Raw genomic sequence first — 72,089 nt, forward strand, 5'->3', positions numbered from 1 at the left:
GAAAGAGACTGACTACAGTTGATGAGACAGCACTATGAGAATTAAAGATGCCAAGGACAAAATAACTGTGCAACAGGCACAAATAAACGTAAACTTGCTATGCAAGCAAAAGCTTGCATCCTTGCTGTTTCAAAGGAGAAAATTTCTTAGCAGTCCCTTATTATGCTAATAAAAAAGGCAGGGATCCACCAAAGGGTATCTTTTTGATTGTTTTCACATTGTGTGCCAGCAGTTTGTTCTCACTGCAGGGAAGTGGTACTGAATGATGACTGCCAGGTTTTGTTATTTTTAACAACTGTCCTGCTCATCCTCCAGCTGAAAATGTCATCAAAAAGAATGTTTATGCCATCTACTTTCTCCCATATGTGACCTCATTCTTATAGTCACGTGACCAGGTTATTCTTAGATCAATGAAAAGTAAATGTAAAAGCACTTTCTTGGGGGCTGGCTCCGTGGCTCACTTGGTTAATCCTCTGCCTGCGGCGCTGGCATCCCATATGGGCTCTGGGTTCTAGTCCTGGTTGCTCCTCTTCCAGTCCAGCTCTCTGCTGTGGCCTGGGAAGGCAGTGGAGGATGGCCCAAGTCCTTGGGCCCCTGCACCCGCATGGGAGACTAGGGGGGAGCACCTAGCTCCTGGCTTCGGATCAGCGCAGTGCTGGCCGAGGCAGCCATTTGGGGAGTGAACCAATGGAAGGAAGACCTTTCTCTCTGTCTCTCTCACTGTCTATAACTACCTGTCAAATTAAAAAAAAAAAAAAAACTTTCTTGAACAACATGCTAGCAGCAAAAAGCAGCAGCATTGGTGTGGAAGGTTTTCAAAAGGACTTCAGCATAAAGGATGCCATATGTTCTGTTGCCAGTCCTTGAAACATGACTAAAGACAGTCATGCATGCCCAGCATAGCCTCTGGTTTTTGAATATGTCCAGTGATGATGACACCACAAGGTGGTGACTCTCTCTCTCTTTTTTTTTTCTTTTAAGGTTTTATTTATTTGGGAGGCAGAGTTACAGAGAGGGAAAGACAGAAAGGTCTTCCATCTGCTGGTTCATTCCACAAATGGCCTCAATGGCCAGAGCTGGGCCAGTCTGCAGCCAGGAGCCAGGAACTTTCCCTGGGCCTCCTACTTGGGTGCAGTGGCCCAAGCACTTGGGCTATCCTCTGTTGTCTTCTAGGCCATAAGCAGAGAGCTAGACTGGAAGAGGAATAGCTGGGACATACACCAGCGCCCATTTGGGATGCCAGCACCATAGGCCTCTGCCTATGACCACTACCCCACAACGCTGGTCCCCAAGGTGGTAACTTTCAAAGATTCTGTTTGTCAAGTGACAAAAAGATTATGTCTGACCTCTTTACATTTTCAAATAAATAAATAAATACACCTATAGAGTTGATCTGTAGGCTGTAAGAAGTGTTTATTGATAATGAGGCTCCAGGTGTTGATTCATTGACTAATAGTGAAATAGCTAAAAAGGGTCTGAATCAAAGGGTGATAAAAATCACGATGGTATTGGGTTGTAGATTTAGACATTGGGGAAATCCTGCAAGACATTGGCATAGGCAAAGAGTTCTTGGAAAAGACCCCAGAGGCATAGGCAATCAAAGCCAAAATTGACAAATGGGATTACATCAAATTGAGAAGCTTCTGCACTGCAAAAGAAAGTCAGCAAAATGAAGAGGTAACCAACAGAATGGGAGATACTATTTGAAAACTATGTAACTGATAAGGACTAATAACTAGAATATATGAAGAGCTCAAGAAACTCAACAACAACAAAACAAACAGCCGAGTGAAGAAATGGGCAAAGGACTTAAACAGGCACTTTTCAGAAGAGGAAATCCAAATGGCCCAGAGAGACATGAAAAAAATGCTCAGGATCACTAGCCATCAGAGAAATGCAAATCAAGACCACAATGAGGTTTCATCTCACCTGTTTGAGTGGCTTTCATACAGAAATCTACAAACAAATGCTGGCAAGGAAAAGGTACCCTAATCCTCTATTGGTGTGAATGTAAACTGGTGCAGCTACTGTGGAAGACAGTATGCAGATACCTCAAAAATCTGAATATGGACTTATTATATGACCCAGCCATCCAACTTCTGGGAATTTACCCAAGGGAAATGAAATCAGCACATGAAAGAGTTATCTGTACCCCCATGTTTATTGCAGCACAATTCACAATAGCTAAGATATGGAATCAATCCGAATGTCCTTCAACTGAGACTAGATAGAGATTATGGAATATGTACACCATGGAATACTAAACAGTATTAAAAAAAAAATGGAATCCTGTTTGCAACAAAATGGATACAACTGGAAAACATACTTAATGAAATAAGCAAGTCCTAAAAGGACAAATACCATATTTACTTCCTGATCTGTGGTAACTAATAGAGCACATAAAAGGTAATCTGTAGAAGGCAGAGGATTAGCCCAGTGAGCCGCGGCGCCGGCACACCGGGTTCTAGTCCCGGTCGGGGCGCCGGATTCTGTCCCGGTTGCCCCTCTTCTAGGCCAGCTCTCTGCTGTGGCCAGGGAGTGCAGTGGAGGATAGCCCAAGTCCTTGGGCCCTGCACCCCATGGGAGACCAGGAGAAGCACCTGGCTCCTGAAAAACATAAAAAGAAAAAAAAAACCTTAAAAAAAAAGGTAATCTGTAGAATTGAAATTGACACTCAGATACGATGACTTTGAGCACTTACCTCAATTCTTGAGGAACAGTTTTTTTTTTCCATAATATTTGTTGAACTCTTTACTTAGTATAAAGTTAATCTTATGTGTATAAAGTAAATTGGAAATAAATCTTAGCAAAAAAAAAAAAAGACTAGGAATAGGAGAGGGAGGAGGTAGAAGAGTGGGAGTGGAAGTGGGAGGGCGGGTAGAATGGGAAGAATCACTGTGTTCCTAAAGTTGTATTTATGAAATGCATGAAGTTTGTACATCTTAAAAGGTTTTTAGGGGAGAAATAAAGGGAATTCACCCCCCCAAAAATAATTAAATAAATTGTAAAAATTCACAATGAAGATGATGTTAATGCTGCTGTGCTGGTGAAAAAAAAGTGCCTGTGGCTGACATGATGAAAAAGTGTGAAGCACTTATTGAAAGGCTAGCATAGTGTGCAGTCATAACAGAACAACAAATCATGTCAGTTTACAAAATCAAAGGAAATTGGGAGAAAAATCATTGTTAATGAGGAAGATGACTCTGGATGAAACATTTTTAAAAGCCATCCACAATCCCGGCTGCTCCACTTCCGATCCAGCTCCCTGCTAATACACCTGGGAAGGCAGTAGATGATGACCCAAGGGCTTGGACTCCTACCACCCAGGAGGGATACCCAGACGATGTTCTGGGTACCAGCCCTGATTGTTGTGGCCACTGGGGAGTTGAACCAGAGATGGGCAATCTCTCTCCTTCTTTCTCTTCACTCTGCCTTTTGAATAAATAAATTTTTAAGCCTTGTGTAGAATGCCTGTTTATTCCTAGAGGGCCCACTTCTTTGGTCCCGTAACTGCACCTGATGTTTCTTCTCTACAGTAACTTTTGGTCAAAACACAGCAGTAGACCAAGACCAAAAGCCTGTCATTATTTAACAACTGACAAGGTATTCTGTTGATGCTATCCTGCTGCTTCATTAACCTGAACACATAAATTTTACTGTTAAGTCCTTAATTTGAATTAATGTTAGAAAACGATTACTTACCTGTAGCATGTAAGTTCGGAGTTAGGCATGATGGTGATGCCACAAAACCCTAGACTGTCCACATGGGTGACTGAGTCAGTGAGTGATACTTTTGCTTTGTGGTGATTCAGTGTGCACAAAGTTTGTTTTATGTATAACATTGTTCTAAATATATCACATTAATTTTAAGCTATGTGTTTTAAGGTATATATGGAACATAAATGAAGTTTGTGTTAAATGCCTCATTTTGTATATACAAATATTCAAAATATAAAAAAATTAAAATCAGAAATACTTTGGTCCAAAACATTTTGGATAAGGAATATCCACCTGTTTCTCTTGTGAGTATTGATACAAACATTCTAAATCATTGGTTGACTAATTGGTAGACATTTCCAGGCCATACTCTGAAAGAATAAACACCATGGCCCAATGTGGGGCATGAGCATGGCCATGGTGCAGCCAGGCCAGGCCTGGGGGCTCTGCATACACATCTGCCCCTGGGCGCCCCAACCATGCGGAGCCAAGCCCGTGAACTAACCCAAGCCAGTCGTCCAGAGCCAGCCAGCAGGCATCCCAGGGGTGGCGGTGCAGGGAGGGGCCCAGTGCGTGTGCATGGGGGGCATGGTGGTAATGGCTCTGGCCCCCGGACTGGGCAGCAGTGGCCCAGGGCCCCGTATCTACTTCCAGAGCCCCCCAGGGCTGCTGGCGAGGGCCTGGGCGGCCCGGGCGACGGGGGCCCCGTGCGGTGCCAAGGAGGGGTCACTGTGAAGTGCACCTGGGTCCAGGAGGCGCAGGGCCAGCTGCAGCGCCTGCAGGAGGACTTCATCTACAACTTGCAGACACTGGAGGAGCGGGACTGTGAGCTGGAGCATGTGCACAGCTGCCGCCATGATGCTGCTGTGCCCAGGGCTGGCCATGAGCAAACTGCTGTCACGCAAGGAGGGGGAGTAGATCCTGGAGCAGCTCGCGTGGCTGCCACAGCCCCCTGGCAAGAGGACCTTTGGGAACCAGATGAAGAGGGACCAGGCTGCCAATGATGATGCCGGCAGCCTCTTTTCCAGCGGGCCCTGCGAGGGGAGCAAAGAAGATGGCGCCGAGAGGAAGTAAGGTGGGCGGAACCCAAAGTTGTTTACCGCCAAAGCTGATTGACCACGCAGTATCAGGGGACGTGACAACAACTGATGACGAGTGTATAGACATATGGGTAGTCCTATAAAAATCTCCCCATAAAATGACCTTTTAAGTGATTGGTTGGTCCTTATACCCTGCCCCAGTGACTCTGCAGTTTGTGCTTTAAAAGGCTTTGCTGTGTGCGCAATAAACGATTCCTGCATGACTTGACTCCCCACTGCATCTGATTGTCTCCGGGATCGGGAGGCTGGGGAATGGGCAGGCGAGTGGTGCACTTGCCTTTCCTCGGACCCAGTCCATCCTCGTTCGGGTAGACTAAGACCCTGCAGCCCAAGAATATTTTAAATATTAAAATTACATATTAGAAAATTAGTGGATATCCAGCACTGGCACTGAGTAGAAACTAGTTACATTTTGGCTTGTAAGTTAGAGATAATTTCAAATCCTTTTCTTTTGAGGAGAGGTGAGCATTTTTCCTCACTAGTCCAACAACTTTGGAGAACTATAGATCACAAAAGTCAGCTCAGATGTCAAAATACTCAGTTTTTTTGTGTTTTCCTCTTCCATTTGTTTTCCTCCAACAGAGTTTGGAATCAGTGTGAGACTGTAACTGCTTAATTCTGGTTATGGATGCTTTTCCTTGTATCAGAACCCCAGCCTTATGTAATAATAATAGGACTGGAAATGAAGTATACCAAAACCATATTTCTTTTATGTGTCACATTAAAATTAACTACAAATAGAAAAACTGTTTCAATTAAAATTTATTTGAGGCATTATCTATAGGTGTTTTGTGATTTACATGTACCAACATAAAGAGGATCACTTTGTAACAATGTTAAGCTCTTTGTGAAAAAATTGTCATGGCATAGAACTGCTACTGTTTTATGCTCAAGGGTAAGATGCTCTTTGGGGACAGATGTTGTATCCTTGTTGTACACTCCTTGCTGACCCTAGTTTTGCTGATCCACTGTCCTGAGTGTTAGGCCTGGGAGGAGACTTGGGCTTGCTGAAATATTCAACAACTGGAATTTTCATCTTACTTCTTCTTATAAATAACTGGGACTTACTCTCAGCCCCTGAATTAGAAAGAAATTTAAACAAGACAGTAATTGAGACATGAAATATAACTTCTGTCATGTCTTATAGCAAATGATATACATATATACATATATGAAGTTTAGGTGAATCAGATACTCAAAATTCATAACAGAATCTGTTGTCATCTTCCTTCCTTTAATGAGCTATTTTTTCTTTAACATGTTCTTTCACTCTTATAGCAACCATAACTTGGGTAGTAAAGATCTAGAATAGGTGATAGGTAAGGGTGGTAGGCAAGGATGAGACCAGTGAGAGAAAAGAGGTCTATGTTCCTGACAGATGAAACGATAGAATAGACAAACAAGTTAAAACAAATTAGTGTACTTATATGACCTCTGCAAGACCTACATGGTTGTGCCCAAGTAGGAGGAGGGATTTGGGGAGATGCTGAATATCAACAATGGAGAAACATGGGTATGATCCGGGATATTTTTACACACAAAAAAGTCCATGTGTGTAAACATGTGTCTAAATATATGTGGAACCTACAGATAGACATGAAGTTGAATAATAGAAAAGCATTACTGTTAACGATTTTTTAGTTCTAGCGTAAGGAATTGGGTAGGGAAGGCCAGACACAGTATGTTGTACTTGTAGTTAGAGTGGTGAAGTACTTCCTAATTTCTAAACTACACTTATTGCCTGTAAGCATAAAGAGCCTTCTTTGAATTTGGTTAATCCCTCTGGAACCTGCTGGGATACAGAGTGACTGTGAGGGAATTCTAATTGATAACTATAATATGCCTGGTACAAGTGGAACTTGTAGAAACAACAAGACAGATTTTTGAGGCTTATAGATATACTTCATATTTATTCTATAGTTATTACTGTGCTAGTTTTAAAAGAAGGAGTAGATGTTTGTTTAGCCTAGTGGTTAATATTTGTGTCCCACATTGAAGTACCTGCATTTGATCCCCAGTTCTAGATCCCTAATCTGGCTTCCTGTTAATGCAGACTCTGGGAGGCAGTAGTGGTTATGCAAGTAGTTGGGTTCCTGCCACCGTTGGGTAACCTAGATTGAGTTCTCAGCTCTTGGCTTTGGCATCAGCCCAGCCTCAGACCTGGCCATTGCAGGTATTTGGAGAGTGAACGAGTGGATAGGAACTTTCTCTCTCAATATTTCTCTCTCTCTCTTTCTTCCTTTCTTTCTTTTCTCTCTTTCTCTCTTTCTCTCTCTCTCTCTCTCTCTCTCTCCAGATATAGGCTGGGATGGGCCTCTGGGAGTTGGACAAGCGAGACACAAAAAACTGCTCTTTTCTTTTGTATTTCACGTGTCTCATAGGGCACCTGCTTGTGGCTGATTGCCATTTTGCTCTTCTCATTGATTTTGTTGCCAGTGAAATCATTTAGTTCCATGACAGTTGAGCTGTGAACAACCAAAACTCTGAGACCCTTGTTTTTTGTTAGGTTGATGCACGTGTTCCCTTCTTATTGAATTAGCATGAGAAAACCTATAGCTCCTGTTGTCCTGCACCTTTGCTTCCCAAAGATTGTGTCTCTGATGAAGCACTGTGCCTATCAAAACAGTGGTAAAGTTACCTCAAGTTTATCTCTAGGAGAAATTCAACAGATGCTGCCCCTTAAGAGTTGTGCTGGAAATCACTATTTTACTGTTTTCCCTTTAAAAACACAGATCCTTAAAATTTAGGCTTCTAAATAATTAGTACTTACTGGTTTTCTTATATCAACTCAGTAATTATCACAAACTCTACTTAACCTTTTGATGCTTCCTTATTTCCTTCAGGTCCTTGATTTAACACCCTGAATTAATTGGAGGAAGAAAAATGAATTTCAAAAGTGTTTTCTTTAGACTACCTCATTGCATATGTATCTTAAATATGCTATCCAAATTCTTTGTTTTTAATGCATATAGTATTTAAATTCTCTTCCCAATAAAAATTAATTTTTTCTTTGATTAATATCACTAACATATCATATGTTAGTTGCTAAGGTAGAAAAAAATGACCCTTATTATCTTCCAGTTTCTGATTTTATGAAAACTCCAAGGTAGAGACAAATTGCAATTCAAAATTTTTCTGTCTTAATGCTTTCTAAAGTGACATGTTTTGTGAATATTTATTTCCTATGACTTAATGTTTTACTTAATTTTCAACATTAAGGCATAAGATTTTCTCTTTCCACTTATACATTTTCTCACTATAACGTTATAATACACAAATATGTATTTATCTCCTATTATTGGAATTACAGGGTTAAGAAAAATTTCTCCTGAAATAATGTCCAATTCTCTTAGTAGTTACTTTTTCTCTCTGGGAGCCCCCAGGAATATGCCAGAAAAAATTAAGTTAAACAGTGATTTTCATCTTGCATTATTCTACATCAAAATGGATACCAGTGTGGGATGAACAAATTAGAAAATAACCATAAAAATACAATTTAATTTCCTTTTGTGCTTCTGTTTTTAGTTAAATTTAAAAAAAAAAAGAAAGAAGCCTGTATTTTCTTAGATTTTTAGGTGACTGCTCATGCAATGCCCGCAGCAGCATGGGAATTTTCCTCAAAGAGCTAGGCAGTCATAGTCTCTACAACCTATTCTGAACAGTAAGATTGAAAACAATTTTCATATTACATTTCTGAGAATAAAAGATAAAAATGTGTTGCAGGTGTTCACTAGATAAAAAGGAGACTTAACAGCTCAGCATGTTTTGCATTCTGAGGGACAAACACAAGAGATTCTTAAGTCTTCATGTGCCCTGGTACCTCTAGAAGGCCATTAAATCTAATTTACCTGGTTGGTTGATGTGTTTCTCTAGGTCTGGTCAGCACTTTTGGTTTTGGAGGTGGATTTGAGGGTGATTTAACCATCTTTGGCCTCCCATTCTCTGTGGCTGGTTCCACCAAGGTATTTCTTCTGTGGTGAGGCAACAAGTTCACCTGAGCCAGCTCAGAATGAATCACAGCTGAGACCCACTCTTTTTCTGATTTAAAAGGGAAAAGGAAGTTGAAGTGGGAAGTGGAATTGTCATTATTATTTCCCCTAGAAGCACCTGAGTAGTTCTTTCATCTAGCATCCCAGTGTGAAAGAGCGGTAATCTACTATCTGAGTTAGGTACCTTTGTGTGTAAAGATTTCAGCATAAAAATTGGTTCACTTCAACCTAGTTTCTATTGACCTGTGACACTGTAGGGCGCCCAGAGTAAATAACTCACTGTGGTACTTGGCCCTGAATTGCAATGGAATTATTCTAAAATACTGAGTACAAAAGCCAGCTTTATAGGCTACTGTCAAAAATATAACAGTAGTCACATAGTATGTTTATCTATACAAATGTAATAAGTACAATGGGGCACGTTAAAATACAGACTAATAGTTTAATAAGTGGTTATAAGCATATCAAGAAGGATTACATCAAAGTACCCATTGAAATTATGTCTTGTGAATTTTATTGATTATACCTGTTCTTTCTTATCATTTTTCTATGGTTTATCTGTTCTTTTCTCCCAACAATAAGCATTTATTTTTTGTGTGATGCATTAAATGTTACATTATTTTAAAAAGGAAACAGACTAATTGCTTATCAAATACTGCTCATTGCCTGAAGAGTCTTCCTGAATTTCCAGGGTAAGGTGCTATATCAAAATGTCTCTCATTGTAAAAACAGTAGCATGTCCCTGTACACACTGGTCCCTCCTAACACTGATTAGTGCAGTGATTCTTGGAGTGGCCCCCAGACCAACATTGTCAATATCATCTGAGAACTTGTTAAAAATGCAAATTCTATTGCTGGCTTTGGGGCACAGGGGGCTAATTTGCCACCTGTGGTGCTGGCATCCTGTATGAGTGCCCACAGTCTTGGCTGCTTCACCTCTGATTCCACTCCTGCTAATGAGCCTGGGAAAGTAGCAGAAGATCGTCCAAGTTCTTGAGCCCCTACTCCCTTGTGGAAGACCCATATGGAGTTCCAGGTTCCTGGTTTCAGCCTGACCAAGGCTTAATCTTTGTCTCTCCCTCTCACTGTTAACTCTGCCTTTCAAATAAATAAATAAATCTTTTTTAAAAAAATGCAAATTCTCAGGCCCCACCTCCAAGGTTTTGCCTTAGTCTGAAGACCAGGTTGATTTGACAATGGCTACTCTCTTAGGCTGTCCTGCTTGAGAATGGCGTATGTTTTCATGAAACAGGCCATGAAAGGCAGAGGGGAGTCTGGGAAATGACTGAGCTGATGAATTGAGGTGGGGTGGGGTTTGTTGGAGAGGGAATTGGCAGAACTGTCTGGATCTACTGCCATCCACCCCTAAGGAAAGAAACTGGTTCTGCATTCAGGGTTCAGAGCAGGCCTGAGCAAGTGCTCAGGAAAAGCCAGAGTGCACGGACTTTGGGGAAGCACAAAACCAGCTGTGGATGAACATAAGGCTGCCCTAGACACAAAGTGTTTCATGTTACTCAAATGAGTTCAGTGTGAGGCATGGTGAAGTTTGGGTTCATGAGTGATCACCATGCTTACAGGTGGATAATACAGGCCTGTGATGATTCTGATACTGAAACACTGCAATATTCTGATATTGCAACATTATCTTTGAAAAAAAATCCAAGGTAGGAAAACATCACTATGTGCATCTTCCCAGTTTCAGGTCAGTGTTTGTAGATACTTATCTTAATCTCACCTTTTGTATTTGCATGAAGCAGCCACTGGAGAACTTCTGCCAGAGAATCCGTATGTAAAATGTCACAGAGCTTTGCCAGGATCTGACAAGGAAGATGAGAGTTACATGGGGAGCAAGTAAATGGTACCTGCTTCTAAGGTTCCTCATGTCACTGTATTTGATACACATTTAAGTCAACTAGGATTTCAGCCTGGAAGCTAGATTTCAAATAGCACACTGCAGTTTTGGCAAAACAATGTTCCTACTACCTGTGGTAGCTTAGCTTTAGGCAGTGCAGTGTGTTTTTTCTTGTTTTGTTTGTTCAATACCACTCCCTTCTGGTAGCACCATTTCACTTCTTTTGGGGAACTGATCCTTTCCCACTGCACCATGGAGTTCTATGGGTATCTGGCAATCACAGAACTGCTCTCCACAGTTTAGTGGAGAGGGATGGGATCGGAGCTGAATTCAGCATTGCACCTCAGTTCCTTGAGCACAGTGCTTAGCCTAACAGGATAGGAATATTGTTATCATTGGTCATTCGGAGTCCTCCCTTGAGACTTTTTTTTTGGGTAGTTTATTTCTTTTTTTATTTTTTTCTAACTTTTATTTAATAAATACAAATTTCCAAAGTACAACTTTTGAATTATAGTGGCTTTTTCCCCCATAACCCTCTTCCACCCCCAACCATCCCATCTCCCACTCCCTCTCCCATCCCATTCTTCATAATGATTCATTTTCAATTACCTTTATATACAGAAGATCAACTTAGTATATACTACGTAAAGATTTCAACAGTTTGCACCCACACAGAAACACAAAGTATAAAGTACTGTTTGAGTAGTAGTTTTACCGTTAATTCACATAGTACAACACATTAAGGACAGAGATCCTACATGGTGCACAATGACTCCTGTTGTTGATTTAACAGTTGACACTCTTAATTATGACGTCAGTAATCACCCTAGGCTCTTGTCATGAGCTGCCAAGGCTATGGAAGCCTCTTGAGTTCACACACTTTGACCTTATTCAGAGAAGGCCATAGTCAAAGTGGAATTTTTCTCCTCCCTTCAGAGAAAGGTACCTCTTTCTTTGATGGCCCATTCTTTCCGCTGAGATCTCACTCACAGAGATCTTTTATTTAGGTTATTTTTTTTACCACAGTGTCTTGGCTTTCCATGCCTGAAAAACTCTCATGAGCTTTTTAGCCGGATCCGAATGCCTTAAGGGCTGATTCTGAGGCCAGAGTGCTGCTTAGGACATCTGCCATTCTATGAGTCTGCTGTGTATCCTGCTTCCCATGTTGGATTGTTCTCTCATTTTTAATTCTCTCAGTTATTATTTTTTCAACTTTTATTTAATAAATATAAATTTCGAAAGTAAAACTTTTGAATTATAGCGGCTTTTCCCCCCATAACTTTCCTCCCACCCGCAATCATCCCATCTCCTACTCCCTCTCCCATCCCATTCTTCATCAAGATGCATTTTCAATTACCTTTACATACAGAAGATCAACTTAGTATATACTAAGTAAAGATTTCAACAGACTGCACCCACACAGAAACACAAAGTATAGAGTACTGTTAGAGTAGTAGTTTTACCGTTAATTCACATAATACAACACATTAAGGACAGAGGTCCTACATGGGGAGCAGGTGCACAGTGACTCACATTATTGATTTAACAATTGACACTCTTATTTATGATGTCAGTAATCACCCTAGGCTCTTGTCATGAGCTGCCAAGGCTATGGAAGCCTCTTGGTTTCACCAACCTCGATCTTATTTAGACAAGGCCATAGTAAAAGTAGAAGTTCTCTCCTCCCTTCAGAAAAAGGTACCTCCTCCTTTGTCTATCAGTTATTATCAGCAGACACTATAGACTTTTTTTTTTCAAATCTAGACTACAGGCTGAGTGTAGGTAATGGAGGAGATAGAAATATGAAATACTTAATCCTATTAAAAGTGTACCATAGGCCAGCACCATGGCTCAGTAGGCTAATCTTCCATCTGCGGCACTGGCATACCAGGTTCTAGTCCCGGTCAGGGCACCAGATTCTGTCCCGGTTGCCCTTCTTCCAGGCCAGCTCTCTGCTATGGCCTGGGAGTACAGTGGAGGATGGCCCAAGTCCTTGGGCCCTGCACCTGCATGGGAGACTAGGAGAAGCACCTGGCTCCTGGCTTTGGATCAGCGCGATGCACTGGCTGCAGCATTGGAGAGTGAACCAATGGTAAAGGAAGACCTTTCTCTCTGTCTCTCTCTCTCACTGTCCACTCTGCCTGTCAAAAAAAAAAGTGGACCATAACAGTCATAAAAATAAAGTACAAGGAATTATTAGGTAAGTACCTATAATGAATTTTCCAGTTTGCACCTTATTGTGCCTGCTGCTGGGGTTTCGACTTATCTGGAATTCCTATGTATGTACTGTACTTCAGTCCTACATACTCATCTGCCTATCAGATGCATCCATTTATATATAGAATACAAAAGTACTTTAGACAGAAAATAGCTAAAACTAAATCTGTATTTCTTTCTCTAAAACTCACTGCAAGCTTACTATTCTTTCTGATTCCCATGTCAGTGAGTTGCACCAGCACATGTGAACTGTCCGAGCCAGAGCCTTGGATTCTTCCTGGACAACTGTCTTCCCATTTCCTACCAGATACTGCCAAACAACAGGTTCATTAAATTCTACCATCTTTGTGCTTCTCAGATCTCTCCATTTCTCTTTATCCCCATTGCCCTGATTCAGTCTAAAGGAACAGCAATTCTTGCTGGCATACTGTAATGCCCTTTCTTCTAGTCTACCTGAAACCTTCAATTATTTTTAACTCAATAAACATTGGGCCAGACATTGATTGAGGTACCGGAGATACAGAAGTGAAATGTAAGTGCTGAAAAAAAAAATAACTACTTTGGTCTAATAATATGTATAATATTTGGTAGAATAATATAATAACATTAAATATGAACTCAAATATAACAGGTATACCCATGTACAGGTAATCCCACATGTATTAGCAGGGATCTAGATTGGAAGCAGAGCAGCTGGGACTTGAACTGGCATTCCAATATGATATGCCAGCGTTGCAAGCATCAGATTAGTCTGCTGCACCACAATACTTCCCCCTCACTTACATGTTCCTAGTGAAAAGTCTGTAGTCAGCTGCTGGGGAGAAGAGGACCAAACTGAGCACAGAACTGTGTTTTAGAATTCAGCCTAGTGTAACCTGACATTGTGCAGATCCTAAGGGTCCTTGTCCTGGGGCCAGTGCCTGCAGAAGGAGCACCATGGAAAACCATGGTCCCAGGTGATCAGACTTACGACTTGGCCTACATCACCTTTAACAGGCCATGAGTCCACCATAAGCAGCCAGAAATGCATAGCAGCATGGTCGTTGGAACTACTCCCATGCTGCTCTGTCTTGGGAGGCTGTAGGTTACAGTTGTGATGTAGCATTGGGATGCTGAGGCTATGGGATTGCCTACCCCATTCCTTTCCTGAGCATCAAAAACCTAGAGTAATTATTCATTTGGGGGAAGGAAATAAGGTGTGTGCCAAGTCCACTGCGTAGGAACCTTGGGCCCATCTCTCCATGGTGAGGCCCAGACCTAGGCAGAGTTACATGCCTGGGGGCTGGCATTGTTGTGTAGTGGGTTAAGCCTCTGCCTGCCATGGCGGCATCTTATATGGACACTGATTTGAGTTCCAGCTGCTCCACTTCTGATCCAGCTCTTTGCTGATGTGCCAGGGAAGGCAGCAGAAGATGGCCCAAATCCCTGGGCCCCTGCATCCACATGAGAGACCTGGATGAAACCTCTAGCTCCCAGCTTCAGCCTTGCCCAGTCCTGGTCATTGCCACTGCAGCCATTTGAGGGGTGAGCCAGCATCAATTTCTCTCTCTTTCTCTGTCTCTAACTCTGTGAATAAAAATGTTAAAGAAAAAACACTTCTAGGCCTGGACACGGGCCAGTGACTCTAGATGAGGTGTTTGGGCCTACCTAAGCCCTAGGAAGAGGCTTGCAAGGAAGGACTACCCCATTGTAGGAACTTCTTAAATTCATTTGGGACAGCACAGCAATTGCAGATTTGTATCCTCATGTTGTTGCCACATTATGGATTTAATCAACCTCCCTCTTACTTTTATTTCCTGATCCAGATAGTTAGGTATGCGAACGGTGCTCTCTTTGACTTCCACCTTGGTAGGCATCACCTCAGAGGAACAGGATCCAGCAGTGGAGTGTACCTTTGGGGGTGACGGTGGCTTTGTGACCTTACTTTCTTCCTAAATCAAGAGTATAATAAAAATCCATGCATTTATATCCACTTATATTTTCATGAAAATTAAATGTAAGATGGGTGAGAAGTATTGTAATTGATTAGATGCATGAAAGTGAATAGAGATTATTTTTAATCCCTCCCAAACTCTATCATATAGTTTTAGTGGAGACAAGAACAAATAGCAATGTATATATTAACTTTTAGTAAGCCATTAAAAACCTTCGTTTAAGCACTGAGATGGTGATTTTTAGATGTTAAATGTGTTACCTTTATTTGTATTGCCATTGCAGATAACCATCCCGTGACAGACCAGATCTGCATTGAGCTGTAAAGATTTCTCTTTAATGACCGGGAAAGGACAGCTGAGAGGTTTTATGCTTTGTCTGTAAAGCAGTTATAGGGTGCAAATTGCTACTTCCTTCCTCTGCTAAGAGGATGGAGAAAAGCTGTTTTCTAGTTCGGAGAGGAAAAACACTGTTTGCAATTAAAATAAAAATTTTAAAAAGGTGGGGGATTTAGAGGGCTTGAAGTCCAGAAAGAGATAGTTACAGAAGCCTTGGGTCTGTGTTGAAAACAACCTGCAGAAGTATCACTATGTTGCTAAATCTGTATATTTGAAGTACATGAAACTTGTCTAACTTAAATAAAATTTTAAAAAAGTGACTGATACTTAAAGGCATTCAGAAGAGAATGAGTCAATACCTAGGACTGTGATGATCATCACTGACAGAACACATACAATAAGGATAAAGCTGGAGTTTATGTACAGCCATTCTTTTTTAAACATTTATTATGCAGACTTATTTTGGGGAGGAATAGTAAATATATTATTTTGTCCAAACTTCCCACTAAACATAACTAAAAAGACTAGCTAAAAATTTTTTTTAAAATAAAAAAACCAAGGCCGGCGCCGCGGCTCACTAGGCTAATCCTCCGCCTAGCGGCGCCGGCACACCGGGTTCTAGTCCCGGTCAGGGCGCCGGATTCTGTCCCGGTTGCCCCTCTTCCAGGCCAGCCCTCTGCTGTGGCCAGGGAGTGCAGTGGAGGATGGCCCAGGTGCTTGGGCCCTGCACCCCATGGGAGACCAGGAAAAGCACCTGGCTCCTGGCTCCTGCCATCGGATCAGCGCGGTGCGCCGGCCGCAGCGCGCCGGCCGCGGCGGCCATTGGAGGGTGAACCAACAGCAAAGGAAGACCTTTCTCTCTGTCTCTCTCTCTCACTGTCCACTCTGCCTGTCAAAAAAAAAAAAAAAAAAAAAAAAAGTTAAAAAAAAAAATAAAATAAAATAAAAAAACCAGAGTGAATAAAAGTGTGAGCAGGAACTAGGAAGCCTGTGCTGTATCAAGTACAATGGCCATTTTTACCCTGAGGTCATTGTCTGATCCCATAAAATGGGAGATTTCTTTGTGACAAGTCTTTTAAGGGTCTAAGTGACAGAGCCCAAATAAGGGCCACCCAAGGGCTACATCCTCAAGATGAAGATGACCTACAAGTGAAGTAGTCTGAAGAAAATACAGCCTGGGATCAAGGTTTACACTTGGTTTAGATGGATAGGGCCTCTGGTTTTCTACATAAGAAAGCACAAAGTTTGGGAAGGAAGAGTTTGGGCTTCAGAGACTTACAAATAATGCTTCATACATATGTCCAGCAACTGAGCCAGGAGTTAAAGAAGAAATTTCAATAAGAATTACAGAATATTTTGCACAATGCTAATGAAAATGCTTCATAGCAAAAAATGTGAAAGTATCTAAAGCAGTCTTTAGAGAATTGATAGTTTTAAAATACATGTAAAAGGGGTCTTCAAAGAGTTCATGGATATATATATTATGAAAAATTATGCATGGATTTCAAAATGTTTTTTACTAAAATAAAGTTTCTCTTTAAAAACTTTATTTGAAAGGGAGAGTGACAGAAAGAAAGGGAGAGAGAAAAGAGAGAGAGAGAGGGAGAGAGAAAGAAATCTTTTTTCACTCTACAAATGGCTCCAATAGCCATGGCTGGGCCAGCAGTACAAGGCTCATCCAGGGCTCCCACATGGGTGGTAGGGGCCAGGTCTTCAGGCCACCATCTGTTGCATTACCAGACACTTTTAGCAGGGAGCAGGAGAGGAAGCAGAGCACCCAGGACTGGAACTGGTGCTCTGATATGGGAAGCCAGTGTTGCAAGCACTGACAATCTACTGTGCTACAATGCTGTTCCTAAACTTATCTTTTTTTTTTGACAGGCAGAGTGGACAGTGAGAGAGAGAGACAGAGAGAAAGGTCTTCCTTTGCCGTTGGTTCGCCCTCCAGTGGCCGCTGTGGCCGGCACGCTGCGGCCGGCACACCGCGCTTATCCAATGGCAGGAGCCAGGTTCTTCTCCTGGTTTCCCATGGGGTACAGGGCCCAAGCACTTGGGCCATCCTCCACTGCACTCCCTGGCCACAGCAGAGAGCTGGCCTGGAAGAGGGGCAACCGGGACAGAATCCGGCGCCCCGACCGGGACTAGAACCTGGTGTGCCGGCACCACAAGGTAGAGGATTAGCCTAGTGAGTCGCGGCACTGGCCACCTAAACTTATCTTTTAATTTCATTTTTCCACAAGCTTTTTGAAGCCCCTTGTGTTAGAAAGATAGAAGAAGTTAGAAGTACAATAATGTGTGTGAATAGAAAGAGAAAAGTAAGAACAATCTAAATTAACAAAATAGAACAAATATAAAACATAGAGGATCAAAAAATTATAAAAATTACTTGATATACTAATAAAGTTGATAAATTTCTGTTGAAACTAATCAAGAAACAGCAATATGAATTAACAAAAGTAATATCTAAAGTATTGCTTCTTACATGTCCTACAGATATTTTTAGAAGAATATAAGGATGTTTTGTATAACCTTGTCAATAAACTTGAACATTTAGCTGAAATGAACATTTTTATAAAAATAATATATTATCAACTGACTCAAGAATAAATAGAAAATATGAACAGTTCCATAACAAAATAGATTTCAAAGCAAAGGACATTATCAGAGATGAAAACAATAATTTCATAATGAATGAAAAAGTCATTTCATCGAGAGGACTTAAATCTAAACAGTTATACTCTTGACAAGAGAGCTGCAAAAATATTAAAAATTTCTACAAATGAAAATGGATAGAAATTCACAATTATGGACAGAGATTTTAATACTCCCTTCTCAATAATTGATAGAAAAAATAGACTTCCAATCTGTATGGCTGTAGAAGACTTGAACAACGGTATCACCCAGCTTTCCTTAATTGATACTGTATTGCATTCTACTCACCAGTAGCAGAGTGAAAATTCTTTTCATGGGCACATTAAACATTTATCAAATTTAACCATATTGTAGGTCATATATCCAATCTCAATAAATTTTAGAAGTTTCAAGTGTACAAATAATATTCTGTATTAACAGTGGAATTGAATTGGAAATCAATAACATAATGGTATTTGGAAAGTCCCCAAATATTTGGAAATTAAATGCCATAATTTAAAGTTTCTCATGAGTCAAGGAATAAACTTCAAAGGGAATTAGAAAGTATTTTGAATAGAATGAAAATGAAAACTCAACATTGTAAAATTTAGGGGATGCAGCCAAAATAGTGTTTTTTGGAAAATATAATAAAACCTGCTTACATTAAAAAGGAAAATGTCTCGGGGCCAGCGCTGTGGCTCACTAGGTTAATCCTCAGCCTGTGGCACCGGCATCCCATATGGACCACCAGGTTCTAGTCCCGGTTGATCCTCTTCCAGTCCAGCTCTCTGCTATGGCCCGGGAAGGCAGTGGAAGATGGCCCAAGTGCTCAGGCCCTGCACCTGCATGGGAGACCAAGAAGAAGCACCTGGCTCCTAGCTTTGGCTCAGCTTAGCTCCGGCCATAGCGGCCATTTGGGGAGTGAACCTACGGAAGGAAGACCTTTCTCTCTCTCTCTCTCTCTCTCTCTCTCTCTCTCTCTCACTGTCTAACTCTATCTGTCAAATAAATAAAAAATTAGCTGCTCTTTAAAAAAAAAAAAGGAAAATGTCTCAAATCAGTGACTTAAGCTTCTACTTTATGTAACAGCCAAAGTCAATGAAGTAATAGAAATAATCAATGAAATTAAATGTGAATTCTTAAAGAAAATCAATAAAACTCATGAACCTCTAGCTGGACATATCAGGAAAAAAAGAATATTAGGAATTACCAGTTTCAGGAATGAGATAATGTACACCTCTGAAGACAGTAAAATTATGGAAAAGGAAAAGTTATAAAAAAGTTTATATCACTAAATTCAACAAGCTAGATGAATGGAGAATTCCTTGAAAAATACAAGTTACTGAAGCTCACTAAAGAAGAAATAGACAACCTGAATAGCCTATATTTATGGGGAAAAAAACAACTTGAATTGTTGTTTGTAACTTTAACCTAAAGAAAATTCCAGGTCTACACAGCTTCACTAAAGAATTTTTCTAAACTTTAAAGGAATAAGTATCAATTTTACATAAAACCTTCTAGAACGATAAAAAGGTTTTCTTAACTTATTCTGTGAAGCCAGCATTAGGTTGATATCCAGATCAGAAAAGAACATGATAAGCACATGACGAATATTCCTCATGAACATAGACACAGGAATGCCCAACACTATTTCATGAAATTTAGTATATAATAATGATAAAACATCATTGACCAAGTGGGATTTTTACCAGAAATTCAAAGTAGGTTTAATATATTAACAGACCAAAAATGTAGGCTAAAAAAGATCATTTCAAATTAACACAGAAAAAACATTTGGCAAAATTTATCACCCCATTGCTGATAAAACTTTCAGCATACTAGGAATGGAAAAGACTTCCTCAGCTGTATTAAGAGCATCTATGAATAATGTAAGCTAATGTTATACCTAATGATGAAAGTCTGAATGTATTCCACCTGTCATCAGGTACAAAGCAAGAATGTCTGCTCTCGTCACATGTGTTCATACAATAGATAAACATCAGGCAGATTTGAAACAATAAAAAATTAAAAATTTGGATCTCAGGCAGGCATTGTGGTATAGCAGATAAAGCTGCCACCTGCAATGCTAGCATCCCATATGGGTGCCTGTTTGGGTCCTGGCTGCTCCACTTCTGATCCAGCTCCCTGCTACTGTGCTGGGAAAGCAGCAGAGGATGACCCAAGTGCTTGAGCTCCTGTTCCCATGTGGGAGACATGGATGGAGTTCCAAATTCCAGCTTCAGCCTGGCCCAGCCTTGGCTGTTGTGGCCATTTGGGGAGTAAACCAGCAGGTGGAACATCTCTCTCTCTCTCTCTCTCTCTCTCTCTCTCTCTTAAGTGAATAAATAAATCTTTAATAAATAATACAAATTTGGGTCTCATTGATATAAATTTGAGCTCTTCAAAAGACACCATTACAAGAAAAAAAGTCTCAGGTTGAAAGAGAATATTTTCAAAATGTACATGTAACAAAAGATTTATATCTAGAACCTATAAAGAACTTTTACAACAAAAGAGCACAGCAACCCAATTTTAAAAGTTAGTGAAAAGGGCTGGTGTTATGGCATAGCAGGTTAGGCAGCTCATTTCCTACAACACTCATATTGGAATGCTGGCTGGAAAATCACAGTTAGGTATCACTGTATACATAATACGTTGACTAAAATTAAAAAGACTGTTAACACCAAGTTCTGGAAGGGTGTCAAAGGAAACACCTATGGTTATATTACTGCCAGTAGGAATGTCAAATGGCATAACCACTTTGGAAAACAATTTGGCTCCTTTCTTTCTTTCTTTCTTTCTTTCTTTCTTTCTTTCTTTCTTTCTTTCTTTCTTTCTTTCTTTCTTTCTTTCTTTCTTTTTCTTTCTTTCAGGTTTTATTTATTTATTTGAGGCAGAGTTACAGACAGAGGGAGGCAGAGACAGAGAGAGGTCTTCCATCTGTTCATCCACTCCCTCATGGCCAAAACAGCCAGAGCTGGGCCGCTCTGAAACCAGGAGCCAGGAGCTTCTTTCAGGTCCTCCACGTGGGTGCAGGAATGCAAGGACTTGAGCCATCTTCTGTTTTCCTAGGCCATAGTAGAGAGTTGGATCAGAAGAGGAGCAGCTGGTTCACAAACCAGCGCCCATATGAGATGCTGGCGCCACAGGCGGAGGCTTAGCCCAGTATGCCACAGCAGTGGTCCCCTGGCTGCTTCTTAAAACTTTAAACATACAACTGCTATCAGACTTAGTCATTCCACTTTAGGTATTACGCAAGAGAAAAGAATGCATATCTATGCACAAAGACTGGTATGCCAGTGTTTAACTTGGTTTGTCAAAAATTGATAACCTAAATGTTCCTCAGCAGGTGAATCAATATACAAATTGTGGGACTATCATACAATGGAATATTATTCAGCAATAAAAAGGAATAAACTATTTACTGATATATGTAACAACAAGGATAAATCTTAATACAATCATGCTGAGTTAAAGAAACCAAATACATCATTCAATTTATGCAAAATCAAAGTATTCCGTGGTAATCTTTAGGATAGAACCAGATAAATGTTTCTATTTGTAGAGTCAAGATCATGAAGAAACTTTGGGGTGATAGATATGTTCATTCCCTTGATCTCAGGGGTAGTTTCCCAGCTGTGTATGTATTTGTCAAAACACTTCAAATTGTGCATGTTGAATATGTGATTTTATATCACATTATTTGTATTTAAATAAAGCTATAAGATATGGTGACTTCAGAAAGGCATGTGAAGAAAAAGAGAGGAAATGATGGAAATCCAATTAAATAGATAACAGAAGTGTTTCTTTACCTGTTTGATTACTAAGGGATTCTCACTGGAAGTTTTGAAGCACTCTTTGATTTTTCTACTGGGCTCTGAAATGAAATTGATGGAAAATGTATTTAGATTAAACTGAAAAAAGAATTTCCAACACATGGTGCTGAACAGATCAGATTATGTCTGAATTTAAATGAAGGAAAACCTAGGAATCTGCTTATAAACATTAGGAAATTTATAGACAGAGTTGCATTCTAACAATATAGTAAAAGTATGTTGATATTAACAATGAATTCTATGTTCAAAATGATGATGGAAAATGCTTTCTTGACCTGGTGAAACTGATTTTAAAATTATAAATTTCAGACTAAGATATGTTTTTTTTTTCCTGTTTTCTTGTCTACATAACCACTACTTCCTCTGCTTAAAAGACTCCATGGGAAGGCATTTGGCACCAGAGTTCAGCTGCAGCTTGGAATTCAGATCATGTCAGGGTGCCTGATTCAAGTCCTGGCTCCTTTGCTTCCAATTCAGCTTCCTGCTAACCCGCCCCCCAGGACACAGCAGGTGATGGCTCAAGTACTTAGGTCCCTGCCAGCCACATGTGAGATCCAGAGAGAGTGCCAGGCACTAGACTTTGGTTTGGCTTAGGCCAATTGTTACAGGTAGTTGAGGAGTGAGCTAGCAGATGAGAGAGTCTCTCTCTCTCTCTCTTTCAGCAAGAACATTTTATGATTACTTAAAAATCACTGCTGCTATTTTTTTTTTTTTTTGGACAGGCAGAGTTAGAGAGAGAGAGAGAGAGAGAGAGAGAGAGAGAGGTCTTCCTTTTCTGTTGGTTCACCCCCCCAAATGGCCGCTATGGCCTGCGCACTGCGCCAATCCGAAGCCAGGAGCCAGATGCTTCCTCCTGGTGTCCCATGCAGGTGCAGGGCCCAAGCACTTGGGCCATCCTCCACTGCCTTTCCGGGCCACAGCAGAAAGCTGGACTGGAAGAGGAGCAACTGGGACAGAACCGGTGCCCCAACTGGAACTAGAACCTAGGGTGCCGGCGTCGCAGGCGGAGGATTAGCCAAGTGAGCCGCGGCGCCGGCCATTGCTGCTATTTTTTTAACAGCCCTATAGATCTCCCCTCCCTGCCCAGTGGTTTGCAAATTGTCTAAGGAAACATTTCATCAGTGCAGAGGGACTCACCAGAATGAGGCCGTGGGGGCACTTTGACCCAGTTTGGGGCAGGTGACACTCCTGAAACTCCTCTGCCAGGTATCTCCTGGACTGTGGTGCTGGGTGGCTCACTGTACTTGGCAACTGGTTTCTCTTCTTTCTCTGTGTGGTTACTCTGGCCAACACCCCACAAGGTTCTCAGTGCAATCTCATCATCATTCACAGTGCAGATTGGAATATTATTCAAACCTCAGCAAAGAAAAAAAAAGAAAACATCAAATGACAGGAATTAGATTTTTGGCAGATTTCCTTTGAAGGATCAGAAATTTCCCAATCAAAATTACAAAGTATTTGTAAAATGTTGGACTTCAAATTGTGTACACTGTGGTTAGGCAGATGTTCTTTGAAAGTCAGTGTAGCCAACTTTGTTTGCACACTTGCTTCCTGACATCTGGTCACCTTTGAGAGGCCCACCTCTTTGGCCATGGTCTAGGAGTCAAGTGGAGCAGACCTGCTCTTTTCCCAGACTCTTCACTTCCCAGCTCCAGCCAATGACAAAGGGGCGTTGTGTTAGCCTGCTTTAGGAATGTCGGACTTCAATTGCTGAGTGCATCCAGAAGACCCAGTGTAACAGGGTCTTCTGAAAGAGGTTCACTTTTGTGCAGAAAGGTTAAAAGCTGTTGGAGCTAGGGATAGGCAATGGGATCAGGTAGATTGTAAGGGAACGGAGGAAGGAGAACTTGGAGCACAGGCCTTCTTCCTTATGTCAGACACTTCTTGTTCATTCACTCTACTGCGACAGATACTTGATTTTGTTCAAATACAGGATTTGGTTCAAATAGTAAATGACAGATCCTCTTTTTTAAAAAATAATGATACTCCTTTTATTATGGCTTTGTTTAAATAAGGTTAGAGTTTGTGAACTCAAGAGGCTTCCATAACCTTGGCAGCTCATGACAAGAGCCTCCGGTGATTACTGATGCCATAAATAAGAGTGTCAATTGTTAAATCAACAACAGGAGTCACTGTGCACTTACTCCCCATGTAGGATCTCTGTCCTTAGTTTGTTGTACTATGTGAATTAATGGTATAACTAGTATTCAAATAGTACTTTATACTTTGTGTGTCTGTATGGGTGCAATCTGTTGAAATCTTTACTAAATATATATACTAAATATATATACTAATATATATACTAAATAAATATACTAAATTGATCTTATGTATATAAAGATAATTGAAAAATGAATCTTGATGAAGAATGGGATGGGAGAGGGAGTGGGAGATGGGAGGGTTTGTGGGTGGGAGGGTGGTTATGCAGGGAACAACTGCAATAATCCAAAAGTTGTACTTTCGAAATTTATATTTATTAAATAAAGTTTTCTAAAAAATAATAATAATGCTATTCCTCAGTCATGTGGAAATGGAGGTGTGCAGGGCATTGCTCTCTGTGAGTCAGGGGGTTGTGAAAAATCCTAGGAGATGGTTGCTTTGTCTCCAAGAAGAGGGGACACTTCAGGAAGTATACAGTGTTTTTCATAGATGCTCTTTCTGCCAAATCTCCCGTAGTACTGCTAGTCCCCCCCTGCTTCTTATCTGTTTGCTCAGATAACGTAAACAAGGTCTTCACTGACAGCACTGTCTGAAGTGCCCTCCACCACTCTGTCCCCTGATGTTCTCTTATATTTTGCAGTTTTGTCACTCATTGTGTATCTGCTTGCACATTGCTTGTCAGCTGCAGTACGATATGAGCTCCCTAAGAGCAGGGACTTTTTTGTCTATGTTTTGATTTCTGCTGTACTCTCAGTGCTCGGAACAGTACCTGACAGAAAATAGATGCTCTATGATTATTTGTTGAATTAATGAATAACACAGCCAAATATAAAGCTTGTGTTAAGTCCAGTACATAGAACTGGTAAAATGTGAGGAGAAGAGCCAGCAGGCCCTGCATTTGTGCAGCTAAGAACTGCTTCAGTGGAATATACCAGCAGATGCAAGAAATTCTCTCTCCCTCTCCCTCTTTTGCTCTTTCAAATAAATCTTTCTTTAAAAAGATATAAATTCCTTGGCATAATGTTCTGAACCTAAGTCTGGCCTCTGATCCACTAACTCTCCTTCCGCAGTCCCCAGTGTCACTTCCCTCCTCCTCACATGTTCCCTAACAGGCAACTTGATCTCTGACACAGTTTCCATGTGCTCTAGGCTGTGGGGCACTTGCTGCTCCCTTCTCTTCGTTTGCACATTTAGCCATGATGTAGGCATTCTTATCACAGTCATTTCACAGAGCACCTTGATCCTCCAGACAGTCCAGCTCCTGAGACTAGACTTTTGTTCGTGTTTTCATTCCAAATACATGTCCGCTGAATCAATGAGTAGATGGATAAAGGAGTGAATGAATAAAGAGGCGATTAATATCCACGCCTCTAAGTATCACACCTACACTGGTGACTCCAGAATGTACACCTGTGCTCCTGGCTTCCCATTTGAGATCCAGCCCCTTCCATTCGGATGCCTGCTGTAACTACACAAGCAGGATGCCTACCACCCAGCAGACTTCATCATTGACTGGAATGTACACTTCTTGGCTGTTGTATCTGCCACATCTAGAACAGGAGATGGTATGTATTAGATATCAAACACCTGCACAGTGAAATGACCTTACCTTCTTCCTCTCAGTTTTCCTGTTTCATCCAAAGCAACAATGTTCAGCCATAATACTTGAAGAAGCATGGGAGGGAGAAGGACTTAGTCTGTTATTTGTTTCTCTTCTTCATTCTCTATACCTATCAGTCAGTAGGACCTTTCATTTTTTTTTTTTCTCTACAATCTGTCTCCAGCATTCTCTTTGCCATTGTTCCATCTCATTGCTGGCAGCAAAGCAGAGACACAAGTCCTCGTGGGTCTGGACAGGTATGGCAGCCTCCTAATTTTCTCCAGCTCCAGGCCCTGCTATTCTTCCAATAAAGAATGCCTGATTTTTGTCATCACAGTGATTTTTAATCTCACTTTTTCTGTCACTCTTGTAGTATAACACTGTTCCATTTGTAGGAGCTTGCCATAACCACGTTTCTCATTTAGCAAGTGATGCTGCCTTCAGGAATATGCAAAGAAGGGATGAGGGTGAGGTGTGGGGAGCAACCCGGACTGGACTGAGTTACTGGAATTAAGACTTATTCTATGCATCTGCTCTCCCACAATATGGCGCTGGGAGAGGAGAAAACAGCTTCTACGCAGCTGCCTCTTGCCAACTTGAGTGATGACCTCCAGGAGCTGATCCTGCTCCTGATTGGAGGAGAGCAGCGTACTCGGCGTGTGGGCAGCCAAGTTGGGATTGGCGGAGGAGGACTATAAAGGAGGAGAGAGACAACATGCACCAGGAACATCTGAGCAGCCCCCGAGAGAGCCGGCCGGCGGTGTGCCGCTCCCCTGCGGAAGTGGGGAAGGTGGCAGGGGGCCCGCCCCTCCACGGAGGTGGAAGGGACGGTAGCCAACCCGGGAAGAACCAGCAGCAAACCCGGGGAGGGCCGAGCAGACAAAAGAACAGCGCAGGGTCCTGTGTCGTTCCTCCATGAAGAGGGGGAGCGACAGTGAGGGTCTGGTTTGATTATACCCAACAGCTGATGTTGACATGCTGCTTTGGGAGACCCATCCTGGGTGAATTGACTGGGTCCCTCTACCAAATGCAAACCATTCTGCTTGTTTCCATTCCTTCCTAATCTTGAGAAATCTTCCTCCCCAAACCATCAATATCCTTCCCTCTGCTTTTTCGGTTTTCTTTAGAGCCCAAAATATGCATACAAGGTCTATACTTTTTTTATTCCTCAAACTTACTAGAAATTGCCTTTCTCAGAAGGGAGATAACTGCCATTAATGTCTGATTCCCACGAAGTTTATGGTACAAAGTTAAAGCAAGAGAAGGAAGAGAGGGAAAAGAAAGGAAGGAAAGAAATGAGGGACAGAGGGTGGGAGGAGGCAAGGGAGGCAGGGTAAATATCAGGGTGATATTTAGCAGGGAAACACTGGCATGGCCGTGCAGGTGATTAAAATGTTGAAACACTTTTATAATAATTGGTCAGTGCTGTTCTGAGCTCCCTGAATGACCCTCATTGGCTTGGTTACCCTAGACTCTCTTTAGGTCCCTGTCCTAGAAATCAAGTAGCCCAAGTGTTAGGTAGGAAGTAAGAAATGAGCTTATGTATGTGTGACAAAGGCCTAAGGAGTTGACATTGACATCTAGGTCCAGCATCCACATCTCAAAGTCATCCCGATAACCTTCCAGGTGCAGCCCAGTATCTGCACTTCAAACTTCCTGCCCAATCCTGATGACCTTCCAGGGGGTCCTGCCCCTTCTACCTGATAACCATCCTTCCTCTAAGGCGGGGTGATGCCAGCCAGGCTTCCTCTATTTGATAACTTCAGGGGGAAAACTCAGAAAGGAATTTTTCATATTTAAATCCAACAAGTCCTTTGTTTAGGAGGAGAAGGAGAGGGGGAGGGAAGGCAAGACCCATTCCCTTAAAAGCCCCAGCCTAAATGTAAACTGTGCACTCTGTCTCAGGTTCTGTCTGGAGAGGTGCCCATCCGTTCTTAATGAACTTTGCTATGTTGCTTTCCCCTGCTGTCTGTCTCATGCCTGAATTCTTTCTTACGCGAAGACAAGGACCCTTTGCTTCTCCAGTAACACAGGATCAGTGTTTGCCAGAGTAGGCTTGCAGGCCATTGCTCTAGTCGTACCTGGTCCCAGTTGTCAATGTCCTTGCCTTACTAGCAGTTAAACACCTGGAATGCAGCCTTGTGTTTACCCACCAGAATGATCACGTAGCTCAAATGGAGAGGAGACGCATCCTCAGATCTCAAGTCCCCTTACCTTTGATGTGGCAGACTCTCCTAGGGTGAGGGGTGTGCCTGACCAGAAAGCAATTTGCATTTCTGGCCCGGCTGCCTTTGCTCTCAAACTGAAGAGCAGCTGCCGGAGGTCTGCAGTTCATGCTCCTAGCTTGCTAGTTTTCTCCTCTCCACTGTCGGCAGAAACGTTCCTGGGATTGAACGTGACTGGCCTCACATCCAGCTGTGCTCAGATCCTGTAACCACAGAATGACAATTGAGGTCCTTGTTTTCTTATCCATCACACTGGTCTCCATCTTCTTGTTTGTACTGAATTATTTCTCATATTTAAGCAATGTGAAGCTATTTTGCTTTCAGATCCAATTTTAGTGAACATTGAAAACAGCATAGGCACACATGGAACACAAGAAGATTTTCCCTGGAGAAATCTTATTCATGAAAATCAAAGTGTGTTTTTAATGGCATTTAAGATCACTTCATTGGCTTATCAACAAAAAAATTATAGTTATTATTGATTTTGATATAATAAATTAAAATAATGGTTTTAAAACACAACACCTACAAATATGCTAGAGATTAAATTAGCTCTGAGTAGTTTTCACATTGTCCTTTAAGAAAGCTAGCATCTTAACTCTGTATCATCGTCTTAGAGTGTGGTAAGACCTGAGGGAGAAAAACAATCCAAAAAATATTATATCTACAAAGGATAAACTGCAGGATCTTTGCCATGCTGTTGTTTACAAAACTCAATGTTCTTTCAATCATCAGCGAACATTTATTAGACACCTACAGAGTCCCAGGGCACTGAAGATGCCCTAGCCTGGAGTGCACATCACTCAGACCCTCCCATGGCTTCTCCCTTCCCTTTGTTCATTACTCTGTCTCCAGGACTGGGCCTTCAAAAGGCCTCCTAACCTCTTGCCTAAAGGAGCATCTAGAACCAGCCCAACCTCAATTACTCTCTAACCCTTTCCCTCCTCAAGCTGTCCTCATGGTGTGTATTGCTCCCTGACTTTTAAAAAACACTTCTTTGTTATTTTATTCTTCTCTCAATAAGATATAATAATCAAGCAGACAATGATATAGCTAAGCTTTTTACCTCCATATTCCTGGTATTTAGAACTTGGTCTGCCACATAGTATATGCTCAGTAAATATTTATGAATTGGGAGAGAAATGTTTTCCACAGATTAAATATTTTAACCCAAAATCTCAGCATATTTTATTTATGTCATTTCCTCAAAATTAGATTTTTCCTTTAAAGATAATATTCTATGTCCTTAAAACAGACTTATTTGGCTTTGTCTTGAGAAGATGCATTTAAAGATCATTAAATAATACCTGAATTTATTGTAATGATGAATTGAAAATGATACCTGAGGATACAAAGCAGATACTGGTTGATAGGAACTCAAGTCTGTTGATACCTTCCCAGCCTTACAATGGGTCCAGACTAAGTTTTTGTTGGTTTCCTTAAATCTTTGTACTCTTGCTGGGAATTTTTAATTGACAAATAACAGCTTAACGTCCAATTCCTCCAAAAGAATACAGCTTCTCCCTCCAGTTTCTCCCACTCTCACTCCATGGAGCCTATGTTGCTCCCTGATTAAGATGCCCTACATAGCTTAGCAACGTGGAAACATTCCTTGAGAGAGATCTGAGTTCCAGAACCTCTTCAGCCATTAGTTCTCTTCAGTTACCTACAGGTCAACAAAACCATGTGGCAGAAATCTGGCGTTTACCAATTTTTGACATATAGTAGAATCGTATCAAATATAAAATAAAAAAGAAAGAGAAAAGAAAAAGCATGGCAAATCACAGTGATAATTACCCCCGCAATTCAGCTTCAAAAACTTGCCATGTAACGTAATCATGTAGGAGTTGTAGGAGTTGTCTACTCCTAAGGAACTGTGGTTTTTCTACTTATTGTTGAATTATTTATTTAGTGGAGGCTTAAGTGATTATAAAGTAAATTGAAAGTATGTGATGGTAAAAACCAAGAGAAAAACAAGAGAGGAAGGAGAGCAGAGGATGAGAGAGAGGGAGGGACAGTAGGGTACGAAGTATCATTATGCTCTTTAAAACTATATGTATGAAATACATGAAATTTGTTCTCTATATATAAATTTAAAAAAATGATGATAAGGTATGAATGATTTTAAAATTTTCTTAATCATTGTGAATGAAACACACTGTTCTAGTCATCAGGATGTTTGAGCCAGTGATTTGTTCAACAGCTTTGAAAAAGTGTTGAAATATCAAGTTAAAAATCATAGAAAAATACACACGTATGTATGTGTGTACTTATTACTTCCAGGAATGTTTGTATTGGTGCTTTCCATTATTTTTCCTTTTCAGAATACACATGGTTTTGAATTTCTGAGTAACAATCTCTGCAAGTAGTGTAGGTAACTTCTGAAAGGCAAATACTACTAAAAATAATACAAGGATAGAGCCCAATTTAGTCTATTTCCCGACTAGCCCTAAGAAGTAAAGGCTTACAACTTCTGTGTGCCTCTAATTCCCTTATGACTGATACCTCTCTGCTTTAATTTATTTTATGGTGGATTTAATTGATTTTCTAAGGTAATTTTGATGTTTTGAGATTTTCATTCCATACTTTGTACCAGTTAGGAAATTTCTTTACATAGCTAACAGCAGAGACCAGAAATAGTGCTTTAATCAAAATAAACACATATTTGCCTTCACATAAAAGAGCAAGAACCCAGAATTGGTTTGGACACTTCGTTGTGTCTTTATGGACTTCACTTTACTGTTGTCCATCTTTCTTAATATTTGGCTTCCATTTTTGAAATTATCTCTTGTTCAAATAGTTCCTGAAATTTCAGCCATCCAAGATGGATTCTACACTTTCAGACATCACATCCATCCTCTAAGCAGGAAACAGGAGGAAAGATAGATCTTGTCAGGCAAGGGCACATGCTGGCTATTTGCTCCATTTGTTTTTTTTTTTTTTGTTGTTTGTTTGTTTATTTTGACAGGCAGAGTGGACAGTGAGAGAGAGAGACAGAGAGAAAGGTCTTCCTTTGCCGTTGGTTCACCCTCCAATGGCTGCCGTGGCCGGCGCACCACGCTGATCCGAAGGCAGGAGCCAGGTACTTCTCCTGGTCTTCCATGGGATGCAGGGCCCAAGCACCTGGGCCATCCTCCACTGCACTCCCTGGCCACAGCAGAGAGCTGGCCTGGAAGAGGGGCAACCGGGACAGAATCTGGTGCCCTGACCGGGACTAGAACCCGGTGTGCCGGCGCCGCAAGGCGGAGGATTAGCCTAGTGAGCCGCGGCGCCGGCCCTATTTGCTCCATTTGTAAGAGCCTTTTCATGAGTCCTAGACAATAATATAGGTTGCATCGGTCACCTTTAGCCACAAGAGAGAACAGAAAATGTAACTTCTTAAGAGGGAACACTGCCATTCCATTCTAAAGTAGGGGTTTGGGGTTGGATGTTTTGTGTAGTGGTCAAGGTGCCACTTGGGATGCCCATATCCTATATTGGCATGCCTGAGCTTGAGTCCTGGCTCTGCTTCCAATTCTACCTTCCTGCTAATGTGCACCCTAAGAGCCAGTGCTGATGGCCCAGGTAGGTGGGTCCCTGCCAGCTATGTAGAGGACTTAGATCAAGTTCTAGGACCCTAGTTTTAGTCTGGCTCAGTTCCTGCTGTTTGGGAACATTTGGGAAATGAATTGGTGAATGTGACATCTCTTTCTCTCTCTCTCTGCCTTTCAAGTAAGTAAAATAAATAAATAAAATTTATAAAATAGGGGTTCAGTTATGAACAATAGAGGGAAAAAATGTATATTGGGTTGGACACAACACTCTACCCAAATCCTGACATCAGCATGAACCCTGTTTAAGAAAGATCTACACTCTTCTGTGATTGTGCCTTCCCTTAGAGAGGGCAATTTAAAATAAACATCTGTGTGGCTATGCAGCTGTACTTGTGCCATATTCCCTTTATGAAGACCCATAGGGGTCCTTTATGTCTCATTATAAAGAAAAATGACAAGCTGACTTATCAGGGAGTAGTTTGTATTAATTCTGTCTAAACTTAGGGACAGAAGGGGCTTTGCTGTACTGCTCAGGACAGCCTAAGTTTCCTTATTGCCTTAGATTCTCTGGAGATTTCTTGTAATATGTGTATAAATTTATGAATGGCAATTAGTGATTTTTAAAACATTGTCCTGGTTAATAGTGGGCAGGAAATGTCACAGGTTGTTGGTTATCCACACATATTTTGAGGTTCATTACAGATTGAGTTATGTCCCCTCAAAAAAGTCATATGTTAAAGCACCAAACCCTGTTGTGACTATTTGGAGATAGGGCTTTGAAGAAGGAAATTAAGGTTAAATGCAGTTATAAGGTAGGGCCCTAGTCTGATACAACTGATATCCTTACAAGAGGAGGCAAATGTATTTATAATTATTGTATAATCATCATGGATTGTCTCATTATTATACAATATATCTATTTCTGTATTTGAGTTAACATCTATTTTGTTGATATTAGTGTACCATTCTAGGTTCCTTGTGGTTTTTGTTTGCCTGATACATCTTCTACTTTCAATTTCTTTGTGTGTTTCCAAATATAAAATGTATCTCTTGTAGGTAGCATAGAGTTTGGTTATATTAAAATAACTTTTCTTTTTCTTTGCATTATTTAATTCATTCACAGTTATTATTATTGACATAGTTAAATTTACACTGACCATTTTACTTATTGTTTCTCTGTGTCTCATGTCTTTTTAATGTGTATATTCTCCCTTTACTGTTTTTTTGTATTAAATGAAATAACAGAAATATTTCCTCAAAACTTTAGATTTCTTTAATAATTTTTCCCACAAAATTTTTTTGTTTTATCCTTACTGATTGCTCTAGGACTTACTATATATCTAAATCAATCAATACAGCTTCAGATTTGTACTAAATCCCCATAAGATATACAAACAATACTTCTATTTATATACTTTTTTTTATTTTGCGGTACTACTGTTATACATGCCCCATCTAGAAGGGTTACAAATCTGTTATTATACTGTTATAATTATTACTTTATATGACTTTTGTCCTTTAAAGATGCTTAAAGATGAGGAAATACATGTAGTCTTTTCTCATGTTCACAGTAGTTAAGTCTGATTAAAACACATGCTCCTGTAAGACTCTGGTCATATTTTTACCAGTAGATCAATACATAGCCTCATTTTTTTGTGTGTTTCTGTTAAAGACATCTTGCTCATTACAAACTGCCAGTCTTGAGTATTAAAATCATGGGCAATACCACTATAACCCATGCCTGAAAGTGGCTGATCTAGCGTGTATTTTCTCCAAAGGGCACATCCAGACTTTCTTGTGCCTACACATGTCTGACAGAACTACATTATTATGCACCAGGGCTATTTTAAAAAATAAACATTACAAACAAAATATAAAAATAAGAAAAAAGTTTATATTTAATAGACCACAAAAAAGGATATTCATTTAAATTGAGAGCTGAAACAAGCAGAGTGTTGCCTTGTCCAATCTCAGGAACAAGTATGTGAGAAGATCAAAGTTTTTGAAGCTCTACATATATCCAGGAATGACTGAAAAAGCACTATGAGTATTGAATATGGGATTATAAAGAATTTTTGTATGCATACTAATTCACAAATAAGAAATGTAGGAATACTGAGTCTCAGTCTTACCTACAGCTTTTGTTATATTAATTTTCTCACTTCTTATTTATGAGTCTCTTCATTTGTTCTTATGCATTCAAGTTACCATCTGTTATTTCCTTAGCCCAAGAGAGCTTCATTGCCAACTACCTCCTTTGTGTTTTTATTGGCGAGCCCATAAAAATTCCATATACCATAGGCTTCACAAATATATGTTTATTTTTATATAATTACTTTTTAAATAAGAGAGGGAAGAAGCAAAAATATTCATTTATACTATCTTTTACAGTTACATAATTACTTTTGATGGTGCTCTTTATTATGTGGATCAAATGACTGCCTTGGCCACTAACTTTCAGCCTTTAAAGAACTTCCTTTAGTATTTCTTGTCAGGGGGGAGAGGCATTTGGCTTTGTGGTTGAGACCCCATTAGAACATCTGCATCCCATATCAGAATCCCTGGGTTGAAGTCCCAGCTTCCTGCTAACTCAACCTTGGGAGACAGCAAAAGATGACTCTGATACTTGGGTTCCTGCAACCCACATGGGAGAGCCGGAATGAGTTTTCTAGCCTGGTGAAGTCCTAACTGTTGCAGGTATTGGGAAGCAAACCAGCAGAGGATGATCTCTCTCTCTCTCTCTCTGTAAAAATCAATTAACTAATAGAAAACAGCCTAAAAATTATTTCTTGTAAGGAAGATCAGCTAGCAACAAATTCTCTGCTTTCATTTATCTGGAAATGTCTTCACTTCACCTTCATTTGTAAAATATAAGATGGCTAAATATGCCATCCTTGGTTCACAGTTTTTTTTTTTCTCTTTTTCTTCACATTTTATTTTTAACATGTTATTTGAGAATAGTGTTAATAATACAGGGAATTTCCATATACCTATCACCCCATTTTCCCTGTTAACATCTCTTAAGTTTTCCTTTGAGCACTTTGAGTGTTACTGCACTACTCTCTAACCCCTATTCTGTCTGCTGAGAAGTGATCTGTTACTCTTACCAGGGTCTCCTTGTAAGTTGTAAGTCATTTTTCTCTTCTTGTTCTCAGAATTTTCTTATTGTTTTTGGCTTTTCGTATTTTTAGCATCATGGGTTTGTTTGAGTTTATCCAGATGGAACTTGTTGAGCTTCCTGACTGCATAGATTACTGTTTTTCTTTAATTTCCAGCCATTGTTTCTTTAAATGCTTTTTGTGCTCCTTTCCTCTCACCCTCCTTTTTTTTTTTTAAAGATTTTATTTATTTATTTATTTATTTATTTATTTATTTATTTATTTGAGAGGTAGAGTCACAGACAGTAGAGACAGAGAGAAAGGTCTTCCTTCCGTTGTTTTACTCTCCAGATGGCCGCAAGGGCCAGAGCTGCGCTGATCCAAAGCCAGGAGCCAGGTGCTTCTTCCTGGTCTCCCATGTAGGTACAGGGGCCCAAGCACTTGGGCCATCTTCTACTGCTTTCCCAGGCCACAGCAGAGAGCTGGACTGGAAGAGGGGCAGCCGGAATTAGAACCTGCACCCATATGGGAGGCTGGCACCACAGGCGGAGGACTAACCTACTGTGCCACCAACCCGGTCCTTCTCACCCTCCTTTTGATACTCCTATTACACACTTTTGTACACCTAATATTTCCTGATGTTTGGTTTCTTCATTCTTTTTCCTCAAATACATTGTTATCCAAATACAGAATTTCTACAAGTTCAATAATTCTTTTTTTTGCCGGTTCAACTTTATTTCTGAGCTCCTCCAGCATTTTCATTTCAGTTATACTTTTCAACTGTATTTTTAAATATATTTTATAATTTCTGTGTCTTAGCTGTAATCTCTAAAGAAACATCATCATCATACTTTCTGCTGTGGTTTGGATGTGTCCTTTGAAAATTCATGTGTTGGAAATTTAATTCCCAATTCAACAATGTTGGAAGGTATTTGGAGATGTATTAAATAATGAGGGCAGGGCTGGGCTCTCATGAATGGATTAATACTGCCTTAAAAATGTTTGCACAAGTGGGGTTGTTCTGTCTTAGTTTTCTACCTTCCATCTGGCTCACACCAGATTTTGTGAGAAATACCTGTTCTTCATAAGTTAGTCTCAAGTATTCTATTATAACAGCACACATGAGCTGAAATGCCCTCCTTTATTTCTTTATTCACGGTTTTGTTAATTTATTTGAGTATATTCATAATGTCAGATTTGAAGTCTGTGTGATGAATACAAATGTTGTTTGCTCTCACAGGCTATTTTTTGCTGCCATTTTTCCCCAGAGAATGAGACATAGTAATTTCTGTGTTTTCATGTCTCATTATTTTTTGGAAAGTGGACATTTTTAAGAATATTGGTTGGGAGAGATCAAATGACCTATCATAGTCCACAAGCTAGGAAATAAAATAAACATAACTCTAGCCCAGTTCTTTGATGAATTTATGATGGAGGATAATGATTTTTTGCACTTATTAAAAGTGAGCTCTTTTGGGCTAGCGCTGTGGCATAGTGTGTTAAGCCTCTGTCTGTGGCTCTGGCATCCCATGTGTGTGCTGGTTTGTGTCCTGGCTGCTTCTCTTCCAATCCATCTCTCAGTTAATGACCTGGGAAAGTAATGGAAGTTGGCCCAAGTCCTTGGGTCCCAGCACCAATGGAGGAGACCCGGAGGGAACTACTGGCTCCTGGTTTTGGATAAACCCAGCTCTGGCCGTTGCAGCCATTTGGGGAGTGAACAAGCAGATGGAAGACCTTTCTCTGTCTCTTTCCCTCTCTCTCTGTCTCTCCTCTCACCTCTCTGTAACTCCACCTTTCAAATAAATAAATCTTTTTAAAAACATTTTCTTTATTTATTTGAGAGGTAGAGTTATAGACAGTGAGAAGGAGAGACAGAGAGAAAGGTCTTCCTTCTGTTGGTTCACTCCCCAACTGGCTGCAATGGCCAGAGCTGTGCCAATCTGAAGCCAGGAGCCAGGAGCTTCTTCCTATTCTCCCATGTGGGTGCAGGGGCACAAGCACTTGGGCCATCTTCTACTGCTTTCCCAGGCCATGACAGAGAGCTGGATTGGAAGAGGAGCAGCCAGGACTAGAACTGGTGTCCATGTGGGCTGCCAGTGCTGCAGGTGGAGGATTAACCTATTGTGCCATGGCGCTGGCCCCATAAATTTTTTAAAGAAAGTGAGCTCTAGTATGTGTTGTGAGATTTGTCACTGAGATATACCATAGTCCTTTGTGTATCAGTCATTTTCAGGTTATAAGGATAAGCTTTTTAAAGATTTACTTATTTATTTGAAAGTCAGAGTTAACACAGAAAGAGAAGAAGAGGCAGAGAGGGAGAGAGGTCTTCCATCTGTTGGTTCACTCCCTAATTGAACACAATGGCCAGAGCTGTGCCTATCCAAAGACTGGAGCCTGATCTTCTTCCAGGTCTCTAAAGCAGGTACAGGGACCCAAGCACTTGGGCCATCCTCTACTGCTTTCCCATGCCATAGCAGAGAGCTGGATTGGAAGTGGAGCAGCCGGGACTGGAACCAGTGCCCATATTGGATGCCATCACTGCAGGCAGCAGCTTTACCCATGATGCCACAGCACTGGCCCCCAAAGATAACTTTTGACTAACGATTATGTATTTATTCCAAGAAATAAAACTAGGCCTCTAATTTTATCTCTAGTTTTCCCTTACCTGTTTCTTCCTTAAAGACAATCTCTGTAATAAATACAAATAGCTCTCATTAATTAGTATCTTATAATTTTCATCATATACCTTCATTTATTTTATGATCATTTTCCTTATACTAAGCTATGATGATATTTGGAGCAATTGCTGATGGCATCAGCAGATTTACTTGTAAAGAAAGAATGAAAAGCCATTTACCAACTCTTGAAGCAGCTTCACAGTATACACAGTGTTAAGGGAAAATTCATTTGTCAAAATTGAGCTGGCTGCTCCACTGGAGAGAAAGTCCGTTTGATAGCATGTGGATTTCCTGTGGGTTATGGGCAGCAATAAATAGTGCAAAGGGACTTTAGTGATTGACTTTTTCCATCATAGTATTCTAAAGCCTGGGTCATAGTTGCTTGCATTTAGTGTTTACCAAAAGCAAGTCAAACTCATCTCTGGGATTCTTCCATCAGACCATTGTGTTTAAAATGTTTAAGGCATAAAAGGGGATGAGGGCATTACTTGCTCCTAACATCCATTTTTTTGCTTACATGGCTATCTTCTTTTTCCCCATTATAGGTTGAGTGGTTTTACGAGTTGTCATAAAATGAAACATAGGAACAAACACAAACTGTTACAAGTCAGCCTTTCTTATTGCTTAGCACATTTAGGGTTATACACCTTAGATTATATCTGTTAGTATCTGATTTCTTGCACACGGAAAAGAATGCTTGGTAAAAGAGAACTAGCAGTTAGAGTTAATGGTGGTAACTCAATCATTAGAATTCTTGGCAGTGTCTCAAAAAGTATAGTAGTTTTCCTATAGTAGTTTTCCATAATCTGCAAGGGATACCTTCCAAGACACCAAGAAGATTCATGATATCATAGATACTAGGTTTTTTTCTGTACATAAACAAGGGAACTTTAAAAAGTTTATAGGAAATGAGGCCGGTGCCGCGGCTCACTAGGCTAATCCTCCGCCTTGCGGCGCCGGCACACTGGGTTGTAGTCCCGGTTGGGGCGCCGGATTCTGTCCCAGTTGTCCCTCTTCCAGGCCAGCTCTCTGCTGTGGCCAGGGAGTGCAGTGGAGGATGGCCCAAGTGCTTGGGCCCTACACCCCATGGGAGACCAGGATAAGTACCTGGCTCCTGCCATCGGATCAGCGCAATGCACCGGCTGCAGCGCGGTGGCTGCAGCGGCCATTGGAGGGTGAACCAACGGCAAAAGGAAGACATTTCTCTCTGTCTCTCTCTCTCACTGTCCACTCTGCCTGTCAAAAAAAAAAGTTTATAGGAAATGAAAATAAAAAATAAGTATCTTAATGCAAAAAATTGTGATCTATGCATATGAGGGTATTCAAAAAGTTCATGAAAATGTATATTATGTTAAAAAATGTATATTATGAAAAATGTATGAATTTAAAAATATTTTGCATCAAAATAAACTTATCTTTTAATTCCATTTTCCATGAAGTTATTGAAGTACTCTTGGATACATACCTACGATAAGGCTTAATTTATGAATTAAGACATGAACATCAATAGTTAATTATAAAATAAAACAATTTTAATAATATACTACAATTAAAGTTATTCAAAACATTCATTTTTATTTCCATAATTTTCCATTTAATATATTCAGGCTCTGTTCGCTGCAGGTAAGTGAAACCATGGAAGGTGGAATCATGGGCAAGGCAGGACTAATGTACTAGCAGAGAGGTAGCTTCTCTTCCTAAGTGGTGCTTTCCCAGGATTAGCCCTTTACAAGAAAGCCGGAATATGAAAAGCAAACATCTGCTGGTCTTCCTTATTCACCTCAGAAATTGAAATACAAACACTTTAGTCTGAGCTATTCTAAAGTGGGGAATAGATAAAGGAGAGAGGGCAGCTCTTCCATTTGTTCTTTGTCTATAGTGATGTCTGTTTAAAATATTTTTGCTCCAAATTTTAAGGGACCTCATTCTATCTGGCAAGAAAAAAATCCCAATACTATTGCTTTTTGCAATTCTCAAGTCTGACATAAATGTGTCACTTTATGAACTACCTATGGTCCATTGATAACCAGGCATCTTGCATGCTCAGTTGACTACTATGAATAGAAAGTCTCCAGAAAGAAATAACACTGAACAAATTACTGATGACATTGACTATTCCTGTCTTAGTATGAGGCAAGCACTTTTGAGCCAATAAGTTTATTTTAACATAAACATTTTGTTGGGGTCAAGATTTTACAAGCTTCTCCTTAGAGAAATATTTGGAACTAACTAGGTGTCATCTCCTTCAAGGGTGAGTAGGTTAAGGGTAAACACTGCAATCCAGGGACTGGTGTTATGGCATAGTAGGTTAAACATCTGCCTGTGGTATCCCATGTGAGCTCTGGTTTGAGTCCCAGCTGCTCCACTTATGATCCAGCTCCCTTCTGATAGCCTGGAAAAGCAGAGGAAGATGGCCCAAGTGCTTGGACCCCTGTACCCAGGTGAGAGACCCAGAAGAAGCTCCTGGCTCCTGGCTTTCGATTGACCCAGCTGTGGCAGTTGCAGCCATTTGGGGAGTGAACCAGCAGATGGAAGACCTCTCTCTCTGTCTCGCTCGCTCTCTGTCTGTAACTCTGCCTCTCAAATAAATAAATGACTCTACCCACATTTCATCGACTTACGCTTCAAGTGAGAACAAGTGCAGGAGATTTGAAGGTAATGACAATTGCTAAATTGATTCCACATTCAAATATTTTATCAGAATTGCTTAGCCTAATCTTGATTAAATGAGAACTAGTATGTATAGATATTAATATACATTTCTCAGGAGTTCTTAGATACTTATTGATGTTTTTCATTCATGGTGAACTAATAAACAGGTAACAGGAGCTGGATACATTGTGGCTTGGTATAATGGAAACTTTTTCTTTATGTGGATATAATGTCTAGGGAGAAGTTACATCTACAGCTACTGCTAATCATTTGGTTTTCAACCCACAATAGAAGATTGCAATTTGTTCTTCAACCTCTTACAAGACTGTGACTTCCAAAAAAAAAAAAAAAAACAGATTTATTTATTTGAAAGGCAGAGAAACAGAGAAAGAAAGAAATTTTCCATGCTTTGGTTCACTCCACAGCAGCAGGTCTGAGCAGGGCCAAAGTCAGGAGCCTGGATCTCCCACATGGGTGGCAGAGGCCTAAATACTTGGGCCATCGTCTGCTGTTTTCCCACGTGCAGTAGCAGACAGCTGTATTTGAATCAGAGACCGCTGGACTCAGACCAGCACTCCCACATGGGATTCCAGCATTGCAGGTGGCAGCTTAATCCACTGAGCCACAAAGTTGGCCCTGAGAACTTTTAACCATTCATACAGTAGTATTTGACATCCCTGTAGGGTATTTTCCATTGTTTAGGGATTTGTATTACATTGTGTAATGTTCTGAGTCAAAGTTCCTTTTCAAAGGAAAGTGGTATTTGAAACATTTAACTATTTAAAAATATTGACTAGAAACATCACCTCTCTCTCTTTCCCAGCTCAAGGAAATCAATCTTGATTTTCTCAACCACTCTTGGTGTCCATGTCCATCCATCCCTTTCCACCTATGTTGTCTTTAGGGTGGAGTTGGCTTTTCCATGATCATGGATTGCAAAGCACTTGGTACTTCCAGAATTATTGGTGTTAGCACCAACAGAAAAAAATATGAGAAGGCCATGTCTCTGGATGCCACTGCGTGTATCATCATATGGATCCTGAGAAGCCTGTCCAACAACTACTCATTGAAATGACTGGCAAGAAAGTCAGCTATTCCTTTGAAGTCACTGGCTGTGCTGAATGAAAGTACACTGCTCACTGAAATTTTGATAGTGGAATTTTTGGTCAGGTGATCTGCCTTCCATGATTGGTAGGAACCTATTTTTTTGTAGCTACTCAGAGTTAGGATGCAACCTTTAAGATGAATGAATCCAGCCTCTATGGAGAGGAGAGATCCTCTTCTTGCTACTTCTGCGTTAGCGTTTACAGTGAGAAATAAGTGATATAAGACAAGGCAGCCATTGCCTTTTCAGAAAAGGGAGAAATAGTTGATAATTTCTCTTAGACACTTCTTCCTTCTTTAACCTGTCCTAAATCCCAAACACAAGGTCTTTTTGTATTCTAGAAGACAGTTTGCTAGCATTCAAATGTATCATTTTACCATCTGTTGGCCTATATTAATAGTCCATTTTCTTAAATTGTTTAGTCTATCTGTGATGGACTTTGCAGAGTTTCCTTATTGAAAACTTGTTTTTAGCTGCTCTTTCCTCATCCTTATTCTTGTATATGACATGGGAGTTAAAATTTAACCACAGTAAAAGCCTCCTCAGTTGTCCACACCTTGCTTGCCTGCTTTGCTTTCTAAATAAGTCTCAAGCTATAACTCCAGCCTTCAGCTTTGGAACACTATTCTTACAGGTCTGGGACTCTTTTATTATACTTGATTATAGTACTGTCCCTGTCACTTGTCATTCAATTCTTTGTTTGAAGAGCTTCAGTACAGCCACATTAGAATCATCACATGTGGGGCTGGTTTTGTGTCACAGTGCTTTAAGCCATGGCCTGTGATGCCCTAATCCCATATGAGTGCCATTTTGAGTCCCAGCTGCTTGTCTTCTGATATAGCTCCCTGCTAATGTGCCTGGGAAAGCTGCAGTAGATGACCCAAGTGCTTGAGCCCCTGAACCCATATAGAACACCTGTATGGAACTCTTAGCTCCTGGTTTTGGCCTGGTCCAGCCCTGGCTGTTGTGACAATTTGGGGAATGAACCAGAAGATGAAAGATCTCTCTCTCTCTTGCTCTCTCTCTTTCTCACTCCACTATCTCTCTTTCTGTCTCTCTGTAACTCTACCCATCAGATAAATAAAATAACCCTCTAATTTTTGTTTAAATTAGGGTCTATTCTTGTCAAAGAATGTTAAATCCTGAAATTAATTGATGCATAGACTAAAAAGAAAGCAGTATCATTACCAGTGAATGATTACCAGTGAGTTTGCATTTAATTCTTTTTAAAAAGCAATATTACATTTAGGATCAGTAGAGATAACAAAGTTACTCCCATTAGAAGAAATGAAGCAGCCAAGGAAGGGTGGGAGGCATGAAGGGCAAGATGGCTGTCTCATCACTAGCAGTGAAGTTGGGAGAAAGCAGGGCTCAGCTACTCCTGGCAGTAGCGAGGACTTTCTTTGGGGCTGGAGAACTATTCAAGAGGTGACAGCGACAGGCTGCTTCCTTTCCCGTGAAGTATAGATTCAGACTGTTTGGAGTTGGGGGCGGGAGGGGCTTTTCCAACAGGAACTGCTCATCAGAATAGCTCCAGAGTGAGAGCCAATGCTCCTGATAAGTGAGAATTAGCTTCAGGGAGGAGGTGTGTAACATGCAGAACCTGAATGGTGTAGATAATTAAGATTGGACAAAGATCAGGGTAGGAACTGATAGCAAGAAGCCAATCAGAACAAAATAATCAACTGTGGGGAGCAACTCAGGACTAGACTAAGTTACTGGAATTAAGACTTATTCTATGCATCTGCTCTCCCACAATATGGCGCTGGGAGAGGAACAAACAGCTTCTACCCAGCTGCCTCTCACCAACTTGACAAGCTGCAGGAGCTGCTCCTGATTGGAGGAGAGCGGCGTGCTCAGCGTGTGGGCAGCAGAGTTGGGATTGGTGGAAGAGGACTATAAAGGAGGAGAGAGACAACATGCACCAGGAACATCTAAGGGGAACATCTAAGAGGAACACCTGTGCAGCCCCCTCGAGAGCCGGCCGGCGGTGTGCCGCTCCCCCGCAGAAGTGGGGAAAGTGGCAGGGGGGCCCGCCCTTCCACGGAGGTGGAAGGGACGGTAGCCAACCCGGGAAGAACCAGCAGCAAACCCGGGGAGGGCCGAGCAGACAAAAGAACAGCACAGGGTCCTGTGTCGTTCCTCCACGAAGACGGGGAGCGACATAATGGTGCCGTGACTCGGATATGAAGCCTAGGCAGGGTTTAGTGTCGTTCCTCCACGAAGAGGGGGAATGACAATCAACGGTACCTGGAATACCACTTTATTCAGACCTCTTTCAGACAATTTTTAATAAAATTCAGTAACAAATTATTTGGAGTTTGTTATTCAGATATGATATAGATAAGCAACTCCTTAAAACAGCAGGAAGGATTTGTTTTCTGGTACTATTGTGATCCAGATAGAGTAGCCCTTTGTGGAAAAACACTTAAAAATGGTGGATAAAAGTAAAGCAGATATAATAGATACGTAGGTGAAGCAGCAAGAAAGAAAGGGAAAGAGTTTTGGCGTGGAAACATTAAGAAAGCACATTTAAACAAGAAGGATGCTCCAGCACTGGCTTTTCCCTGAGGGTTGATAATCCACGGTACTAATTCACAGTGGGCTCAAATGTACGTGTAAGGAACCTCAAGCAAAGGTGTAGAAGATGAATCTGGCACAGAAGCCCTTAGGAGCCTGGGTCAGATACACAGGCATACAGCCAGTGTCTTCTTGAAAGATAGAACATGTAATGAAAACAACTTTTCTTTCACTGTGGCTCCAAATAAACAGGGAAAGAAAAGGCAAGATTCTTCTGAGAATTCTTGGTGTTAAGCAAAAGCCACCTGTGTTCTGGAAATACGATCTACCTTATTGGTGTTGTTACCAGAGAAGCAAAGGATCCTTGACTTTGCGCAAGAAAGAATTCAGGCGTGAGACAGAGAGCAGGGGAAAGCAACATAGCAAGGTTTATTAGAGTAGGAACATCCGTAAGAATGGATGGGCACCTCTCCAGACAGAACCTGAGACAGAGTGCACAGTTTACATTTAAGCTGGGGCTTTTAAGGGGATGGGTCTTGCCTTCCCTCCCCCTCTCCTTCTCCTCCTAAACAAAGGACTTGTTGGATGTAAATATGAAAAATTCCTTTCTGAGTTTCCTACCTGAAACAGGGGAAGCCTGGCTGGCATCGCCTGCCTTAGAGGAAGGATGGTTATCAGGTAGAAGGGGCAGGACCCCCTGGAAGGTCATCAGGATCGGGCAGGACATTTGAAGAACAGATACTGGGCTGTACCTGGAAGGTTATCGGGATGATTTTGAGACGCGGATGCTGGACCTAGATGTCAATTCCTTAGGCCTTTGTCACACACACATAAGCTCATTTCTGACTTCCTTCCTAACAGTGTGACCCAGAGACTCTTAGGCATCTCCAGATGAGCAAGGTCCTGAGGTCCCTGCAGAAATAGACACAAATCTTTTGTGCAGAAATGCACTGCATTGGTAGGTTGCAAAAAAAGCCATCAGATCGTTTCAAGGCACAAGAGATTTTACACACACACACACACACACACACACTATGAAACAAAATACCACAATCTGTGAAGTACTGAAGTTAAAGTAACAGCAATGGAGGCACTGGCCTTTGTATCTGGCATCCAGCTTGCACCCAGCCCTGCCTCTCCAGGATCTTCCCTAAGGAAGAAGAGTCAGGAGGACTGACACCTGAGCCAGAGATGGCCATTCCCTGGGAGACTTCATCTGCGTAACAAGACAACCCTTGCTCTCCTTCTCCAGCCTTTACAAGCCTGTGCCACCTCCGTTCCCCCTCCCCCAGCTCTCTGTAAGGTTTGGCCATCTTGCTTCTCTTGAGGTTTTCCTGCCTTAGGCAGACAATAAAATCGTGTGTTCTTTTCCTTGATATCTATTATCACGTTGTTTGGTAGACTAAAATTATCAAATCTTCAGAGGGAAATGAGCTTGGACCTAGGCATGCAGAGCTGCCATTCATATAGCTCTGACCCAGTGGACTCTGGAGCCCAGGGCCCAGTTTAGACTCTGAATAAACTGAGAAAAGGCTATTATTTGATATTTAAGTGCTAATTTAAGAAAAAGGTTAAAGAGCAATCTCAGCCAGCTGGGCATCCATATGAGAGATTTCACAGATACTGAATAGTTAGGGTGACAGTCTGTTCCTGCTGTAAAACAAAAAACACTTAAGGAAAAGCTATGACGTGAACAGATAAAAAGAGGAGAAAGGATTTCTTGCACACCTCTTGTAAAAAGTCGCTGGTGGTTTAATATCTAAACTTCTTAAAAGGATATATCAAGGTGGGGTTTTTTTTTTGGGAACAGAAGACTGTTTCCAAAAAACCAATATTGCTTGTTCAATTCTAGCAGTTTATTCTAAGGAGAATTTTATCCCTGCTCTTGGCAAGGTTTGAACATCATACTCACCACTAGGTGGCAGCAAGGTGTTGTATACAGTCATCACGGAGCGCCACTCAGCTGTGGCGGAGAGGAGCCAGAACATAAGCTTGTGGTGGTCGAAAGTGCTGCTGGCGTTCAGTTCCCTCACTGTTAATAAAGCTCTTTGGAAGCAAAAATCAATGAAGGCTTATGTGCAGCACTTTCAGTAAGATCCTCTGGTAAATGGAGCATTCTGCAGAGATTGCTTCCGTGAGTGCAACTGACATTAGGTATCTTGGCACTGCCGCTTACTAGCAACTGACCTCAGTGATGTACAGTTTTCTTTCCATTAAACTAGGAGAACCATGATGCCCCAGGTTAAGCATAGTGAGCAATTAAAATCATTCCTGCAGGGGCCAGCATTGTGGCACAGTGGGTTAAGCTGCCGCTTGTGTTAGGAGTCCCACCTGCTCTACTTCTGATCCATCTTCCTCCTAATGAGCCTGGGAAGGCAGCAAAAGATGGCCCAAGTAGTCTGGTCCCTGCCACCCACAAAGGAGACCTGGATGGAGTTCCTGGCTCCTGGCCTCAGCCTGGCTCAGCCCCGGCTGTTGTAGCCAATCAGGAAATGAACCAATCTCCCTCTCTGTCCTCCCTCTCTCTTGGTTTCAAATAATGGATAGATAGAAAGATACTCATTCCTACAGAAATGTCTGACAGACTCAAAAGTGCTGGAAAAACATGGGCTTCTATTGACTCTTAAGTTGTTGCAGACTGGTCCTAGGAGGAAGAGTGGTCTTTATGCTGGGCACAGCAAAGGATCTCATGAGTGCTTTTGACAGGGAGACTCTGAAGATCTAAGTGTGGAATTCACCCTCTAGGATAACTCCACACATATTTACTGAGTGAATGAAACAGTGAATGAATCTACAGGACAAGTGTGGAGCTGATGAGATGCAGGGTGCTATCCTAGAGAGACTCTTCTGGCTGGACAGCAGGCTAGGGAAGAGAGCCCAAAGACGGGGGAGGCACGGGAAGTCCAGGCAGTGACAGGCACTGTGCCTGTGGAGCAGCTGCATCAGGACAGTTGTGGTGACCCTGAGGGACACCCCCTGCAGAAATCAGCACATTGAGAGTTAACAAGTAAGAATCTTTGCCCGGACTGAACAGCAGAAGCACCTGAGGAGCTTTCTAAAAATTCCATAGACTCTGAAGTAGGGCCTGGACTTAGTGTTCTAAAGCCTTCCCCAGCAGGTGGAGGCAGAGCCAAGATTGAGACAAATAACTGTGGAGCCAGGCCTCAAGCTAAGACTTGTTCTACAGCCAGAAGTCAGCCATCGCTCCCCCAGAACCAGCCACCCTGTGCCCTTGTCCATACCATCACCATCTTTAAGCATAAAAATTCCTTCGTGTTCTGTATTATTGATATTTGTGTCTTCACTAACTGATATGTAGTTTGCTGTTTTTCTTAAAATCTTAACTATGAATGCACCTGGAATTTTTTGGGAACAAAATCGAAGGCTTCTACCTTCAATGCTGGGCAGAATTAACTCCTAACATTTTTCTTAGCAAGGTGGAGAGGATGGATACCAGAGAATTACTCACGGATTTCAGCTGTCCATCTGTTTCCAGGATATTCTTCACATTTAATCTCTTTGCAAGAGTCATTTAATCATCTAAAGGAATTCTCCAAGGGGTGATGCATTAGTTGGCAAGATGAGAGAAAATTCATTTTTCAAGTGAACAAATTCATGAAAATATTTTGTTAAGAGTCCTATAGTCTCTCTCTCTCACACTTTCACTTTCACTCTCACACTCTCACTCTCCCTGCCAGAATCTGATAGTCTTAGCAAAATCATTTAATTGAATAACTCTAGAAAGGTCAGTTATATGACTGGAGGCCAGTCATGGAGCATCCTACATCTCATTTCTTTCTTTTCTTGAAAAAAAAAAAAAGATTTATTCATTTATTTCAAAGACAGAGTTACAGAGAAAGAGGGAGAGACAGAGAAAAAGAGAGAGCTTCCAACCACAGGTTAACTCCCCAAATGGCTGCAATGTCTGGCTTATTCAGGCTGATAACAGGAGCCAGTCCCCCTTGTGGGTGCAGGGACCTAAGCACTGGGGCCATCTTCTGGTGCTTTCCCAGATCCATTAGCAGGGAGGTAGATCAGATGTGGAGCTGCTAGGACTCAAACTGGCACCCATATGGATGCCAGCATCAAAGACAGAGGCTTAACCCATTTTGCTGCAATACTGTCTACCCCCAACATCCCCACAATCCTGGACCCAGGTCAAAGTTCCACTTCTATAATGAGAAGCTTTAACTTGCCTAATTGTCAAAACCTACCAGTTGCAAAATCTGGTTTAGGTACAAAGGGGGAGATAGAGAGATAGTGGTCAGAGACACAGATTAGGTCATCCAGGAGCTCACAGTGACAGTCAATAGTCTTTCACAACATTCATGGTCCTCTTCAAATCCTGCCAAATTATGTCTAATTTCTGCATCACTGCTGCATGATTGACACATGGCAATGAAATACCGGCTTAGCTTCTTACAGACAAATAAGCAACTCCTGTTTTATAAATTTGTCGTTTTTGAACAAGTGATATATACAGATATTATTTTGTTTGTCTATTGCATTAGAAATTATAGCAAATGAGGGACCGGCACTATGGCGCAGTGGGTTAAAGCCCTGTCCTGAAGCGCTGCCATCCCATATGGGCGTCAGTTCTAGTCCTGGCTGCTCCATTTCTGATCTCTCTGCTGAGGCCTGGGAAAGCAGTGGAAGATGGCCCAAGTCCTTGGGCCCCTGCACCCACATGGGAGACCCAGAAGAAGGTCCTGGCTGCTGGCTTCAGATAGGCACAGCTCTGGCCATTGCGGCCATCTGGAAAGTGAACCGGCGGATGGAAGACCTCTCTCTCTGTCTCTACCTCTCTCTGTAACTCTGTCTTTCAAATAAATAAACTAAATCTTTAAAAAAATTTTTAAAAAGAAAGTATAGCAAAAGAAACCAGTTTGTTGGAATATTATGTGAACACTAACCAAAAAAAAAAAAAAAAGAGCCATGATCTAGAAGATGTGTATATCAGATGCAGTCCACTGCTAAATCCCATATCTTAAGTGACTGTGGAACAATTATTTAGTCTGTCTGGGCTGTATTTCTCACACATCAAAGGTCAACACAAGGTAATCTGTCTGTAAGACTTATAATTCTAGCGTTCAATGAAAATCATCCTGGGAATGATTTTCTGCCCATTCATATTTATAATATATATGGAGTCTGTATTTATAAAGATTTAATTAAGACTCATTATAATGTTTTAATGACACTTAAGTTATGAAATGCAGTATGCAATGGGAACAGAAGATACCCTTCTCCACATTGCCCCATCAAAGGTTAAAGTTCACATTAAGATAAGACAGAACCTTGGAGAACATAAGCCTGAAATACTTCCACACTTATACAGAAAAAATCATTGTTGTGAGTTGGATTTTCAAAGGAGATGTTTGCCAAATTTTGGGTATCAATTCTCCTCCTGCTACTTGTCTATTGTGAGGTTGTGGTTATTCTGGTTACGAAATTGATCCATTTAAAATAACAGTGCTAACTTGTTCTACAAGAATACTTCAAAGAGTTCATGGAGAATGGAATTAAGTTATTCTGGTGTGGGCATTGTAGCACAGCCGGTGAAGCTACTCCTTGGGATGCCCACATCCCATATCAGAATGCCTGAGACCAAGCTCCATCTTTACTTCTGATCTAACTTTCTGCTAATATGCACCCTGAGAAACACCAAGTGATCACGCAAGTACTTGGGTCTCTGTCACCCATGTAGAAGACCTAGTTGGAGAACCTTGCTCCTGGCTCAGCTGTAGGGTATTTAGGGAGTGAACCAGAAGATGGAAAGTCTCTCTCTCTCTCTCTCTCTCTCCCTTTCAAATAAATAAATAAACTCAGAATCTTTCAATGGAAAAAAAAATTGCCTAAAAAAGTGTATTTTGCTGGACACATTTTTGGAATCCATGCAATTTTTTTCCATAATATGCATTTTCCAGAACTTTTTGAAGATCCCTTGTTCTTTGGTCAACTTTTTAAAGTATTACTTATTTTTGTTTTTTGTTTTTTTGTTTTTTCTTTTAATTTTAAACAGATTCAATATGGTTTGTAGATACAATTCTTTTTTTTTTTAACTTTTATTTAATGAATATAAATTTCCAAAGTACAGCTTATGGATTACAATGGCTTCCCCCCTATAATGTCCCTCCCACCCGCAACCCTCCCCTTTCCCACTCCCTCTCCCCTTCCATTCACATCAAGATTCATTTTCGATTCTCTTTATATACAGAAGATCAGTTTAGCATACATTAAGTAAAGATTTCAACAGTTTGCTCCCACACAGAAACATAAAGTGAAAAATACTGTTTGAGTACTAGTTATAGCATTAAATCTCAATGTACAGCACACTAAGGACAAAGATCCTACATGAGGAGTAAGTGCTCAGTGACTCCTGTTGTTGGACTTAACAAATTGACACTCTTGTTTATGGCATCAGTAATCACCCTAGGCTCTTGTCATGAGCTGCCAAGGCTATGGAAGCCCCCTGAGTTCACTGACTCTGATCATATTTAGAGAAGGCCATGGTCGAAGTGGAAGTTCTCTCCTCCCTTCAGAGAAAGGTACCTCCTTCTTTGATAACCCGTTCTTTCCACTGGGATCTCACTCGTGGAGATCTTTCATTTAGGTTTTTTTTTTTTCCCCCCCCCCAGAGTGTCTTGGCTTTCCATGCCTGAAATACTCTCATGGGCTTTTCAGCCAGATCCACATGCCTTAAGGGCTGATTCTGAGGCCAGAGTGCTGTTTAGGACATCTGCCATTCTATGGGTCTGCTGTGTATCTCGCTTCCCATGTTGGATCGTTCTCTTCCTTTTTTATTCTATCAGCTAGTATTTGCAGCCTCACCCCAGTTATAATGGCTCACATTCAGAAATCTACCAACAACAGATGCTGGAGAGGATGTGGGGAAAAAGGGACACTAACCCACTGTTGGTGGGAATGCAAACTGGTTAAGCCACTATGGAAGTCAGTCTGGAGATTCCTCAGAAACCTGAAGATAACCCTACCATTCAACCCAGCCATCCCACTCCTTGGAATTTACCCAAAGGAAATGGAATTGGCAAACAAAAAAGCTGTCTGCACATTAATGTTTATTGCAGCTCAATTCACAATAGCTAAGACCTGGAACCAACCCAAATGCCCATCAACAGTAGACTGGATAAAGAAATTATGGGACATGTACTCTTTAGAATACTATACCACAGTAAGAAACAACGAAATCCAGTCATTTGCAACAAAATGGAGGAATCTGGAACACATCATGCTGATTGAATTAAGCCAGTCCCAAAGGGACAAATATCATATGTTCTCCCTGATCGGCGACAACTAACTGAGCACCAAAGGGGAAACTTGTTGAAGTGAAATGGACACTATGACAAACAGTGACTTGATCAGCTCTTGTCCTGATGGTTGATGTACAATGTAATACTTTATCCATTTTAGTATTTTTTTTTGTTCTAGTACTATTGGTTGAACTCTGTAATTAACACACAATTATTCTTAGGTGTTTAAATTTTAACTGAAAAGTGATCCCTGTTAGTAATTTGGAAAACATTATGCTGAGTGAAATAAGCCAATCCCAAAGGGACAAATACCACTTGTTCTCTTTGATAGGTGACAACTAACTGAGCACCAAAAAGGAAACCTGTTAAAGTGAAAGGAACACTATGAGAAACAGTGACTTGATCAGCCCTCACCCTGACTGTTGATGAGCAACTTAATATGTTATCCCTCTTAGTATTTTTTTGTTTGTTCTACTTAATACTTTTGGTTGAATACTGTAATCAATACACAATTCTTCTTAAGTGCTGAAACTTAACTGAAAAGTGATCACTGTTAAATATAAGAGTGGGAATAAGAGAGGGAAGAGATGTGCAATTCGGACATGCTCAAGCTGACTTACCTCAAATGGTAGAGTTAGAAACATACCAGGGGATTCCAATTCAATCCCATCAAGATCAAGGTGGCATGTACCAATGCCATCTCACTAGTCCCAGTGATCAATTTCTGTTCACAATTGATCATAATGATAGGACTAAGAATCAAAGGAATTACATAAACAAGAATAGTGTCTGTAGATACAATTCTAAGAACATAATGATATTCCCTTTCTTCCTCCCTCCCACCCTCTTTCCTTCTCCCTTTCTTTCCATCTTTTTTTAGTTTTTGAGATATTTTAAATTTGTATCAAAGTAGAGTTTATCTCAGACATCCAGGGATGGTTCAACATATGCAAATCAGAAAACATGATACATCACAATAATAGATTGACAAATAAAAACCACATGATTATCTCAATAAATGCAAATAAAGCATTTGATAAAATACAGCATACTTTCATGATAAAAGAAAAGCAACCTTAAGCAAATTGGGTATAGAAAGAACATACGTCAACACAATCAAGGAAATATATGACAAATCCATAGCATGCATCACATTGAATGAGGAAAAACTGGAAGCATTTTCACTAAGATCTGATATATAAGGGGAACCAAAAGATTCCAGTAAGAGACTCTGGGACCTCATAAGAATGTTTGGTAAAGTTGCAGGTTATAAAATCGATGCAAAAAATCAAGAGCATTTATATGCACAAAGATAATTACCATTTTGTTTATGGCCTTTATCTCTACTGTTGAGGAATAGTGTTTTTTTCTTCATACTGCTTGTTTAACTTTTCAGTTACTGTAGGGTTAATCTTATGAGTATAAAGTAAACAGAAAATAGATCTTTGTAAAAATTAAGAGTGGGAGTAGGAGAGAAATTAATCCACACATCTACAAACAACTAATCTTTGACAAATGACTTAAAATCACTGCATATAGAAAAGACAATATCTTCAACAAACAGTGTTGGGAAAATTAGATCTCCTCATGCAGAAGTATGAAAGAAGACCTCTACATTACATCTTATACAAAAATCAACTCAAAATGGATCGAGGATCTAAATATACAACCTTATACTATCAAATTACTAGAGGAAAACTTGGGAGAAACACTCAAAACATTAGGATTGTAAATACTTCTTGGAAAAGACCCCAAAGCATGGGGAATAAAGACAAAGATAGACAAATGAGATTACATCAAGCTAAAAAGCTGCTTCGCAGCAAAGGAAACATTCAACAAAGTAAAGAGACATCTGACAGAATAGAAAAAAATATTTGCAAACTATGCATCTGACAGAACAGAAAAAATATCTGCAAACTGTATATCCAAGATATACAAAGAGCTCAAGAAATTCAACAACAAAACAAACAATCCAGTTAAGAAATATGAAAAGGACATGAACAGACATTTTTCAAAGGATAAATACAAATGGCCAACAGACACATGAAAAGATGCTTGGGATCACTAGTCATCAGGGAAATGCAAATAAAACCACCCCAGTTAGAACGGCTGTCATCCAAAAAAATAATAATAAAAGGGGGAAAGATGTGGAGATAAATGTACCCTAATTTACTGTTAGTGGGAAGTTAAATTAGTATAACCATTATGAAAAACAGTATGGAACTTCCTCAGAAATCTGAAAACAGATTTACCATATGACCCAGCCATTGCACTCCTGGCCATTTACCCAAAGGAAATGAAATCAGTGTATGAAAGAGTTATCTGTACCCACATGTTTATAGCATCTCTATTCACAATAGCTAAGATGTGGAATTAACCCAGTTGTCTATTAACTGATGACCGGATAAAGAGGATATGATATTACACACACACACACACACACACACACACACACGATGGAGTACTACTCACCCATAAAAAAGAATGAACTTCTATTTCTGCAATAAAATGGATGCAATTGGAGACAATTATACTTAGTGAAATAAGCCAGTTTCAAAAAGACAAATATATGTCTTCTCTGATATGTGGTATTTAATATAGAATACAAAAAATGTATAAGAATGAAAAATGACATTTTATGATTTAATTATTGTTTATAGCCCTAATCGGTATTCCTGTGGAATAATGGTCTTTCTACTTTTTACTTGCTGAACATTATTGTTAGTGATGCATTAAGCTTGTGATTATAAATTACTGCAAAAAATAATGGAAAAAGAAAGAAAGGAAGGAAGGAGGGGAATTGAGGGGGGAGGAAAGTATGGTTATTTTCTCAAAGTTGTATCTACGAAGTACATGAAATCTGTTCTTTTTATATCAATGAAAATTTAAAAATGGTCTTACTCCTCAGTTTTTTCTTTGGATGCCTCTCCTTCTACCCTTTGTTAAGTGAATCCCCAGAGGGCTTAACTATAAAAATCTACTTTTATGCCATCATGTGGTAATAGCTGTATTCTTCTCTCACAAGAGCACCAGTTTTGTACCTAAAGGTCACACAGATGACTGTGTGGTACCAGGAGCACTGGTGTCTCATTTCCTAGAGATTTTAGGACATCAAGCAAATAAAATTGTAAACAACACTGGAGAAGGAGTCAGCATGGTGAAACCAAGTATGCAGATGTCAAGTCACAAGTTTGAAGTAAGCAGGCTTTGATTGGCCTGTCAAAAGAATTAGCACCCACTAGGAATTCCTAGAGAGAGCCTTAACACAATTTAGGGAGACAAAGGAAATGTGGAGAATAGATTATACCGAGTGATATCTAATCTAATTTGGCAAAATCTCAACCTTTAGCAAGCAAATCTCGTGGTGCTTATAAATCTTAGAACCTTTTAAGAAATGTTTGCATATAGTCTGTGTTGTGATACAGCAGGCTGAGCCACCCTTGGATTGTGGCAAGCATCATATGAAATATGGGTGAACTGAATCCATATTAACATAGACTTTATTTTTTTTTTAAAGAAATGTCATTTGAAAGCCAGATTGAGAGAGAGTGAGCGAGAGCGAGCAAGAGATCTTCCATCTGCTGATTGACTCCACAATTGTCTGCATTGCCTGGGGCTGGGCCAGGCTGAAGTCAGGAGCCAGGAAATCAACCTGAATCTCCTACATGGGTGGCAAGGACCACAGTACCAAAGTAATTTAACCATCATCTGCTGCCTTCCAGGGTGCACATAAGCAGGAAGCTAGACCAAAGCAGAGGCAAGACTCTATGCCAGGCATTCCTTTATGGAGAAACAGATCTTCCATCTATTCACCCCCCATATGGCTGCAATGGCCAACACTTAGCCAGGCTGAAGTCAGGAGCCTGGAACTCCATCCAGATCTACCACATGAGTTACAGAGTCCCAACTACTTGGACCATGTTCTGCTGTTTGCCTAGGCACATTGACAGAGAGCTGGATCAGAAGCAGAGCAGTCAAGGCTGAAACTGGCACTCTGATGTAGGATGCTGATGTTGTGACCTGTGTAGCAACTGTTCCAAGGTAAAGGAGGGTGTAGTGCATAATGAATAAAGACAAAGACATTTTAATATCTAATTCCCATTCCTTATAACAGAAAGGGTTAGGAAAGGGAGGAAGCTTCAGGGTGGAGGGTACAGATGAAGGAAACAGAGACTGGGACCATGATTCACTTAGAGAGAATGAGAGGCACAGTAACAGGAGGATCAAGAGACTGTCACTGTATAAATAAGCAACTAAAATCTAGGGAGAAGTGTGCAGTGGTGCAGTTCTTGATAGTTATAAAGACCTAATGTTCACTGTGGTCAGAGGCTTACTAAAGATTCCAATAAGGCTGAATGAGTTCCCAGAGGACAGAGCTAGGATCTTACATATTTGCACCTAAATCTAGAACCTGAAATTTAACCATCAACAAAAAATTATATCTCAGTTCTAGACAATTAAACAAGACAATAAACTGGGAGAAAATAAAGAAATATCCAGTTGAGTTTCTGGCATAAGCTATTGACCATCAGAGATCCCAGTGTTAAAATTTATCAAATTGAAGAATAAATGACTTAATGATACTTGAGTGAATGCATTGACTTCCAAACCTCAAAATTCAGGAAATAAATTGAGGGATTAGAATTCCATTACTGAAATTATAACTCCTAGAAAGTGGGTACAAAAACTATGAAACTCAGCTTACAGGATATCAGGTGGCTGAATAGGGAAAAAGATAAACTGTTCTGACCACAGAAAGATACCAGAACAGGGGAGAAACCTCATTTCCATGGACAGTTGAAGAGAATTTTTCTGTGGAAAGTCTACAGAAAGAAGAGAGACTGTTTGGAGCAGTGAAGACTGTACAATCATACAGCAGCTAGCAGCAAACCACTAGGAATCCACAGCTGGTGGAGACACCCTGTTCTCAGACTGAGGTGGGAGGAATCTGCAGCAGCCAGCATGCCACTGGTGATCTTGACTGAGGGAGAATCTAGTGGTACCCACTGCTTTTGAGTCCAGCCTGAAGAGCTGGCAGGAGGCAGGGTGCTCACCTAATACCATAAAAGGAGGGAACATTAATTCCCCCCCACACACACCAAGACACCCAGCAATCAGGGGGAAGGAAGGACCATCTTCCAAGAATAAGGAGAGTGAAGTTTGCCGTGGCCCACACACAACTGGTGGATTCTACCTGAGGGAGAAATCCATGGTCCTCAGTGACTTTGAGTCCAGCCTAGAGAGGTGGAGGGGGCAGGGTGTCTTCTTACTTCTATGAAGGGAGAACACTTTGCTCTCTTCCCCTCACCCAACCAACCTTTGTCAGGCAGGTGGCTGAATCTGGGAATGGGGTGGCTCTCTCCATGGATGGAGAGGATCACAGGGCAGGGAGTGGATCCTCTGCACTCTGTGACTGTGGGAATCCTGTGATTTTAATAGGGCAGAAAACTGAAAAGGCTGTGTGTGCATCTTTGTGCAATCTCTGGGTCTGACTCCACAAGCTCAGAGCGTATAGATCCTTTGTGTGGTTCCTGTGCCTGAGTGGGTGGGGTGCTCAGGCACTCGGGGCTCACCCTGGACAGCTGGCTTACCTTGCAGGGAGGCTAGTGTTGTGAAACATGCCAGCCAATGTGATCATATCCTCTTTCCTGCTGACAATAGAGGGCATATACCACATCAAACTTGGGTGTCTCTGGATTCTTGCTCCACCCTTGAGCTCTGCTCAGAGCTCCCTATCCCCATCCAGCACACACCTCTGGATATCTGCTGAAAGAGAAGGCATTCCACTAAGCCAAAGAGGAACAAAGCCTTCACAGGAGATATGAACAGGTATTTACCCGTATGTGCAAAAACCAAAGTAGAAATGCAAGAAACATAAACAAGGAAGACAATATGACACCCCAAAAGGAGCACAACAATATTTCAATATTAGTCTGTGAAGATGAGAAGATTGATGAAATGCCTGAAAAAGGAATTTAAAAGAATGATTGTAAGATTACTCAAAACACAGATAAGCAAATACATAAGTTGAAAAAAAATCTGTACATGACATGGATAAGGAATTCTGTCAGGAGATTGAGATGGTAAAGAAAAATGAAACCGCAATGTTAGAAATGAAGAATTCAGTATGCCAAATGAAAAAATACAGTGGAAAGCCTTAACAACAGACTTGGTGAGGTAGAAGAAAGAATATCCATCAATTGATGGATGGATAAAGAAAATGATATATAAAATGGAATAATACTCAACCATTAAAAGAACGTAATCCTGTCTTTTGAACAAAATGGATGCAACTGGAGACCATTATGCTCAGTGAAATAAGCCAGTCCACAAAAGACAAAAATCACGTTTTCCCTAATATGTGGCAGCTAACATAGAATTCATAAAAGTGTGAGATTGAAACTGACATTTCATGATTTGACTGCTATTTATAGCCTTTTTGTAGATTCCTGGGGAACTGTGGTCTTTCCATGTGTTGAACATTACAGTTAGTAGTGTAGTAAGCCTGTGATTATAAAGTAAATTGAAAGTAAAAAAAATTGTAAGCATTCTTTTCTATATTTGGATATAAATTTGAAAAATTACTTGTTGGGGCTGGTGCTGTGGCATAGTAGGCTAAGGCTTCACTTGTGGTGCGGGCATCCCATCTTTCTGCCTATGGCCTGGGAAAGCAATGGAAGACGACACAGTGCTTGGACCTCTGCACCTGCATGGGAGATCAAAAGAAGCTCCTGGTTCTTGGCTTCCCATCAGCTAAACTCTGGCTATTGCAGTGACTTGGGGAGTGAACCAGCAAATGGAAGACCTCTCTCTCTGTCCCTCCCTCTGTTTGTAACTCTACTTCTCAAATAAATAAAATTCTTTAAAAAAATTAGTTGTTATAAATTAACTTGAATTAGTTGTGAAATCAGTTCATTGCATGGTATGTATCACTTGATTAGGTTAAGAAAGAACTTGGGAAATTTGAGTGAAGGGCACTCTTTTTAATGACTAACTTTTTCTTTTTTTTTTTGTTTGGACAGGCAGAGTGGACAGTGAGAGAGAGAGAAAAAGGTTGGTTCACCCTCCAATGGCCGCCGCGGCCGGTGTGCTGCGGCCGGCTCACCGCGCTGATCCGATGGCGGGAGCCAGGTGCTTCTCCTGGTCTCCCATGGGGTGCAGGGCCCAAGCACTTGGGCCATCCTCCACTGCCTTCTCGGGCCACAGCAGAGAGCTGGCCTGGAAGAGGGGCAACCGGGACAGAATCCGGCGCCCCGACCGGGACTAGAACCCGGTGTGACGCCGCCGCAAGGTGGAGGATTAACCTAGTGAGCCGCGGCGCCGGCCTTAATGACTAACTTTAAGAATTACTACATGACTTGGTAAAACTGAAAATATAAATTTTAAGAGTGTATGGGGGCAGGCATTGTGGCATAGCAGGTAAAGCCTCTGCCTACGGTGTCAGTATCCCATATGGGATATTATATTATTTAATGAGTACAAATTTCATAAGTACAACTTTAGGAATATAGTGATTCTTTTCACCATACCCATCCTCCCACCCCTACCCCAGCCCCACATCCTCATCCTTCTCCCATTCCCAGTCCCATTCTCCACTAAGATCCATTTTCAATTAACTTTATACACAGAAGACCAACTCTATACTAAGATTTCAACAATTTGTGCACACACACACACAAACTAAGAACAAGTTCTACAGTTAATTCTCATAATACAACTCATTGAGGATAGAAGTCCTGCATGGGAAGTAAGTGCACAGTGACTCCTGTTGTTAATTTAACGCTTAACACTCTTGTATGACATCAGTGATCACCTGAATCACTTGACATGAGCTGCCTAGGCTATGGAAGCCTTTTGAATCCACAATCTCTGTCATATTTATTTATTTTTAAAAGATTTATTTATTTATTTAAAAGTCAGAATTACACACAGAGAGAGAGAAGGAGAGGAAGGTGAGACAGGTCTTCCATCTGCTGATTCACTCCGCAGATAGCTGCAATGGCCAGTGTTGCGTCAATCTGAAGCCAGGAGCCAGGAGCTTCTTCTGGGTCTTCCATGTGGGTACAGGGGCCCAAGGACTTGGGCCATCTTCTACTGCTTTCCCCGGCCATTTTAGCAGAGAGCTGGATTGGAAGTGGAGCAGCCAGGACTCACGAACTGGTGCCCATATGGGATACTGGCACTGTAAGTGGCGGCTTCACCTGCTACGCCACAGTGCTGGCCCTGACAAATGATGTTATTTTAATCAAAATGAATTCTGTACAGTGAAGAAAACAACAGGGTGAAGAGACAACCTACAAAACAAGAGCAAATATTTGCAAACTATTCATCAATAAGGGATTGATATTCAGAATGTATGAGAAGTCTTCAAAAACTTTTGGAAATGCATATTATTAAAACTCTATGTATGAATTTTAAATAAGCTTATTTTTAATTCTATCTGCCTATGAACTCTTTGACATAATCATGTATAAAGATCTAAAAGGAAACATTTACAAAGAAATAAATAATCAATTTAAAAATGGGCAAATGACCTAAATAGCTATCTGTCAAAAAATAAATGATCAAGTATTTTTTTGAAAAAATATTCACCATCACTTATCAAGTTAATTCAAATCAAAACTACAATAAGATAAAAGGGCACTTCAAAAAAAGTTAATAGAAAATAGAATAAAAAGATATGTTTATTTTGTTGCAAAATATTTGGAATCCAGGTGGGGTTTTGTCATATCATTTCAATGCAGTTAGAATAACTATTATCAAAAGATAAATGCTGGAGAGGAGGCGGGAAGTGGGAAGTCTTCCTACTATTAGTGGGAATATAAATAATTATAGCCAATATGGAAAACAGTTTGGAGGGTCCTCAAAAACTGAAAATAGAACTACCATATGACTTAGCAATACCAATTATAAAGTATATATTCCAAGAAAATTAAATCAATACATCAAAGAGATACCTTCCGGGCTTATTGCATACATATGCATATGTTTTCTGACACTATTACAATAGTGGAATTATAGAGGATAACTAAAATTTGGTGTGTGTATGTGTGTGTACACAATGAAATATTATTCAGCCATATAAAGAATGAAATTGTAATTCTCAGCAACATGGGTGAGCCACTGAAGGACAGTACATTAAATGAAACAAGCCAGGTACAGAAAGATAAATTTTCTATGTTAAATCTCTCTCTCTCTCTTTATATATATATATATATATATACACATATAATGTGTATATATATGTGTATATATATGTGTGTATATATAATGTGTATATATATATGTATATATAAATGTGGTGGAATGAGAAGGCCATGCCAAGGTGGCCACTGGCAAGTGAGCATCAGTTACTCAGGAATGGCTTTGAAGCCCACGTGGCAACGGAGCCTGCCTGGCAACAGGCTGTGATTGGATGGCTTTGGAAACTGCCTGGCAACAGGCTGTGATTGGATGGGGCATAGACCGTCCTTTGACCAGATTGGCTGGTCTTGGCTATATAAGATATGGTACCAACTGTAATAAACGAGTCTGTGGGCTGCTTGCCTCAAGCCCGCTTTCACCCAACTCCTGAGGTCTGTGGTCTGTGTGGTGACTCCTCGCCTCTTGCCCCCACCACGCTGCTCCTCTCAGAAATGAACCCACTGCAACATTGTTGAGAAATCAATGGCAACATCTATCTATCTATCTATCTATCTATCTATCTATAATTTCCCATGTATTGTAAAAATATTGATCTCAAAAAATAGAGTAGAAAAGTAGTCACTAGAAAGGGTTGGAGGGCAGCAGGGGTAAATATAGGTTGGCTAGCTGGCACCAATATGCAGTTAAATAGGAGGAATAAGTTCTAGTGTTTCATGCATAGGTTTTTCATTATATGCATTTTCATGAACTTTTTGAAGACCCCCTCATATGCAAAGATTTCAATTTCTTGCACTGTTGTACCTGAGCGAGTGTAAACAAAGGAGCACCACACATTGATAAAATTTGATGGTTCTTTATTGCCGGTGGTGGAGAGTGGGCTCATGCCCTAAAGAACTCTCGACTCTGAAGCCCAAAGCAACAGGGTTTATAAAGGCAAAAACCACAAAATTGGGAGGGGAATTCATGGTTGCTAGGAACAGGGGGGAAATACATGGTTCCCTGGGTCAAGCTGACCTAAAACCTATGTGAAACTAGTATCAATTATAATCTTGACAATACCAGTTACAATCTTCTTTTTTTTTTCTTTTATATTTTGACAGGCAGAGTGGACAGTGAGAGAGAGAGACAGAGAGAAAGGTCTTCCTTTGCCGTTGGTTCACCCTCCAATGGCTGCCACGGCTGGCGCACTGCGGCTAGCGCACTGCGCTGATCCGATGGCAGGAGCCAGGTACTTCTCCTGGTCTCCCCATGGGGTGCAGGGCCCAAGTACTTGGGCCATCCTCCACTGTACTCCCTGGCCACAGCAGAGAGCTGGCCTGGAAGAGGGGCAACCAGGACTAGAACCTGGTGTGCCAGCGCCGCAAGGTGGAGGATTAGCCTAGTGAGCCGTGGCGCCGGCTACAATCTTAACAATTTCAATTATAATCTTGACATTCATGCTAGGGGGTTTCTATGCTCTGCCAAGTGTGATGTAGTGGACTGCTATTGTTCAACTGTTTTAGATCACAGTTTCAGACCACGGTGTGGGGGGGCACCTTCCCAGAATGGAGTCTCAGGTGCTCCAAAGTGGAGTCCCTACTGTCAAAGTGTTACTTCAGCACCAAAATAAACTTATTTATAATTCAACTTTCTGTGAACTTTCCATTAAGGTACCCTTGTTTGTATGTAACTTGGATACAATACACTTCCTTCAACCATTGGCCATACCTGTTTCTAGACTTCCCACCCAATTAATGAAAGAAAAACTGCCTCAAAAAAGCATTTTTAACAAAAAACATATGTAAATATGTTGCTATGGATTCATTCTGAGAGGAGGAGTGTGGTGGGGGCAAGCGGTGTGGAGTCACTGCACAGACCCTGGGAGTCAGGTGAAAGCGGGCCAGAGGCAAGCAGCCCACAGACTCGTTCATTTCAGTTGGTACAGCAGCTTAAATAGCCGAGTCAGCCAATCCAGTCAAGGGGTGGTTTATGCCCTAACCAATCACAGCCCGTTGCCAGGCAGGCTCTGTTGCCAGGTGGTTTCCCAGGGGGTTTCTGAAGCCATTCCTAAGTAACTGATGCTAGCTTGCCAGCGGCCATCTTGGCATGGCCTTCCCATTCCACCACATAAATGAATTAATTTCTTTGTGTCTCAAAATTTTAAAAACAGGCGAAAAAGGACATGTAGTGTTATATTAACTAATAAGTACATAAAAATAAATAAATGCCAGAATGAATAAACACATTTATATTATCGGTCCATTTTTTAAAATTAAATCTCTTTTAGCCCAGAGTTTCTAGTGAATTATATGCTTACAAATAATGTTGCATATCTGGCAGTTCCAGATATTTACTGTTTATTATGAAATTTATAGCATCATCCCTAACTTCTAAGCTTGTCATTGCTACATAGCAAACAGAAAGGTTTTCAGCCATGTTACCAGGGAAGCCTTCCTGTGAGTGGCTTTCTGAGTTATCAGTAAATGCTGGTTCTAAGCAGAGATCATAACATTGATTGTTCTCACCATTTCCCTTTCTAGTCCTTGAAGCCACAGTGTACTGTCAGGTTGAGTTCTTGAATATTAAACCATAGGATAAATGAGCAAGAAATAACTAACAAAAGAATGTTAAAAGACATATCAGCTTCTTTTTTTTTAACTTTTATTTAATGAATATAAATTTCCAAAGTACAGCTTATGGATTACAATGGCTTCCCCCCCATAACGTCCCTCCCACCCACAACCCTCCCCCTCTCCCACTCCCTCTCCCCTTCCATTCACATCAAGACTCAGTTTCGATTCTCTTTATGTACAGAAGATCAGTTTAGCATACATTAAGTAAAGATTTCAACAGTTTGCTCCCACACAGAAACATAAAGTGAAAAATAATAGATGATTTTTTAAATGATGATGAAATCAGATCAGACCTATTGTCATGTTTAATCCCAGTGAGAGTCAAGTTGGGAATTGATAATTTCTTCTTTTTTTTTTTTTTTTCAGAAGATCAGTTTAGTATACATTAAGTAAAGCTTTCAATAGTTTGCACCCCCATAGAAACACAAAGTGAAATATACTGTTTGAGTACTCGTTATAGCATTAAGTCTCAATGTACAGCACATTAAGGACAGAGATCCTACATGAGGAGTAAGTGCACAGTGACTCCTGTTGTTGACTTTACAAATTGACACTCCTGTTTATGGCATCAGTAATCTCCCCATGCTCCAGTCATGAGTTTCCAAGGCTATGGAAGCCCCTTGAGTTCTCCGACTCTTATCTTGTTTAGACAAGGTCATAGTCAAAGTGGAGGTTCTCTCCTCCCTTCAGAGAAAGGTACCTCCTTCTTTGAAGACCTGTTCTTTCCACTGGGATCTCACTCACAGAGATCTTTCACTTAGGTTTTTTTTTTTTTTTTCCCCAGAGTGTCTTGGCTTTCCATGCCTGAAATACTCTCATGGGCTTTTCAGCCAGATCAGAATGCCTTTAGGGATGATTCTGAGGCCAGAGTGCTGTTTATTTAGGACATCCGCCATTTTATGAGTCTGCTGAGTATCTCGCTTCCCATGTTGATCACTCTCCCCTTTATCTATTCTATCGGTTAGTATTAGCAGATACTAGACTTGTTTATGTGCTCCCTTGGACTCTTAGTCCTTTCATTATGATCAATTGTGAACTGAAATTGATCACTTAGACTAGTGAGATGGCATTGGTACATGCCACCTTGATGGGATTGAATTGGAGTCCCCTGGTATGTTTCTAACTCTACCATTTGGGGCAAGTCAGCCTGAGCATGTCCCAAATTGTACATCTCTTCCCTCTCTTATTCCCACTCTTATGTTTAACAGGGATCACATTTCAGTTCAATTTAAACACTTAAGAATAACTGTGTATTAATTACAGAATTAAACCAGTCATATTAAGTAGAACAGACAAAAAAAAACTACTAAGAGGGATAATGTATTAAGTTGTTCATTAACAGTCAGGGCTATGCTGATCAAGTCACCGTTTCTCGTAGTGTCGATTTTACTTCAACAGACAGGTTTCCTTTTTGGTGTTCAGTCAGTTGTCACCAATCAGGGAGAACATATGGTATTTGTCCCTTTGGGACTGGCTTATTTCACTCAGCATGATGTGTTCCAGATTCCTCCATTTTGTTGCAAATGACTGGATTTCGTTGTTTCTTACTGCGGTATAGTATTCTAAAGAGTACATATCCCATAATTTCTTTATCCAGTCTACTGTTGATGGGCATTTAGGTTGGTTCCAGGTCTTGGCTATTGTAATTGTGCTGCAATAAACATTAGGCTGCAGACCGCTTTTTTGTTTGCCAATTTAAATTCCTTTGGGTAAATTCCAAGGAGTGGGATGGCTGGGTTGTATGGTAGGGTTATCTTCAGGTTTCTGAGGAATCTCCAGACTGACTTCCATAGTGGCTTGACCAGTTTGCATTCCCACCAACAGTGGGTTAGTGTCCCTTTTTCCCCACATCCTCTCCAGCATCTGTTGTTGGTAGATTTCTGTATGTGAGCCATTCTAACCGGGGTGAGGTGAAACCTCATTGTGGTTTTGATTTGCATTTCCCTGATTGCTAGTGACCTTGAACATTTTTTCATGTGCCTGTTGGCCATTTGGATTTCCTCTTTTGAAAAATGTCTATTGAGGTCCTTTTTTAAAGCATAACCTAAACTTTCAATCACTTAAATTAGATGTGAAACATATTAATTAGGCAATTTTTTTTTTTTACTTCAGTCAGGCATTAAGCACTGAGCTAGTGTAATGAGTAAAACAGATATGGTCTCCACACTCAATAAGCACATAGTCTAATAGGAGATCCACTTGAGAAGAAAGTAGGTAAACCTGTAAGCCCATTACTTAAATTTTTGATAGATGTTAAATTGAGTAATGACCAAGGTGTTACAAGAGAGAGAGAGAGAAAAAAAATGGAAGATAGAGAAATGTCATTAAGGCATTTTGGAAGACCTCTCTGAGAAGGCAAACTGTGGGTCCTTGTGAAGACAGAAGCAAAATCTCCCAGCTGAGGGGACAACATACCAGAAAGTCAGTGATTAGGGGAACAAAACCATCTCCTCCTGGGAACTGTAAAAGGCCACTGTGACTGATATTGTCCTCAAAGCATTAGTGATGCTAAGAAACTGGCAAATGTTAATTCTTTATGGACATTTCAATACATTTATGTATCTAGTAGTCAGCTCCCTCTTGAGCTTATCCAGAAAAGAATGTGCTTTCAACAGTACCAAGACTGAAAGCATTTTCACTTAGGAAGGAGAAGGCTGCGTGGCCAGCTTCCTCGGGAGCAGTCTCTTGCCTGGGACTCCAGTCTCAGCAGACATTTCTCCCATCAATAATTTCTTTCTTGTTTCTCACTCCTCTTTTTATCTAAAGTTGTTCCTGCTTCTCTGTAATAAGTGACTTGTGCCTCGTAAACTAGTCTGTAGCGTTCGTCTTGCTCCTGTCTATATATTTGTCCATCTTTTTGTTCCTCACTCCCTCACAGAGTCGGACTCCCTTCACAAAAGAGAGTAAAAATCCCTCTTACACTGGCAAGCAGCCTTAGGTGCCAGCAGCTCTTTCTACTCCTCTTCTGACATCGTCACTCACCTCAGAGACAACAGGGAACTCACTGAGGGCTCAACCCATTATACATGTAAAGTTTTAGAAAATAAGAACTATGCTCCAAGTGAAACAGTGCCTAGTAAAGCATTCTTCGCCCTACACAGGCATCCGTGCATATTCAACAACTGAATTGGGAGGATAATATTTTCTGGCTGTGTCAAACGTGTAATTCATTAAAAGCACCATCATGATAGCCAAAAAAGTGAATGAAGTAGCAATGGCATGTTCTTGGCAGCTGCTCTCTCGGATAGTCAAATATTTCATTTTAAATTTGGATTTTTCTCTGCTTGAATCTTACCTCAGATTGAAGTCAACATGTTAACGAAAAGGAATGTTTACTTCAATTTGCAATTTTACATTTTAAAACTGCTGATATCATGTGTCAACTTTGCTAGGATTTTATACATTTCAACACAAGTTTTGGCAAAGAACTTTACACTTACATAGCTACTTGGCATGCCAAAAATGCAGTCCCATTCACTCAGCAAGGCCTCTGGGGAAACAAACTTTTCTCCTCCCTTCTCTCTCCTCTCGCCCACACACAAAACAAGATGAAATGACTATGCTCTGTGGGTTACAACTTCTGTTGAGAGCATGATGTAGTAGTCTGAATCAGGCAGTCTGGGTTTGAACCCAGCTTCACCTCTAGCTAAAACTCTTAGCACATGTTTCCTAAGGTCCTTTGTAGCTCTCCAACACTCTAATTAGAATGGTTTCTTTACGTCTGAATTGGTTTCTTTACATTTGAAATGAAGACTGAAGGGGGTCTCCTTAGGAAAAAAGGTTTTCAAACACTTTCAATTAGCTGCTTCAAAACCAGGGACTCTTCCAGTGCCCTGGTTCCTGCAAGTGAGAAGCACAGAAATAAACTTCCCTAGGAAGCCGACAACAGTTCTGGGGAGCAGTTGGCTCAATTCAACAAATGCTCCTGAAAGCCGCTTGATCAAGGGCTAAATCCCCAGCAAGCAGATCAGGGAAGACCGAGCTCTAGCACCTCAGCTCCAGCCCTAACAGGAGGCCCAGTGTTAGCCCTGCCTCTGGGAGGCTTGGCATGGTTATGATACGATCCTAATTCAGACTGTTACCCCTTTGCGATATGAAAGTATTGTGATAATATCTGCTATTTTTAGTCCATTTTTAAAAGCACATTCGGTGCTTTGTCTTATTTGAATACTCAGTCTACACTCTTCCCTCAAGTTTCTTAAAGCAGTTAAACCATGAGAAATAGCTCATGGTCCCTGCATCACTTCTTTTAATGGTTGTAAGGGTAAGATGGAGAAGTCAGGCTCCATCCTGACCCCGCTGTCTCCATCAGAATCTAAATTGGCCCCTGGCTACCTAAGCAAGGACTTTCCATGGTGAGGCTGGGTGTAGTCCTTCTGTGTCTGTGCATTTGGCAATGGTTCTGGGCTTAGTGAGAGTCCCTGAAAAGGGAAGCACCTAATCATTCCCAGAAGTCTCCACACCTACACAGGAGCCCTTTCATATGAGATCTCCACCATTTACACAAGAGTGTTTTTTCTCCTTATCAAAATCTGCACAATGGAAATGACACGCCCAGTTCTTTGCCTCAAAATAGCAGGGCATTTTTATCTGTCCCGTGGGGGTAAACTTCCCAATTAATAAAATAAACAACTGAGCACTCTTGGGTAACTCAGTCTTACAAGACCCAAGCCTGTCATTCTCCCTCTCAGTTGATCTACTTCCTGGCTTTGCGAGTCCTGGTCCTACTATCCTCCTGGATATTTAACTGGACATTTGGGCACTAATCTCCATGGGTAATGACCCACTGTTAGCTCCAAATCTTCCAGGCCCATGGGAATGTCCAATTGAACATTCTTTTTCTGTTCTTTTTTGAACCACGAAAGTTTTTTTTTTTTTTTTTTTTTTTTTTTGACAGGCAGAGTTAGTGAGAGAGAAAGGTCTTCCTTCCCTTGGTTCACTCCCCTAATGGCCTCCATGACCGGCGCTGTGCTGATCTGAAGCCAGGAGCCAGGTGCTTCCTCCTGGTCTCCCATGTGGTGCAGGGACACAAGGACTTGGACCATCCTCCACTCCTTCCCGGGCCACAGCAGAGAGCTGGACTGGAAGAAGAGCAACTGGGACAGAATCTGGTGCCCCAACTGGGACTAGAACCCGGTGTGCCGGCGCCACAGGCGGAGGATTAGCCTAGTGAGCCACGGCGCCGGCCGAACCACAATGCTTTCTGAGAGCAAACTGGTGAAACAAAGTTGGTGAAAGAGCACCAAACCCTTTCCATGTGCTCACTCACCTTAAACCTCCAAGCAAGTCCTGGTGTGGGCAGTATGTGCAGGGTGGAGACAGCTGGTTCGTTGTGGACCAGCTCTGCAGGAGTCCCCGGGGGTTGTTCCTGTGGGAGAGAATCAGACCTCCACCTGGCAGGGGTGACAGCAATGCCAAGCACAGGTGCACTCCACAGCCAGGTTCAGATCCCATCGCCACCTTCCTCCCCCTCTCCATCAGAGCAAGAAACCACTCTTACTCCCCCATTTTCCCTTAGGTAGAAAGGGACTTAACTTTCCTTGGCTTATTTCCCCACTTAAAACCAAGACAGCATTCTAGTTCTACTTACTACGGGCTTAACTGCTTTGCCATTCATTAAAGATAAGCTTTGTGATGCTTTCCTCTAGTCAGAATTACTGCATTTTTTAAACAAATGTTGGTTCACTCCCCAAAATGGCCACAATGACCAGGGCTGGGTCAAGCTGAAGCCAGGAGCCAGGGGCTGCTCCCGGGTCTCCCAGGTGGGTGCAGGGACCCAAGGACTTGGACCATCTTCCGCTACTTTCCCAGGCATATTAACAGGGAGCTGGATCAGAAGTGCAGCAACTGGAACATGAACCTGCGTCCGTATTAGGATGCCGGTACTAGAGGCGGTGGTCTTACCAGCTATACCACAGCACTGGCCCCTGCATTTTTAAATATAGGTTTAGTCAGTACTTGCCAAGGCATAGTTTGTATGATTTAATTTTCACTGTTCTTTGGGAAATTGCCAGTACTTAAACATGTTTTGATAGGCTTTTGTTTTTCTCCAAGGTAATCACAAAAGAAAACATTGAGAAAGTCCACGTACTTGGCTTCTTGTCTTATTCCCTCAGATACATCTTCCCACAGTCACCAGAGTGATTCATCCACAGGGCAAATTCAACCACACCACTCCTTTTCTTACCAGTCATTAGGGGGCTCCACTTTGACCCCAGGATTATTAACAGGCATTAGAGATTTGTTTATTTATTTGAAAGGCAGAGTTAGAGAGAGAGGAAGAGAGACATTCTACCCTCTGGTTCATTCTCTAAATGGGCACAAGGGCTGGGGCTGAGGCAGGAGCTTCATCAGGATCTCCCATTTGGCTGCCAGGGGCCCAAGCACTTGGGCCATCTTTTGCTGCATTCCCAGGCACATTAGCAGGGAGCTGGATTGGAAGTAGGGGAACTGAGACTTGAACTGGCACCTATACGGAATACTGGCCTTGCAGGCAGAAGCTTAACTCTGTGCTACAGTGCTAGCCCCAATTAACAGGCCTTAATAATGCCTTGGGGTGGGCAGGCTGCCTCCCCATTACCCTCTGTACAGCCCTCCCTGCTCAGGCAATGTCAGAATGTTTTCTGTTGACCTGCACCCACCATCCTGGGGTTTCTTTGCTTTGCTTTCTCTTGCTATCACTCTTCCTAGAATATCCACCCAGCATTAACCTCACCTCCAACTTTGTCCTAGCAAACTTCTGCTCATCCTTTAAGACCTAGTTTAGTCTTCACTCCTCTAGGTCTTCTCCTCACCTGTCTGTGTGATATTCCATATGGCAGATTTTCATTTTTTATTTGTGTTTCTTCATGGATCAAGTCATCTGTCTCCAGCTGCTGGCAGAGGGGCTAACCAATAGACATCCAATAGAGTTTCTTTTTTATTTATTTTCATTTTGTTTGAAAGGCAGGGAGAGACAGAGAGCGAGCTTCCATCTTATGATTTACTCCCAAACTTTCTGTAATAGCCAGGACTGGAGCAGGCCAAAGCCAAAAGTCCAGAACTCCTTGTGGGTCTCCCACGTGGGTGGCAGGAATCTAAGTACTTGAGCCATCATGTGCGGCCTCCCAGCGTGCACAGTAGTAGAAAGCTGGATTAGAAATGTAGGTAGGATCCAGGACATTCTTACACGGGATGTGGATATCCTAAATGTTGCTTTAACGACTGCATGAATGCCTGCGCCTCCAAAGAGTCTGAAATAAATGAATAGATGAAAGGTCCTTGATCCCAGTTGAAAGTGTTTTTCTCTGCAGAACTTCTGAAGGCCTGAAGGTGGCAGTATACAGCTAGAGAAAAAAAGCCATGCGCTTGCTCACGGCTTAGTAGCTGGAGAAATCAGTCACACCACTCTGTTTCATATTTGCTTTGGAAAAATTTTCTAGATGTCTTGTTTGTTTCTCTTTTCCAATAGAATCAGCTGAAAACCTTGTGCCTCATAGAGACATCAAATCTGGGAATGCTGGACCAGCCGAGTAAATTGTGCAGAACTCATCCTACGGCTTCTGTCCTGCAGGGCCAGGGAACTGCATCAGGCACCAGAGCAAATGGTTTAACCAGTATGTAGATCATCTTCTGGCTTACAAACACTTTCACAGACTGCAGAAGTTATTGGTAAAATTTGGTAAAATATTGGTAAAGTTAGTGGATATTTCCATTGTGACCCAAAGTATTTCTTTTTATACTTTAATTACATTTATTAGTGTTTAATCCTGAATAATCTCATTCTCTGATTTTTATTTACTCATCTCTAGGTTCTAAATAAATAAACATAGGTTAAAGGAAAGGTTTAGTTCAGTGATCCCCAAGCATTAGCCCAGGTAGTTGCTATCATCTTATTTTTATTTTCTCTCTGCTCCTTATGTTGATAAAGTTCTAAATGAGTAAGTCAGAAACTTGAATCTTCATAATAGTGATCACATTTGTCGCTCCCCCTCTTCGTGGAGGAACGACACAGGACCCTGCGCTGTTCTTTTGTCTGCTCGGCCCTCCCCGGGTTTGCTGCTGGTTCTTCCCGGGTTGGCTACTGTCCCTTCCACCTCCGTGGAAGGGCGGTTCCCCCTGCCACATTCCCCACTTCCGCAGGGGAGCGGCACACCGCCGGCCGGCTCTCTCGGGGGCTGCACAGGTGTTCCTCTTAGATGTTCCCCTTAGATGTTCCTGGTGCATGTTGTCTCTCTCCTCCTTTATAGTCCTCTTCCACCAATCCCAACTCTGCTACCCACACGCCGAGTACGCTGCTCTCCTCCAATCAGGAGCAGGTCCTGCTGTTTATTGGTTGAACTGGAGGCAGCTGTGTAGAAGCTGTTTCTCCCTTCTCAGCGCCATATTGTGGGAGAGCAGATGCATAGAATAAGTCTTAATTCCAGTAACTTAGTCTAGTCTGGGTTGCTCCCCACAGATCCCCCTTTCTTTTTATTTTTGGCGTTGATACACGCCTGTCTTCGGTGCCCCGCAGCACACACTCTGCTCTGCTTGCTAGAGTTGCCCACAGGTGCTTACAAGCCCTACCAATCAGGCAAACCGAATCCGGGTCCTCTCTTCGCCATGTTGTGAGGAGGTTTTTAGGCGCTGATGCATGCCTGTGTTCGGTGCCCTGCAGCGCATGCTCTGCTCTGCTAGAACTGCCTGCAGGTGCTTACAAGCCCTATCAATCAGGCAAACCGAATCCAAGCCTTCTGATTGCCGTATTGTGGGGAGACTTATTAGTGTTGATTCGTGCCTATCTTCGGTGACCTGCAGCTCATACTCTGGTCGAGCTGCCTGCTGGTGCTTATCGCCTTACTAATCAGGCAGACCGAATCCAAGCCTTCTCATTGTGGTATTGTGGGGAGACTTATTGATGTTAATTCATGCCTGTCTTCGGTGACCTGCGGCGCATAAGCTGCTAGCCGCCCGCAGGTGCTCACCACCTCCCTAATCAGGCAGACCGAATCCAAGCTCTCTCATTGCCATGTTGAGGGGAGGCCTTATTTTTCTCTATTTCTCTATCTCCGGGCATTCCTATCTTTCCCATTTTACTTCTATCTTCCAGCATTCCTATTTCTCTCATTTTACTTCTATACTTCTGTTTCTCTTATCCCTGCGGCTTCCCGGCGCCCGCCCCGAGGCTGCTTCTCGGCGGCTTCCCGGCTCTGAGCTGCTTCAGCCCGCGCTTCTCTCATCTGCGCAGCTTCCCGGCTTCGCGCGCGCACTACGGCCTCGCACTAGCCCCACGTTCCCTATCTATTCACGCCCCGCGCGCTCTCTCTGCATGTGGCGGCTTCCGCGAGTCACACAGCGTAGCTTACGTTTCCGCCACCACCGGCATTCAGTCCAAGTTCCCCGGGCTAACCTGGCGAATTCCAACCTGGCGGCCCACGTCTCTGCCTCTGGTTCCAGATTTTCGCCTTTTGCTCCCCGGGCTGACTTGAAGAATTCCAAGATAGCTTACGTCTCTGCCTCGGCCTGCCCCCACGGCTTCAATTTCCCTAACATTTTTCTCTACCCGGTATGTTTCCCTAACTTTTCTTCCAACAACAATATTCCTCCCTCATTTCTCCCGGCTTCTCCCCACAGTCCGCATCCGAGTCCAAACCTCCTCCAGGTTTCACTTTCGCTTTCAATCTCCTAGCTTCCCCGCCATAGTCCGCATCCGAGTCTATGAAAGCTTTCACTTTCGCTTTCAATCCTAACTTCTTTCCCACAGTCCGTATCTGAGTCTATGCCTAGGCTTTCGATAGCTTCTTCCGGCACCTTTTCCGTCCAGCTTTTCCCTAGGCTCTTTGCTAGTCTCTCTCTCCGGTATTTTCCCACTTCTTCCCGTTTCTTCCCTCCTAGGTTTGCTATCCGAGTCACGGCACCATT

General features: G+C 41.4%; 1 protein-coding gene across 2 annotated transcripts; it reads right to left on the reverse strand.

Moving 5' to 3' along the window:
- Nucleotides 1-5,561: 5,561 nt before the first annotated feature.
- C8H4orf17 (chromosome 8 C4orf17 homolog) lies at nt 5,562-27,800 on the reverse strand. Of its 2 annotated transcripts, XM_008267570.5 has the most exons (8): nt 27,587-27,800; nt 22,750-22,968; nt 21,589-21,653; nt 14,663-14,806; nt 10,542-10,623; nt 8,666-8,855; nt 7,634-7,677; nt 5,562-5,894 (listed from the first exon to the last, which is right to left on the reverse strand). In XM_008267570.5, exons 1-8 carry the CDS (start codon nt 27,705-27,707, stop codon nt 5,707-5,709), a joined length of 1,053 nt encoding a protein of 350 aa, XP_008265792.3. In that variant the 5' UTR covers nt 27,708-27,800; the 3' UTR covers nt 5,562-5,706. The 2 variants fall into 2 exon arrangements, with proteins under 2 accessions (XP_008265792.3, XP_089159158.1); XM_089303032.1 differs by lacking the exon at nt 7,634-7,677 and having other exon boundaries at nt 5,563-5,894.
- Between the last annotated feature and the right edge of the window lie 44,289 nt (nt 27,801-72,089).

Source organism: Oryctolagus cuniculus, chromosome 8 (assembly GCF_051225735.1).
Source record: "Oryctolagus cuniculus isolate XC-2025 breed Fujian yellow rabbit chromosome 8, ASM5122573v1, whole genome shotgun sequence".
NCBI lineage: Eukaryota > Metazoa > Chordata > Mammalia > Lagomorpha > Leporidae > Oryctolagus > Oryctolagus cuniculus.

What these genes read in the sequence shown, in the direction of transcription:
- C8H4orf17 (XM_008267570.5), bottom strand. Translation starts at nt 27,707, where the DNA reads ATGAACTGCAGACCTCCGGCAGCTGCTCTTCAGTTTGAGAGCAAAGGC. An exon ending in GCCCCCACGGCCTCATTCTG is followed by an intron (nt 21,654 to 22,749) that starts GTGAGTCCCTCT and finishes ATTTCATTTCAG; the next exon opens with AGCCCAGTAGAAAAATCAAA. An exon ending in ATCTGGATCAGGAAATAAAA is followed by an intron (nt 10,624 to 14,662) that starts GTAAGAGGGAGG and finishes CTTCCTTGTCAG; the next exon opens with ATCCTGGCAAAGCTCTGTGA.